This window comes from Ruditapes philippinarum, unplaced genomic scaffold, assembly GCF_026571515.1.
Source record: "Ruditapes philippinarum isolate M1 unplaced genomic scaffold, ASM2657151v2 ctg2751_1_1_1_1, whole genome shotgun sequence".
Lineage (NCBI taxonomy): Eukaryota > Metazoa > Mollusca > Bivalvia > Venerida > Veneridae > Ruditapes > Ruditapes philippinarum.
The window spans coordinates 1-72,089 of NW_026864691.1; the positions used below are offsets into that span (position 1 = coordinate 1).

Genomic DNA, 72,089 nt, shown 5'->3' on the forward strand with positions numbered 1-72,089 from the left:
CAGGATGTATACAAACATGGCTGCTTAAACCAGGAAGTAAATTATATTATTCTGCATTTACAAGTACTACATGCACACAATAAACAGATTTAAGTTAAATACCTAGCAATCATAAAGCCATGGATATAAACTTGTTATCCACCAAGATATAAACGCATTAGACAAGAAATAAAAATACAATAAAGCTTTAAAGTTAGGTTCTAGCTGACTCTATTAAAGTTTTTATGGACCAGGGTATTACAATATTTTATTAGAAAATTAACATAAATGCGTCAAAGTATACAAAAACGCCCATTGTTGCGATAGTCACGCTGTAGAAATATGTAGATAAGTCATAAATTGTATATGAAATGACACAGTACTTGATTGTTGACGTGCCACGACCAATCAGACTGCAGTTACTACGCAGGAACAACGTTTGAAAGCTTAATTCACTATTATTCAATATTTTCTGTTTATTCGGATCTAAAATTTGAGACTTTATTTGGGAGGGAACTACTGTATAGATTAAACTGTTGAAACAATTTTTGGGTTAAAGTCAATCATACTGTGATCAGGTGACATCTCTTTAAAGATCATGTAACACAATTTTTTCAAGTTTTATTTCATAAATATGATGCTCAAATTAAGATTTGGCAATATTGTACGTTCCATTAAGCATTATTTATAAAGATATCACCGAAGATATCATTTTATGTGAATAAAGGGAGGTAATTAGAAATTTATTTTCTATAAATTCTAGTCAAATATTTTCCAATAAGAAATGAATGCATGTAATTTATTGATTAAAAATGATGTGCACAAATATCTGCAGTACACACTTTAAATATTATTCGATGTTTGAAAATTGTTTTATTTGCATAATTATATACATATCTAATTTATTGCAAGTGTGGCATACACATCGTAATAATATCAATCACAAAACATACAGGATCTTTAACTGACTTATCTTGAGGTCATCGCATGCACAAAGGTATGTAATTGTTATAAATATCAATTACATATTAACATTAGAGTTAAATTTGTTTTTCAAAGACATGTATACATCAGTCAAGATATCACTCAAAAGAAATGCATGAATTCCAAACAACTTTCTACGTCGTCATCAATACACGACAATAATCTTATTTTCGAGCCACGTGGTGTGTCGTTTACCATAATCGAACTTTGAACTTGACTTACATCTAATATTTCTGTTAATCTATCAAGGTCACCATGTTAAAAAGGAAAAAGATAAGTGTTGGTGTAGCTTTTTTCATGAAATTCACGAAAGCAGGTACGGACGTGGAAACTATAATTATGAATTTCATCGCTTTACGCATATGGTAAAATTAGCCATGCATCATGCAATAAGACGATTTAAACGTGTTTTAATAAAATACTTTTCCACAATTTGATATCCTTTAGCATATCTAATATAGTAAATTTTATAATTTAGAATAAGATTTCTAGTGTCTTAGCCTTGTGTTTTTGTATTTACTTTACTTGTGTAACCGTCTTACAAAAAAGAGGCCTGTCTTAGCGAAGAAGAAAAACTGGTCATGACAGATAGTTTAGGTTTGGACTTGATCTAATAGATTCTTTATATTTGTTTGTATCGCATGTTGAGAATTTTGATGGAAAGTGAAACATCTCTCACCTTTTTCAATCTTTTACACAATACGTTGAAGTCAAAGATCCCTGATGACGTCACAATCACGATGTAATGGTACGAACTGTTGTCTTCGACATCAGATATATACTTTCGTCTATTTCAAAAAGTTATTTAAATAGAAAATGTCTGTCAGAGGTTAAAAAGTGTGTGGCTATCATTATGAGATAATATACTAGTATTTAGAAATACATGTATACTGGACTTTCCTTTAGAAACAGAAAAAAAATAAATTGTTACATAATTATGTTTTGCTTTACATTCTTTGTGTGCTCATAATTTAGATAGATTATAAGGCTCTCAATTAATATATCTTTGCTATTCATTGTTGGATTATTTTACATATTTTAAATTAAAATGTTCTGTCGCTTATTTTACTGTCTACGGAATCCGATGTAGACAAGTTTGCACACATTTTCAAATGAAGTTCTACAATTAAATCTTAAGAGCAACTTTTTCAGTTTAAGGTTTTCATGGGGCAAAATTTTTTTTCTTTATGTTCGTAAATTTGATTAAGTCTGGTTAGATAATGTTTTCTGTTTGACTATTTGAGAAAATATACATGTATCTTATAAATAAATAAATAAATAAATAATAATATTTTATACATAATATTTACTATGAAATGATTAGAAATATGGCAGCTTAAATTGTTAAATTTCAGAATAACTTAATAGTTTTACATATTTTTTAAATAAATGAATGCATAACAGATTTTTAAGTCACCAAAATAAATATTTTTATTCAATGTAACATATATTGAATGGATAAACGGTCAAAACGAAAAATACACTGCTGCAAAAACACTGCAAAAAAGTGTTAAGAATGTCATGATAATCTCTATAATTTGCAAAACTTAAATTTAAACGCACACGTACATATTATCTCTTGTTGTTATTTCTGAACAAATACACTTAAATTTCTGGAGCAAATATTTCATTTCAATTTCAATGTGTAGAGATGTGAAAATACAAGAGATTTATGTCGACAACCATTCTGTCACAGCTCCATCGTATGAACGGTATTTACGACAACAAGAATGCACATCACTCTATAACCATTCTGAGACTTAAATACATAAATGTTACATCTACTTTCCTTGTGCAACTCCTTTGCATAAGATTGGTCCATCTTTGTGCAAATAAAGTGATGGCCAAACTATGAAATCAATTTTCTTTCCAGATTTAGTGTACGGTTTGTATTTGTTGGTATCAAGCGTTGAGCCTGACACAAGAGTGGCATCCAGATAAACAGGTGGCGACTGAAGATGCATAAACCAGCAGAGCTCGATGCAAGACATTGTGAATTGTTTTAATTCACCCTTTCTAACCCAGTTTTCATTCTTTGCAGTTATATACTGTAAATAAATCAGATTATAATAAAGCATATTGAATAGAACAATCACTGCTGCATAAAGTAGTACGTACACATAAAATTTATAAGAATATATTATATAAAAATAATTGATCTTAAACCAATAAATTTCGTATTGATTGCTATTTTATTCTCATAAAATATGACTTTAAAAATGCATAAATTGTTAGTTGATATATTTAATCGAGACGTGATTAATTGACATGATTCTACTCTCTTATGCTTTCTTATGCTTTCTCATGCTCTACTTATACGTATCCATTAAAACCCTAATCGTATTGTATATTTGTATAAGGTATAGTACTCTCAAGTAACTTGAAGTAAGCGACATATTTGTTTTATTCAGTGGATGCCCATTTAAATGAAAGCCTACCGATTTGACATCTACAATCGACAAATCAACGGAAGTTTTTCGTAAATCTGATAAGGTTCTTGACTGGAGTTTAGAAAGGTTAACATCGCTGTCATGGTTCACCTTCTTAATAAAAATATAACAAACTTCAACAATACATTGTTAATGAAAATAAAATGGAAATGTTCATTGTAAACAACTTGGATAGACTATTGTTATATTTGAAATTCCGTGTCTTTTCTTTAGTTCACTGTCTGAAGACAAAACAAGGCAAGTTGCTACATATATTTGTACAGTTATTCAATGCCATGTGAAGAAAGATAATAAGTAGCATGCAGACACGAAATATGATTTTTGTTTATATCAGCTAAAAGCAGTATCATCAGTCATCAGTGCGTGAGCATCCATTCTAAGATAGAAACCTTCAAAGTTGATTTAAAGATAGCAGTTTGACATTGATGTACAGCTTTAGTCAATATTTACTTTATTCAGCATTTATCTGTAAATCATTAATCACAATTACTTGATAATCCCTTTTATCAATATACTTCCTAACAGAGATGTTAAATGTTATTTACATTATTATATGAAATCACATTATCACATTTATTTAATCGATTAATGATTTTTAGTTAACTATATGAATTTACTCAAAAATAATTTTGTCACACATTTTGCAAGTCTTCTTTTGGACAGAATCAACTATAAAATTATATATTATATGACGTACCTCATTTGCTATTGTCTTAATGCTCAACCCTTCAGTTGGATTATGTAATGCTCTAGCGAGAGCTCTTTGTTGCATTTTTGAAATATCTGAACACATGTTATACGATTCCTGTAATAAAAAGAAAAAATAATAAACTATGTATAAACACGGACACAATTCAATTCCGAGTATTGCATAATACTTTAGTTATAATGTAACAACTAACTAAGATTATCTTTTTCATATAAAAACGAGTATGATATGAAAGTGTACATATTTTGTTCTTTACGTGTATGGCTTTTACAAAGAAATGTCAAATAAATTTTTTTTTAAAAAATAAACCAAAGTGATTTAACTTTTTTCAGTTAAAAATCAAAGAAAAATATCTAAACTGAGAAGTAAATCCAAGTTCTTGCTACTCATTTATTTTTTCTTTAATGTGTATACACAGAATCACGCATATAAATATAAGTTCTTTAATTCTAATGCAATTGTATAACTTATTGGAATTAATTTATTTTCCTAAAAGTGTATTTTAATAACAAGTAAAACCAGTTAACATTTTGTATGTAATTGAATGATTTAATTCAATATGTTTTAAGACAATGCACACCAATTAACATTTGAGTGGTATCAATTATATTTCTTTATAAACATATGCATTGACAGAAATGACATATACATGTAATACTTAAATACCACTGGAATTATAATTCGTTAAAACGACTCTGTTGTAAGTCATTTAATTTTATACATATTTCGACCCTATGACATTTATCATTTGACAGTATCGTGCATCGTGCAGTTATTACAAAATTAATCCTTACGTAACAGTTTAGAAATATAATGTTAATGTCCCGCATTATTTACATTCTGAATAATATGAATCATAGAGAGAAACAACATGCGAGATCATATATACGAGTACTTTAATCAAATAAATCAAATAATTTGTTTTTAATTGTTTAGATTTTTAAGTATGCCTTACGCATACAAACAGTGACTAGTTTGTAGATATAACGTTAATTATTGTTATAATGTCTTGTGCAAGTATATGATGTGTATACATAGCTCTCAATATGAAATTATCGTTATTCAATAAGAACTTACGACGATTATATTAAGCAGGTACTGGATACACTCATTTTCGTCAGATATTTCTAGAACTTCGTATGCATCGGTCCACGAATTATCGTAAAGCTCAGAAAACTGTTCGGCAAGTTTAGTTGCTCTGTTTGGATCACTCAAATCAGCTATAGCTGGATTGTTGTCTGTTAAATTTGCTCCAGCCATTTTTGATAATCTGAACAAGAAATAAAACATGACGAAAAACTTTTAAGTTCAAATTTTAAACCTTTTACAATTTTGCTCATTCTTAACAGAAAACATTTCTGGATGACATTAAGTGTTCCGATTGAAAGTGAATTTTTCGGGCGGCTAGAATTTATTCAATATGAATAGCTGATTACATTAAGTTTGTTCTAGTACTATTTTTTTTTTAAATTTAGTTCCTCTCCTTTGCTTTTCTTTCTTTTTCCCCTTTATGTTCTAGTAAAGTACAATGGGATAATTGTCCTTGGGATATATTCCTGATTACTGTACTGCAAGGAGGCATGTAGTGGTTTGTATTTAAAAATAGTACACAGATAAAAAAAAAATCAGTCCACTTCCCACCTGTTTAAAAGTACGTCTTTTTCTTCTTTCAGCTCTTCTATTTCTTTCTGCAATTTTTTTTCACATTCCTTCAACTCATTCCAAGCTTCTATTTTCAGGAATTTCTCTTTATGGCTGTAAAATATTATAATGTTAGAATGACTGTATGAAAAAAAATAATTACAGTAAACAACGAAAACGCTTTTATTTATACATTTATGTAATCAAACAAGCCATAGTACTGTGCCGTGTGTATTAGATACATACCCTTCATGTCTATGTTTGTTTTCATATTTTATGTTAACCATGGAAAATATGTTTCATGAAATAGGTTAATCACTAAATATGATAATACGAATATTGTTCTGAAACTGGATATTTCTTTTGATTAATTATACTTTTAAATATCAAACTGACTGCTCATGTATTCATTCCTAATTGATTAAATTTCTCTATTTTTTAATTCGAAATAAAGCGCTAAATATACCAGGTAATGCAACAAACCTTTTACGATATTCTTCCAAACACAACTTTACATTATTCATGTCATACACAAGTTGTTGAAAATCAGGTGTGAGAACTTGTACAAGTTTTGTGTCAGAATGTCCCGACATTGTCAGACTGAATGGTTCTCTGCTTATTAATGTTGATATATCCTTTAGCAGTGTTCTAGCATGATCAACGAACTGGCCTCTGTCTTTAACCAATCTAAAATTAAATTTTCATTGATATTTCTATTTGGATTTAACGCCGAATTGGACACTGGTTTGGTTAATTTTTCGGTCAACAGTCCATTCTTGATTATTTTAAAGATGCAATGTCAAATAATGTCTCTGCAAATGACCGTCTACTTATCACTTATGATTTTAATCAGTGTTGAAAAAACAAATGATCAGTAGACAAACTGTCAGAGATCAATTGATACGGAGATTATTCGCTTCGCACAAGTATTGAGCCAGCGACCTTCTGGGTTAAAATTCGGATGCTGTTTGATCTAATCGGGCAGACTACACGCACTATTCGACAAAAATAAATGTCATAGTAAAGACCTCAAAAGACGGTAAACAACACTTACAACTTCGATGTATTAACAAGCTTTATGAGTGAAGGCTACTATCTATTGAATTTGTTTAACTAAATACTAGATTTCCAGAATAGGACATGCTATATTTACTTTTTGTTATTCTTGTTGTACAGACCTACCACTAATTTGCGGGATGTTCGAATTCCAAGTTAGTAAAACAGGGATTTTACACAAAGAAATTATAAAAATGAAGGAATTTCATTGCTGTGATCATTAATCATGAAAGAAAATCATCACTGTAAACCCAAATTAAGAACAGACTTATTGGTGTTCAGTTATTCCATTTTTTACATAAGGACATGATAATTTCCTAAATTATCCAACCATGCTTTCCACGGATAATCAGCGTTGAAAAAACAAATGACCATTACACAAACTGTCCGAGATCAATTGATACAGAGATCATTCGCCTCGCCCAATGATCGAGTCTTGATAAAAAAAATCCGATGATCTTTAATCAATCGGACTGACTAAAAGTATAAGAAGGGAACAAATATGATAATGCTTATGAATAAAAGGTTCAAAGACATTTCAATTTTAACACCATTGTTGTAGCATTCCCTTTTAATTGCAAACTTTAATTTAGTTACCTTTTCATGTTTTCGACAATAACCTTCCATTTGTCAATACTTTCCAAATCGCTATTTTCAATACAACTCCCTTCTTTTTGCCGTGGTTCAAGATCCATGTTTAGAAGTGAACATAAATCTCCAAGTACTTGTCTGTTGTATTGTGATTTATTTTCTAATTCTCTCAGTCTGTATATACAAAACTGGTATTTATACACATGTATTATAAACTCGCTATGATAAAGCTGCAGTATTTGAAAAATTGATAAAAACAATAAACATGAACCGTTTGAATATTCTTATAAAATATTTCTTAACAATACAATGTTGATGTAGTTCTAATGGATTTAGTTTGAGTAAAATAATAGTTTACGAAGAATAATATTTTGTTCCAAAATATTTATTATTTGCTGTATGCAAATATGTAATATCTAAAAATATCTCACAATTATCAACAGCTTTTAAACAATTTTTTGTTGTTCGTTGTTAAGTATGGCACTGGATAATCGACATTATTTATTGTATTACAAATCTTCTATCAAGGACCAGTTTACTTTAACGTAAATAAAATATATTAATAATCTTAAAGAATTCAGTTATTTCATTGCAAATGTTTATTTCACAAATGCAGAATTTAACAAGATATTAACATTCATTGTTTACAAGAAAAGTTTGTCAGACTGAATCAAGTTTTCTTCAAATAGGCAGAATGTCAGATAGTCAGACAGACGAACGAATTAAAAACTCTAGATTTTGTCCTTTTGAGTTATAGCAGGATCCAGATTTCTTTGGAGTGATACAGACAGACTGACGGATGAAAAGAAAATTGAAAAAAAAACATGCATATTTCCATAAGACCCTTTGCCCACAGACCAAATACCATTTACCTAATTGTTACGATTACATCCACATTTCTTTTGGCAAGAAATACTGACAGACGAGCGGATGGAAAAATTGAAATGATGACCATAATTCATGTTTTGCCCAATACCCACATACCCAAATTCATCAGCCTAGATTTTTTACATTTTTTGCAGGATTATTTTTTGTTCAATTTTCATTGGTTTTCGTCACTTCCTAAAGCAATCGCAACAAATAAGTAATAAAGAAAAAAAGATTTGCATAATTTGCCTTTAAGTACTCTATCCAAACAAATGTACCGAGTATCGTCAACATAGACTTTGTACGTTTTTTTATTGATACGACTTGATCAAATTTTCTTTGGAGGGAGGAATGACGAACCGACGGTTTAAACCAGTTGGGACAAATAGACATATTTTTAACGGTTCTATGAAAAACGTTAGCGCATTATTCGACAAAAATATATTTCATAGTACAGACCTCTAACAACGGTTGGATTTAGAAGCACCCCACTTATAACTTAGATGTACAAAAAATCGTCATGTTTGAAGGCCCATTTCTTAAATTCGTTAGATTTAGTACTAGATTCCCATGATATGACATGTTCTATCTACATTTTGTCATTCTTCTGGTACAGACCTCTCACTTGTTTGTGGGATGTTCGAATTCCGAACTAGTAAAGAAGGAAAATAGGCAAAGATATTATAAAAAGAAATGAAGGAAGAATTACCTTGCTGTGACCAAATGATACTCATGAAAATAAACATCACCTTAAGTCCAAAAATATAGAACATCCTCCAGGGTGCTCAGATATTTATTTTACTCCAGAAGGCTATGACAGTTTCTTAAATGTTCCCACCAGCCTACTCTTTAATGTCCTTAATTGGCCAAAACTAACAATTATAACATTAAACTTCAGTTATAATTGTGCTTAAATTCTACAAAAGATCCATTTTGAGGGAATGTTTTTGAGGAGAACATGATGATTGATATAATATATAATTACGGTATGAATACCAGTGTTGTATTGCTTTGAAAATTACACAGTTAACATTTACTTAGTATTACCTTTCTTGTGTTTGACAGTTTTGAGATTCAAGTGACCTACGGATTTGTCGTATAATTTTCACAGTCCGAAATTCATTGTCCTCTTTAGTCTCCAGTTTGCATTGTTTGTTTATAACTTCAACCTCATTTATACAGTTTACCTCATTTACTAACTTGTTAACCTCTTCCTCAACACAGGACATCTCTTTTTCGTACATTGAAACACTGTAAATATTCAAGTTCAAACGATAAATAAAATTAGTATTCAGTATGATAATATCTTATATTTTAATCAGCACTTACTGTAAAATGAACGGAAACATTTGAGAAAAATATTTAAATGATATGTTTTTGCTGTGTGTATTTTATTTATTTATTTATTTATTTATTCATCTATTTTGTATGATAATCTAAAAATATATGTGCCGGATTGGATTGTACTAGAAAATGAATACCTCGTTAAATATTCGCGTTTCTGTTGTTTGATTTGCAAACGAATACAACTAATCTGTTCGTGTATTCCTTTCTTAGTACCAGCATCTGTATCACAGACGTCTTTAGCCAGTTTTTCAATTTCTATCTCAACATTTTTCTTTTCTTGTCTATACCTAAGAAGAAATAAAAAAATTAGAACATAGATTATCAATGTATTAAGTAAATCATTGACGCTGTTCAATTGTATCTCAGTATAATTGTATTTTCTTTTTAATCAGGATAATTTGTTCACTGTTGTTGTTATCAAGCAGCTTAAAGCCATTTAAAACCGGTGCTAGATGACTAGAAATATGGTTCAATCTAAAGTTAGTTACGAGAAATCGGCAAGGGTCCGCATGTGTTCAATTGTTTGTTTCATCATTTGGTTTTAACGATCACCCTTTAAATTGTATGTCGCTTACAAATTTATATTTGGTTTTGCATACAAACCATTCAAATTCCTGTTGATAATGACGGAAGGACCATTCGATACACTTTAACATATCTTCTGCAGAGTCTGGTTCATTTCGAAACACATCTTTCATTTTTACATCTAGTGTTCCATCTCTCATGCTATTAAATAATTTCTTGATCTCTTTTGATATCTGAGGTATCCCATCATTAGGTTCTCTATTTGTACCATTACTCCTCAAATGAATAAAAGTTGATACATCAGACAATTGTAATATCAGCTTCCATTATTAAAGATGTAGTAAAGATTGGAAATGAAATCATCATAAATCAAATAATTTCAAATAATATATTGTTATACAATATCTTAAATACGTATTCAAAAACAGAAAAAGAACGTTTGATAATGTAAATGATCTGTTTCTAGAAATTAAGCTATTAATCTCGACTAACCTCACTAAACTGTTTACACTTAAACTGTTTTAGACAACATGTATTGCATAACACTTAGAAATAATAAAGACATGTCAGTATTTGGTAATTTGTTTAAAAAATACCAATTTACTTTTGAACAATTTTTACCTATTTGTTCTTCTTTTTTCATGTTGGCAATCTATTATACTGTAAAAGCAATTTAAAATGTGATTGTATGTATATTATTTAAAATCTTCGAAAAATAACTAATAATTTAAAAGTCCATACATTGGAATAATAATAGTGAATAAACTGTAACAAAAAAAAACATTAAGATATTGAATAGACATTTTGTAGTCATCAGCGTAAGTTTTATGATGTTGTAAACTATTCATGTGTAACCTGTGTATCGTTTTCTGTTTATCACTAGTATATTGTATCCTCCGTGTTATGATGTATATGGTTGGTATTTGCTTAACTGTTATGTCGTCGTTTGTTTACCTAACTGTGGTAATGTTATTGTACAGTCTGTTTCGTAAGAGAGGTCACTGTAAGTTGAAAGGTTGTATGAATATGTTCACTAATATTTCACGTGCATGACCCTAAAATCCCCGCGAAACATCTTCTTTCTTAAGTAAAATACTTCCCTTCGCCAGTTCCACTATAACTGATAACATACTTTACAGTATAGTTGTGATTTTGTTGTTACTTAATAGTGAACTTGAAATCGTTTATTGAAAGTTCTTGTATGCTGATCCTGGTAAGAATTTATATATTTGTAATGTCATATTCTTTTCCACTGATGAATTGGATGAAATGTGTCATTTTATTATTTTATAAATCAATTATTTGTAATTCCTTTGCATTTTATTCGTAGGCTCGTTTTTTGTATGTCCAACAATAAAAAGATGAAATAGTAGCAAGTCTTCAATCATTTATCCCCGGTTACATGTGCATTGAGAAATGTTTAGATATAACGTACCAAAGTGTTTTAATTATATGTTAATTATTTCATACTCGTAAGAAAAATTAAGATGTAATTTTTGAATAAATATAATTACCTTAAACACCCGATTAGTCTGGAAAAAAAGAAGATGTAGATAACATATCATAATGTGCAAAGGATTCATTTATACAATAGTGGCCTTTTAATGGAAAGAATATTTAGGAACATAAACTACTAGTATATGTGTCTTTAAGCAAACATATCAAACTCAAAATACTATATTAACTTACAACACAGTCGGGTTAATTTTCTTATATATCAAATCAAACCTGAGACAAATATACTCAGATTTTTCCGTATTGATAACCATATATCTACTGAGTTACAAGCACAGTTAAGGCTATTTGTAATATTTTGACCTCATTTCGGTAGTTTCCATAGGTTGTGATTTGTGTGTGCCGTTTGTTATGTGTAAATTTCTTCCTTTTGGTTACTTCACAATATTTCAATTTTTAAAATGTTACATTTTAAAAGTGTTCATGAAAAATAGTATGAATCTAGAGGCTGGCCGTTTTAACATTAAAATAAAAGTGTATTTCTTTGTAAAAATACGTGCTTATATTTTTTCTCCATAACATATGCAGTTAACGTACTTTGTTATGTAGAAATTCAAATCGTCTATTACAGTTGTTGGTCTATAGAGCCGATTTTTTTTTCTGCCTATAAACTTCTCATATGCATCCTTTATTGTGTTTCTTATGCATTCTAGTTCTTCTTCTTTTGGTGATGAGCATTTTCTAAAATTGTATGAAAAATAAATTTCTTTGCAGTTGCGTCTTTTGCTAAACTAAGTCAATATTTACTACCACATTGTTTATTGCATGGAATTTGTTAAATTCAGTGTAACTATTTTACATAATGCGTTTGTACTTGTCATTTCAAAGTTCATATCTAATGTTTATATTTTCAGAAATGCTATAAGGTTCTTCATAAATGCATCTAATGCGTACCTTGCATCTGTCGTTTTAGGAGGTTGACGATTTCCATCTGATTCCATATTACTTAAAAATAATTACAAATTAGTCATGTCATTCCAAATTAAGGGCTACATATTATTATTGAAACATATTTTATTATTTGCTTTTATGACACAATAAGTAGAAATTTGTTTTAAAATAGCAAACATGATTTTAGCTAGACCCGAGGAAACAGTGTTTCATGATAACTAGACTTTCATCACTACTGAAACGTCGTATTATATGCAGCAAATCTGATTCGTATTACTATCTTTCATTTAAGTTATACATTTCAATTACGTCCTATAAATGAATTGTTTACAAATGACTTTAGTCAAAATAATAATAAAAAAAAAAAATTTATGAAATAAGATAGAAATGTAAACCTCCTGACTGCGTGGTCCGATTGCGTTGATTTTGCTCCAAAAGGATTTGGCGGTGCTACCTCAAACTTGTAATGGCTATAAAAACCGTATTGTTCATTAAAGTATGCCATAACGAAATAAATAAATAACAGAAACACAAACATTTATTTTATCTATATATCGAGAATACCGAATTTCATTTTAACGATGATGAGCTTGTAATGGTTATGTCAAATAATATATATGTTCTGTGCTGTTCTGATAATCCATGTACAAATAAATTCCCTTAAAGAACACCTTTATTTTGACAAATATGCCTGTTATTGTACCAAAAAGGAAAACACGTAAGTATGAAGAAAAGTATCTTACGTCTGGCGTGCACTTCCTCCGCTAGGCTGAAAAGATGAGTAAGTCTTTCATACAGCACATTTTGGCAATATCGAGTTTACAAAGTTAACATATTTTTTAAAAAAAGAAGATAATATAAGATAGATAAGGTTAACTTATTAAGATCCCTACTAACATAAATACGGAATACTGTAAGGGCCATCGTGTTTATAATTTATAATCCAGAGGGCGACAGTGCTATAGCGCGATGACGACAATGCGATGACGAAATTGCGATAGTGCGATGGCGACAATGCGATGTCGACAGTACAATAATGTGACAATGCATTATACGATGGCGATAACGCGATGGCGACATTACGGTAGTACGATTATACTATCGCGTTCTCGCCATCGCGTTATCGCACTGTCGTCATAACGCTGTCGCACTGTCGCATTATCGTCGCATTTTTGAATTGTCGTCATCGCATAACCGTACTGTCGTCATCGCACTATCGTTCTGTCTCCATCGCAATATCGCATTGTCGACTATTGCCTTCCGGTAGAAAGGGGATACTTAAAGAATTATACATAGGCCGAAAATGTAATAAATTATGTAAACCTTTAATATAGTCGAAAGATTTCAGATGAAAATGATGTTATGTTGACATTTAAAAGATGCAAACAGATTTAAGAGTCATTCTATATTTTCGTAACATTTTCAGTTTGAATATCTTTGATTTTTAGATGTCCATTGAGGATTGAAATTTTTTGTGGTGTGATAAGGGATATTTCCCAATCATGAAAAATTATTTTTGCAAGCTTAAAATGCCTTTATTTTGTCAGAAGAGCATTTACTATGACATGACTACTTCTCTCATGTCACTCCTGTAACACTTTTATATTTAACAGCTAGAAAGAGGATACTGTGTCTACACATCCTAAACATGTATCATTCAACAGGTTTGGTATTATTCATTTCAAAGAACAATTAATTCCTATAAAAAGGTACCAAACATAAATTTTAGATGATAAATACACCTGGATTTTTAAAACGTAAATATTTAGAGAGTATTGGAGTTTATATAATTATAAATTAGCGCATTTGACGTAATTTCATATTGTCTTAAAATGAAAAGATCACCTAAATGTTTGAACTGTGACTTCATTACCATCTGATAAGACATCAGTAAAATAAAAAATTCATTTTATTGTGCTGTTACACGATTGACAGGTACTGTAACAGGAAAGACACTTCTGTTACAGCAGTGACAAAAAATAAGCATGCATAGTACTTCGTTATTTTACCAAACTTTGATAGAATTCTATTTTACTTTATTTTAAGATAAAATGTGATCTAAAATATATTATGTAGTGTTTGATTATCACCTGACAAAACCGTGGTTAAATAATAATGTCATTAACATCTTGTTACATGAGTGACATTTTAGTTACAGGAAAGACATTTCTGTTACAGCAGTGACAAAAATATGCATGCATGGTACTTCACAATTTCATCAAACTTGTATTAAATTCATTGATACAAGAAGATACTTATTGTAAGACATTCATCTTATGTCAAAATCAAAGTATTTCTTAAATGATAAAAAATATGGTTTGAATCTTTACATAGTATAGGTTTGGAAACCTGATTCAACAGGACAGTATTCAATGACAATTTGGTGTGCATTAAATGTACCAAAGACATTTTTTTAAAACATGAACAATTACAGGACAAAAGTACTTTCAACCGATCAATGGTTAGAAGACCTCAATGGTTATCAAAGTCTTCTAAATCAATTTTTTCCTTTTGTTCAAATAAGCAACAACCTTCAGATGCTTTGACCCACTTATATTCACTGTCTTTCTAATTAAGCAGACAAAATAACCTTTAACAGAGGCATCACTGTTATAAATTGATCATGTTTCTTTGACTGCCTTACTACCTTCTTCTGCCTTACTTCTTTCTGCTGGCTTACTACTTTCTGCTGACTTACTTTTTTCTTCTGCCTGACTACTTTCTCCTGACTTACTTCTTCTGCCTGATTACTTTCTGCTGCCTTATTATCACTTTCTTTTGCCTGACTTCTTTCTGCTAACTTACTATTTTTCCTGCCTGACTACTTTCTGCTACCTTATTATTACTTTCTTTTGCCTTACTACTTAATGTTGACTAACTACTTTCTTTTGCCTGACTTCTTTCTGCTGCTTTATTAATTCTTTCTTCTGCCTAACTACTCCTATCTGCTGACTTTCTGCTGTAATGATATCCTCATGCTGCTGTAATGACCTACTTTTTTCTGCTGGATTACAAAACTTTCAGGTTTTTAACTTATTTTCAGACTTACAACTTTCTAACTAATTCCATCTGACTTACCTACTGTCTACCGACTAACTACATTTTTTCAGACTTACAGCATGAACTTCTGACATAAATTTATGTTACAACTTTCTGATGACTTACTACTGACTCAAGATTTTCACCTTTTTTACAACTACCACTTTACTTACTACATTCTGCCGTAATAAAAGTTTTGATTGAGTTGAGTTACAATTTTGTACCGACTTACAACTTTCTATTGACCCACAACTTTTATTTTAAATACTATCTGACCTACTACTTTCTAAGGAGCTACGACTTTCTGCTGACTTACTTTATTCTTCTGACTCATAATTTTCATCTGATTTAGAACTTTCTGCTGAATAACCAAAGCCTGGGGGCAGTTGCTTGCACTTTGAAGGACCATGCAAGAAAGTTTTAATCAAACTGAGCCTGCAAAAGTTTCAATTTCGCGGATTTTTAAATATTCTTTAGCGTTTTCTATTTTTCAAGACTTCAATTTATACATGTTATACTTAAAGACAATAGTGTAATTGATAAATTAAGTAAAAAATCTATATTACTCATAAATTATAAAACAAATGTTTTTAAAAATCTGCAATTATTGTCAAATTTTGAATTACAATCATATAGATAAAATTATAATGGCAGAAGATGTTACATTTTCCCCCTAAAAGTATCATTTAGTTTGCAAAATCACTTTTTAACAATTTTCTTTGATACCAAACGCTTATACTGTAACATATTTGTCACTCGTGTAACAATGTTTAAGTCTAGGAGAACCAACCTAACAAAAATCTCTGAGAAATCAATAAATTAGTTCTAAAAACTTTCATTTAGATAGTTTACATACAATGGATATGGTCAATTTTGGCCACTTCTCATGATAAGATATCATAATTATAACAATATAATTTTATATCGTATGATTTAAAAAGTAAACCACTATTTCTAATGTAAAATCTGAAAATTTAAAGAGGTTTATACAGTAAATGTCAAGGCATTTTCTACAAATTGCACTTTTAAATTAATTGATAATTGTTTTAAATGTATCTACTGTAACGTATTTGGTCACAACTGTTACAAAATTAGCTGTAACAGAAGTGACTGTTGCATGAGTGACATATTCAATGTAAATCTCAGTAAAAGTAATAACAATGTATCCCTAATAGATGTGAATCGTTCTTAATGACTTTTACCACATATTTTACAAAATTCTCAGTGGGACTGTAAATGCACAGTACTGACAATTAAAACATACTACCCGTTACAGGAGTGACGGGAATAAAAATTACGCAAATACTTGCGTGCAGAAGTATGCATTTTCCAAATTATACAAACGAGACAATCCCCTGTGGCACCTTGTGTGTTTCTATTTAGATACTTCTCTTTATATTAGAGGCTTTGTTTTATTCTTAATAGGTAGGGATCAGTTATTACTTTTACTGATCACAATTATGTTACAGCAGTGACATAAACTTTAAGGACATATTTAAAAAATGATACAAAAACTGTTGTAAATGTGTGTTTTACATCATAGTTGACTGGCTTAAACATAAAATAATGCAAAAGGGTATGTGTTTGACAGTTAAATTGTCAATAGATTTATAACATTGTCACAAATGCTGTTATTTTTGTATAGGGACAACACTAATTGGCTCTAATTGGCACTCTGATAATTTTTAAGGGTTTATTTAACCGTTAAAAAATTGGACACTGTTGAAATTATGAGATTTCAGCTTAACATTTCTTGTCCATTTGCATTTTTAGTAAAATATCTTAAATATACAAAGTTTTTGCCGTAGGACAGAAAATGCTACGAAAATATGGAATGACTCTTAAAACAATTTTTTATAAAAAGACAAACAAATTATATACATAGATAATTTTACAAAAGTATGTACAAAAATCAAATTTTGTTATAAAAAATGATAATGTTGATCATGTAGATTTGAACAGTCTGTGTAAAAAATGAATAGATTCCTTATATTTAATTGGTCAGTAGTAGAATAGTTTTCTCGACAAATAAAAATATAGTTCATTAATAAATCTAACTGGTCAGCACTGGTCACTATAAAAATACTGCTAAAATCACATAAATAATATCTATTAAATTGTAGTTGGTCATCAGTGGTTTTATTATTTTGTAAAAAGTATAATTTGATATATCACTAACTTTGCTAAATGTTACTAAATACTAACATAAAAAATGAAAGAAATTAACGTCAAAACATAATTTTCTCTATATATCTAATAGGAATGGTTAGCAATTTTCACTATAAGATTAACTTATCATGCAGATTTTACTACATGTTTAACTGATCAGCATATTCTACTATAACCAACTGATTCCGCTGGTGGACATAGTTCGATAAGGTGTTTCAATGTTGACGAACACATCTATCTTGTTATATATCCATTACATTTATACCGGCAAAGTACTTTCTGTTGTTTTTAGGGGAAAACATGCAAAGTTCGAATTACCAACTACCTGCTGGTAGGTAGTTGTGAATTACGAATAACCAACTACTTGTGTTCTACCACGATGGCCCTAACGATATTCCGTACATTATACCTCGACATAATTGCTATTTATGCCATAAATATAATGTCATTTATTCTATTAAATTTAATTGTAACTTATTTCTGTGTTTGCATGTGTTAGAATAAAGTACTTAAGAATATTTTGTATATGTACTTTTGAAAGAAAACTAATAAATGTGCAGATACATTAACAAAATTTCTAAATGTATCGCAGTATATTGATTAAAATAGTTTAATACCGCTCGCACCGAATCTTTTTTTTAAAGCGTATGATATGGTTAAATAGAACACAATAATATATATAAACTTTGTAAGATTTTTAACGAAAATAAATTGGGGTCACCGATTACATTGTGTTGCCTTGTTTTGTAAATGAAATTTAAATTCTTTTGATAATTACAAAACATTAACTTGATTCCTTAAAGGCTTTGAATGGAAATTTAATCAACTTTAATAATATACCGTATCATCGTCTCCACCATGCGCTTTTGGTTGATGATGTAGTTGTTGTTGTCGCTGCTGAGGTTTTTGTTGTATTCTAGCATCTGCAAGAGAAAACATGTTTTAAATATCTTTATTTTTCATCAACACTGCGGTCAAATTTAAAGAAATACTTTCATTGTATTATGTATATATTTGTATCAATTATATTCAGGTTTCATAGCTAATTTCCAACTTCACCGTCGGAAGAAGTCCTGATGTATTCCTTTACCTCGAACGGGTTCTTGCTAAAAACCATCGATGAATACTAATATTGTGAAATTCAATGTCCTAGTCGAAAGAATGGGTGAGTCAGTAATATTAGCCTGAGTCAGTAATATTAACCACTTAAAAAATAAACAAAGTACGTGAAATTTTTTGTTTGTTTGTCTCATTTTACGCCTTTTTCAACAGTATTTCAGTCATATAGGCGGGTAGTTTCCTAACCATCGTTCCTGGAGAGTTACACCAGTACTAGACAACCTTCCTCCGCGCTAAACTACCAAAGCATCTCCCGGGAAGTACGTGAAATAGTTAAGAAATAAACGTATTGCAAACATAAATATATTAGCCCTTTATAATGTTAAAAACTATAAACGAATTCCTTTTGTACATAAAAGAATATTTATACTATAAAATTGCCTGTGAAAGAAAACTTGTAGAAAGGAATTTAAATTTCTGCTTAGTAAAGCTCTAAAAACTTCAATAAAATGTGAGATATTGATTTAAACTACTTAAGACATTGTGATAATTCTAATTCTTACCTGACTTTTTAGATAAAGGACGGTTATTTGTATCTATCACTCCCTTTTGTGATTTTCGGTTGTTCATTCTTTTAAAAATATAACGCTTTCTTTTATTTGTAAGATCAACAATGTTATTGTTCTAATCTAATAGTTTTATATTGAAATATAAAGTTTCTTATTTCTTTATACCAGGAAGTAATGCGTTTCTTTTAATTTAAACCAGGAAGGAAATTAACAAATTACGCAGGTAAAATCGTCTCGTATACACCGTCAGGTTTGTCAAATGTTAACATAACTGTTCTATCTTAATAGTAGAACAGTTTAAAAACACAAATGTTACTACATGAATACACCATACTGAGGGCAGACTTGTTTAATACATGCATATATTTCACCTAATACATTTTTTTTCAATATATATTCTAGTTTAAACATTGTCAGGACTGATTCACGAATAATTATTAAAGTGTTACGTAAGCACGTTCATATCCTCGTACATTTAGTTTAAACTTCCCGTACTATAAGAATATAAATTAAATTCCTCAAAATCACTATTATTTCAAATACTTAACAGATTAACACGATCTGTTTGGATCAATCTACTTCTGTTCAGTTAAACATGTATTCCGAATGATCCAAAAGGCACACCACAGACGGTGATATGGTGAAAATGCATTCGGAACGGAAACGACGCTCATTGAGAATGGTAAACTTATTTACAATTAATACTTAAATTCTATAAATACAACGGAATGGATTAAAGTTTAATATGCAGGATTAAGATTCTTTTTAAAAGGACACCCTGAGCTGCATAATTTTCAGGTGTTTTTTTTTCCTTATTATAAATCTATAAAATTTAAGCATAATATTTATCTAATTTAATATATGACAAACTTGAGTCAAATCGACTTTTTATATATATCATTAATAGGGCTATTAATAATTTACTTATATGTGGATTAGGCCTTCGATGTAATAAACAGCAACATTCCAGGCCAGGTTTTAATCAGTCCTCCAAAAGGACTAAATTAAACCCTCCATCTATCCTGAAAGAAAAAAAATAATAATCAAATCAACATAAAAGTATTATGATCTTGATGATGCAAGAAAAATGCGATATCTTTCCTCCCGTTAAGCTACAGTCTCACTTACATGTACATCCCGGCAGAATCCTGAGAGACGTCCGGGGTGATCCGGGAACGACCGGGAACAACCGGAGTACATCCTTAACTCTGCCGGCAACGTCCGGGATGATCTGGGATGATCCGGGAACATCCGGCATTCGACCCCGGATGGAATGAAATATTAAATATCACCGGGGTGGTCCGGGATGATCCGGGAAGGTATAGCTTTGCCGGCTTCATCCTTAGCTCTGACGGGAACGACCGGGTTATACCGGGAAAGCTCCGTTGTTCTGCCGGCACAAACCGGGGATGATCCGGGGTATGATATAGCCGGTGGAGCTACGTTAGAGCCCCGGTATATGCCGGCAGAGCCCCTGTAACTACAGGCAGAGCCTCAGAGGATAAAAGTAGATTACGGTTGATCTCGGTAGAGCCCCGGCAAAGCCCGGATCATTTCAAAAGAATAACGACAATTTGCGACGATTTCACTTGTTTGTATTAAAACCCTCTCCATTTCCCTTCTATCCAGTATGGCATAAGGATTTTTCAGAAAATCATCATAAATTACTATTCTGGAACAATAGATATTATATGAAATAAAAATTATGTATCAATGTTATCATGTGCATCCTGGGTGGTTAGCTGGGAACTACCGAAGTGCTGCCGGGGTAAGTTTGACGGCAACAATAATTTCACCCCGGATCGTCCCGGATCATCCCGGTTACCTACCGGGATGGTCCTGGACTCTGCCAGGAGTAAGTGAGACCGCAGCTTAAAACAAATGATTGAATAAATCTATAGCGGAGTAAAACTCGACGTTTCTTGACGTCATGAACAATACCGTGAATCTTGTAAATGTTCATTCACTTCGCATATTATATATCATATATTTGCAATATAATGCAAATAATAATGAGAATCAAAGCTAATGTAAATCGTTTTTGTTGTTGTTTATTTTTATTTATTTTATTTTTTTATTTTCATTCCAACAGCGATAATGAGAATAAAGACAAAAGTTGATTGGTGTTGGGCTCGAAACTGTGAAATATGGAAGAAAACACTACATTTAGTATAAGTTAAAAACTAGAAGAGTGTTCTCCCTTTATATATACTTTAATAAATCACTCATTAGATACAGAACGGACACCGAACGCACGGACGAACGACAAAGTGCATTATATTATTCGCCGAAATTCTTAGGAACGTAGAAAATGTTTGTAGCTATGAAGAACCATACGTTTTGAAAGGTGCAAATGACGTGCAACTAGTGATATGGTATAGTATCATAGAAAAATATTAAACGACGTGTCATAGTACATAGTGGTTAGAGTATTCAGATTATGAAAATGTTTCTAAGCTTAGGGTATGAATGTTTGCAAACGCAAACACTTTTATTAAATTATTTTCTTCCTACATATTTTATTGTTTGACGATGTGAGGGTTCATTTTACATTTATAAACCTTTTATCATGACATTGTCTAATTTTAATTATTTAAATGTTTTTACAGCTGAAATTGAATTTTCATAACATTTTGTTTTTCTTAGAATATTTCAAAATCTGAATTTTATTCGCCACATGTTTAACAATTTTGGCACGTTTGTATATTTTCTAGGTTTAAAACAGGGTAACTAAACCGGCGACGCGATAACACTCTCTACCGCTGTGAAATCAGTTCGCTTTTATATAAATATTTTAAACTCCCGATTTTGTCAATATTGATGTGAACAGATAATAAAAGGAATAGCACATTCGAGCCATACGGGTGTAAAGAGATCACATCAGTAATTAATGTATTTAACTTTTGAGTCTCACCTGTGCATTTGTGATCAAATAAATGTTTATAATCTATTTGAACAGGCTGATAACTGTTGGTCGTTTGATAATTCTTTTTATTTTCAGATACCATTATCAATAAGCAAACAATTTATTTTTGAAAATGTACATACATTGGTCATATAAACGTCACTCTCCTAACAGATCTGTAAGTTTTTTCTTTAGTAAATATTTGTAAAGTAATTAATAATGTTTAATAAAGAATTAGTGTCATACATTTAATTGTAGTTTCAGTCAATATAAATACTATATAGTGTTTTTCATGACTTGTATTTATAATTTATCTTTATATACTGTTCAGATGAAAATGTTCAAAACGCATTGCAATAACACGATTTTCAGAGACGAAGTTTTTTATCAATCGTATGTGCATTAAGTCAATTGGTGCAATAATGAAATATGATAAACAAAATCAACAAGAAAAGGCGGCGTTCAATGAACGCAACCCCCATCCGACCCAGTATCAAGAGCCAGTGGCAAGGAGCCAAGGATGACACCAAACAAAAACAGGACAGGGCACAATGCAAAGCATGGGCATGAGTCGATATAGTAATGACTATTTAATTTATGGATATATTCACGCACCAGTGTATCAAATTGTGTGAGTATGACTTTATCATTGTTTACCGTTATTTAACCATTATATTAAGTAGCTTATCCTCATTTACAGAATACATCAAGTCAAGATGTCTTCAAACCAGTCTGAAATCGGTAAAACAGTGTTACCGATCATAGATATGAAAAAGGTCAGTGAAGATCGTGAAGCTGCGGCCAAAAATGTGGTTGACATTCTTGAAAACGTTGGATTCGCTTATGTTGACAATGTAGACGGCATTGATTACAAAGGATTATGGGATTGTTGTCAATGGTTTTTCAATAAACCTATGGAATTCAAGAAAAAAGTAATGAGAAAGCAATGGAATCCAGAAAACCAAAACCTTTACAGAGGTTACTTTCCAGTTGTTGAAGGAGAGCCTAGCAGGAAAGAAGCATTTGAATTTGCGAGGGACGTGCCACCTAATGATACGTCAGTGTCGCCTTCAAACTGGTTTTATGAGAAATCAACATGGCCAGAAGAAGACGGTGATTTTCCTTTCAAGAAGTTTTTGCAGCAGCAGTATGAGGTGATGCATGAGACATGCATGGAAATTCTTCGGTTGTCGGCCATAGGACTCGGAATTCCAGAAAATGCATTCATGAATCTTTTTGAAGATAAACCATGTTCAACATTTCGACTTTTACATTATCCTCCTTGGAAAGGCGAGCCACCAAAGAACGCATTTATAGAGAATGGGAAAGTTCTCACAACACCAGAACATATGGATTCTGACTTTATGACATTGCTTACACCGTTTAATTTCGGTGGTTTGGAGATAATGCAGTCCGACGGCAAGTGGGCAGAAGTAATGAAGCGACCAGGAAGTCTTGTGATGAATATTGGTGTAACATTCTCGCGTATGTTAGGAGGAAGATTCAAGGCAACTCGGCACCGTGTTATAGATATTGGAGTTGATAGATATTCTGTTCCATTTTTCCTTGGTCCACGTTTTGACGGAGATATAGGTGTCAACTATCTTTCTATGTATAAGGAAGGCGGCGAACATCACATTCCCGAGAGATTTGGTCCATGGTTATTGCATAGAATGAAACATGAGCAGAAATACTTTGAATACAAAGTTCTTCCGGAGATAGACGAATAATGTTAAATTTTAGTATTACCGATTGTGTTAAAGAACATGTAAAATGTTTAAGAAACGTACACTGTATCAGAGTTACTAATAACCAGCAAACAATCATCCGATATGAATCATAAAGGGAAGAGAATATGCAAGTGACAATGAATAAGATTTCTCACAGAACAAACTGAAATTCGACATAAATGGGTGACCAAATATTACAGTGTTGTGTGTATTTGATTTCTATCTTAAAACTTATGTCATGTGGAATATAGATATATTTCCTATCCATCTGTGCTGACACACAGTTTAAAAATTCATTGATTATGACTAAAATGTGAGGAAACCCAAACCAACGGCATACATTTTTACTTATCATAATAATGTTTGTGCCACCACTAAAGGGCGGGGGGCATTTAGATTTACCCTTGTCCGTCCGTCCATCCGTCTGTCCGTTCTCTTTTTGTGTCGCACGAAACTAACAACGTAATTGACCTAGAGTCATGAAACCTTCTAGGAATGTTGATCAGCATGTGTAGTTGTGCACCTTGGTATTTTCGTGGGGATATTTTTAGTATTTTTAGTGTTATTGCTCTTGACTTAGTAAACATTTGCAATTTTCAACTTGTGTTGCACGTAACTAAAATGTATTTGATCTAGAGTCATGAAACCTTACAGGAATGTTGATAAGCTTGTCAAGTTGTGCACCTGGGGATTTTTGTGTGGATATATTTAGTATTTTTAGAGTTATTGCCCTTGACTTAGTAAAAATTTGCAATTTTCAACTTGTGTTGTACGTAACTAAAGAATATTTGACTTAGAGTCATAAAACCTTACAATAATGTTGCTCATTAGTGTAGTTGTGCACCTAGGTATTTTCGTGTGGATATTTTCAGTATTTTAAGAGTTATTGCCCTTGACTTAGTAAAAATTTGCAATTTTCAACTTGTATCTAACGTAAGTCAAAACGTATTTGACTAAAGGCGTGAAGGTTTACAAGAATGGTGGTCAGCATGTGTATTTGTGCACCTTGGGATTTTCTTGTCATCATGGAACCTTCAATGTGATACGTAAGTGCCATTTCATGAAAAGCGGCATATGGTCCCCAAGTAAAAAATGCGCTTGCCCTAAACGAGAAAACAATGGGCGGAACTAAATAAAATGGAATTTTGAAAAGGGATCAGAGGTATTGAAGCCTGCATAATTATCACAGATAAGATGTCAAAAGACAAATATAAAAAGCAGGCCACATATCCTAAGGGTGATTCAACAGTATTCAGGTGAGGAATACTGGAACCACCCAACAAGAAAATAGCAAATAGAAATAACAAAATTACCACAAGCACAAAAATAATGTCGTGCTAAACGATATTTAAGGATCGGAAATATAACTACTCTGATTGAATATACGGACCGACTTTTTATAGCCTCCACACAGCACAAACAACGCTGATGTGGGACTTTAAATGAAAAGCAAAACGTCATATCAACAATCAAAATATTTGTTGCTGCTTGGTTGTACACTAATGTTACGAAGACTAACTAGAAATGTTTCCATGGGACGACACGGGTTTCTCCACACCACTCCACTGGTCAATCTTACGACTCTTGGTCAAATATTTATTGGGCTACATGTGCCACAAGTTGAAAACTAAAATCTTTTACTTAGGAAAGGGCAAGAACTTTATTTCACATTCAGGCAAAGAATGCAAATCAGTTGTATTCACACTAGCTGTGTGAATCGAGCGTGGGTATTTGTGACATTTAGTTAATTTTCGGAGTCCCCTTCAAATGCCTGATAAAAAGTATGTGTTTCTAAATCAGCAATTCCACCATAAGCAAAAGAGATTTCAAGAGCTTAATTTTCTTTCTAATTTATTTTCGTCTTAATCCTTCTTCCTTTGTTTCAGCTGTTCCTGTCGCTCCTTGCGTTCCTCTCTTTGGCGTTTACGTGCTTCCTTTTCAGGATTATCCTCCTGTTTGTTTTCTTTGTTTACGCAGATTATAAAAAAAAATACCTGTGATAGCTTTTGGGAGTAGTATTTTGTTGCAAGCAGTTTGTTTTTCTTTTGTAAATTAAATAGTTAAAGGCTCGTGGTACGTTGTGAGAAGGCGACGACATAAAAGGTGCAATTACTTGAGGTAAGTTCTCAACTGAAACACACTCGATAGAGCTGCTTGCAAGAATCGTGTCCGCGTTAGATTTACAATTGCTGCTACCTTTATCGGACACGCGATTTACAAAAGCAACTTTGAATGAACGTTCATTTAACGTCGCCTTTCCTTGTTGATCTTGTAAATAATATTTTGTCAGAGGTGCCTCTACTTGTAGGTGTGTATAAGCCTGGGAAGATACTGTACTATTGTTTCTGTTGTATTAACCTGGGAATTTCTGACTGTGTTCCAACTTAAAAGTACCTATAAAAAGTCCATTCTCACGAAAGGCTGGTTTTAAATGCTCCCAATGGTTCAGTTTTTCCCAGATATTTCCACATCTTTTAACATTAGTAGACTTTTCCTAGGTCTGCTTAGAAACGGCATCATACTCTTGCTTGTGACATATTCACCAATGTTTGCTGTTTTGGAAATCGCGTACTGCTTGTTTCATACTTTTCTCAGTGAGCTAAATAATTTCAGTTCGCAAGGTTGTAACAGATGGGGCGCCTGCTCCAGTAGGCAGTAAAGAATTATCCCAAGATCTCTCCCTCTAACGTGTAGTAAGGCCATCCACAAATAAGATCAAAGTTCTTATATTTCCCTTTCAGACAGCGCCAGTTTAAGTACCTCGGCAAAATAGAGTATGTATCATTCTCGGCTTAATGAGGGTCTATCGGCCCTTCCAGGCTTTGAGAGTACGGAACCCGGACATGTCACCGTTCATGTCCTTAAATGAAATTATCAACCTAAGGTGACCTAAAAATTTTGTATTCAGTAATTCACTGAATGATTCTAAATATGTATGCAATGATACAACTTTGGTGTAAAATAGAAAAAGTGACTCCCTGAAGAAAGTCCAAAACTGCAAAATTAAAAGTGTTGCAGGCTCGATTTGATTGAGCCTGTTCATGAAAGATACTGTCAAGTGCAAACAACCGTCCACCGGCTTAAGCAAAATTGAACATGAAAACTAAGTATTGATTTATTGGAGTTTTGTTTGTAAAATACCATCATTTCACCATTCAAGCAAAAACACTCAATGAAAAGAAGTTGTATAGATTAAATACAGCAATTAAAGCACGAGTGTCCTTTAGTTTACAAAAATGGGCAGATTTTACTTTCACCGATGTTAATATTTATCGAATTATTTATCAAATGTAATGTTCCAAAATGAGGAACAAGAGTCCTACGATTGATTTTTTTGGGGGGGTGTCTCATATACCTGTACATCAAAATTCACTTAAAGATTTAAATTATTGAAATGAGATATTTATAAATTGTTAAATTGTACTTAAAATTTAGTATTTAAAGATAATTGTCCAAGAAAATATGAAAATACATAACTCCAAAGAAAATCTTGAAGACGACTGCTCAGTACTGTCTTTTGGCGTTCCGAGCCGATATCGCGCATGTGCAGTCATTATGTCCGTGCTGTTGCTCATGCGCAGTACATATAAAGAACCGGAGATAAGCAGATAAACATGCACTATGTATGTTAGGGAATCTGGGCTGAGTCGATGCTCATGCGCAATATAAATAAGAGAACCTGAATCACGATCCGCATAGTAATACAAATCCGACTATTAAATTATCGCCGAGGTTTAACAAAAGCATACGGAAACGATAAAAAAAATAAACATTGTAAACGGACATGGACTTAGCGAAATACATTCATTCCACGCAATGGCAGAAATAAGCAGTTGTGTTAAATGAAAGTTTACTATAGGTAATACTTATTCTCAGATTGGACAGTTTCATGTGTAGTAAAATACTTCGGTAATAACTCTATAAAATGATGCCTATATTACTGTTTTAGAAATTGGATTATAATTGTATTATATAGAAACATGAACCCTCATATGTCACAATATTTCAATTGTGCCCGCACAATATCCATTGTATTGGCATAATGTCGCTGTTACTAAAATGAATCGAAAAAGCGGAATTTATTCATCGTTGCAATCTACGCAATAATTCAGGCCAACTTATCCTTAAGAGAATTGAAAAATAATATAAAGCTTTCACAATACCTAATCTGTTATGGTGTTTATTTATATTTATTCAGCTTACTGTAGTATAAGTACGAGAAAAACGTTTTTCTATTCATTATTCATATAATCCCCAAAGTGCAAGTGTTGATACTCATGTCATTAAAAAGAGAAATAATTATCTCTTTCACTTTCTTTTTTATCCGAATAGTTCATTTTGCTTTTCATGTTTTTGAACAATACATGAAATATATTGCCTGTAGCGTATCTTTGAGAGTACAATCTTTTTGACGATCTAAATTGCTCTTTTATCACAAATATACCTGAAGGACATTTAATGAAGGGAATTAATTGAAATTATATCATTATTCACCAGAGACCAGTTATTCTAACATTTTGTTTTTTATTTATTTATTTATTTATTTATATAGTAGTTAATTAATTTATTTATTTATTTATGTATTTTTGTAAGTATCATTGTAACTTTACGCTTACGTTTAAACTTACGTATTGAAGTCGTTTGTATGTTCACAAAACGTTCGTAAGGTTTTAGCTCACAGAAACCGAAGGTTCAGGGTGAGCGATAAGTATCAAAAGGGGATGCTCTGGCGTGATTTGCCCCTTTAAGTGGCTTTAGAGCTCAAATAGAAAAAATATTTCAGCATTTTCTTTTACTGAACTAATTAATGGATGATCACCAAACTTTGTCTGTAGTATTCTCATCATCTTTTATATAACAACAAGGCTCCAGTATGAAAAAGTAATAAGAAAGCGAGAATTGACCACATGTACAGTAACAATATAATGATCATTGGCCATTTGTTGAAGGTTCCTTTTTTATCATGGAGAAAAATAGTCGTGAAACTATATAATTAGAGGGGCTTGTTCTGCCTTTCGGCAAGTTCATTTCAAACATAATTTTTAACATAAAAAACAGTTGTTACTGATAAGCGTTTCGGGGCCATCATGTCCTCTGGTTTCTTAATTTTACGTTAAAAAGGTTCGTAACTCTTCAATGGAGGTTTTAAAAATTCTTCAATTGGGAGACGTTCCGGACATATTCATCTTCTATAAAACATTGAAATCATATACTGCAAAACATTCAAGAAAGCTTTACTTTAAGCTAGTAGGGTCATCTCCGGACACACAAGAATATTGCATGTTCATTGTAGACAATCGGCCATCCACCACATGGCAGGTTCTGTTGATTTTAATTTTACTCGAAAGAAAGGAAAATATCGAGAGAGCCCGTGCTATCCATCTTGGAAATATTATAGGACGTTTGTTTGTTTTGTGTGATTAAAGAACTTTAATGTGAAATATTTTGTTTATTCACGTAACCAAAACTGTTTCTTTTCTTTTCTAAGTTCATTCCTTAGGCTTACAAGTAATGAAACCCGTGTGCTTTCTAACAGTTTTATTTTATTCGGAAAACAGCCCAAAAAAGATGGCGCAAATCGTTTAGCGGCTACGAGTAAAACATAAACAAAATTGACTTGAACAGATCGGTTTATCGTCATTCACATATACAAGAAAGCGTGCATGCATTTAGTAAAGCGTGAGTTAATATAATATTATCAATTATTTACTTTACATATCAAATATACATGTATACAAATGCGATACAAATACACCATACCATACACATTTAGCTGTATAATCATTCTCTATAACCTACATGGATTATCAACATCTTGCCTCAATTCAGATGTGAAAATGTTTAAGACCCGTAATCTTACTTATTAGTTGAACAAACTTTCGATGACCAAGTTTTAACACCATTATTTCTTTCCAAAACTTTTCTAAGGTCATCTTAAACAGTGTACAAAATTGACTTTCTGGTGTTTAATTCTTAGAAAATATATCACAATTTTTATGTCTTTCTATATACAGAGGGTATCGTCCAAATTCACTATACAAAACAACATTTAGAATCAAATTAAGAATGTTTTTAGAAACAAAAGATAGTAAAGATAGTTGTCATTATATGGTTGCTGATTTTATTCAATTGCGCGTTGCGTTGGCGATAGCGACAACAAAATCTATATCGTTACCTATGATTTTCGGCTTGTTAGCGACAACAGGACGAAGCGCCAAACGGCGCACTGTCGTTTTGTCGTCCTGTCGCTAGCGAAGCATGTCGCCCTGTCGCTTGGCTAATATATATACTAACAGCCAATCATCCGATTTGAGCCAAGCGGCAATGTGACATCGCGATAACACGCCGCACGACAACGCGTCGTTAGTGATAGGATGACAGTGCGACAACACGACGTTTGGCGCTTTGTCGTGCTGTTGCTAGCGATAATCTGACGCACAAAAGTGTACCATACAGTGTAGCTTCAGTGAAGCTAAATTAATGTGCACAAAAAGTTCAGCATTACTTTATTTCACTGAAAAAAACAGTATTTAAAAAAGATAATCTTGATGTTCATTTAATACGAAATATATTAACAATTATACACTCTCCCATTCCGTATTCACTAACTTGATACCAAACAAATGAAATTTACTGAGTTCAAGTTATCATTATGTCATTTATAATATACTTAATGCATCAACATTTAGCATCAACGCGTTTGAAGTTAAAATAATATAAAACACTAAAAACAAATTTATAATACTTTTGGTCAGGGTCAACCACAACTTAGGAGGGTATGGGGTACCAATCTTTTTTTAAATGTATAAAGTAAAATACTTTTGCCTTTAAGCAGAAAGACGACTTTCATATTCGTACTCGTTATTAATTTATTGTCACTTTTAAAAGCCTATTAAGCCACATGATCTATTCCTTACTTAACATGTATTTTTCCAGAGCCGCTTTAACGGCCATCTATAAAAGACTCGCTTTCGTTCTCAGACATTATTTATAGATGATGTCAGTGTTTTTACGTAAGTTTTAAATCAACGATTGTTACTGTAACTTTACGAAAAAAAACTAAAAAAAAATCTTACGTTCGCAATTGTTATTAAAAAATAAAAATCAGATGTAAGTTTAAACAAACACACATTTTAAGCGTAAGTACGTAAAATGGCCCCTGTATGATTTTTAAAACGTTTGATAGATGAATATTTCAATTTAAAAATAACTGTCTTTAAAAAGAAAAGAAACATAATTTCAGTTGTTATTTTAACAAAGCACACTTGGACAATTATTGTGAGGTGATAACATTTAACAAACTTGCAAGGTATTGTCAAATAATTGAAAATTATTAAACGTGTCAAAAAGTAGGTTTTACATATACCTATGTATCAGCTTGTTTAAACAAACTGATAGTCAGTAGATAATGCACATTTAATCGCACTTGTTTCACTGAACAAAACAATTTATCTTCCATTAATGTACTTGAATTTCATGAAAAACCATCATAATAACAAGAGGTTTGTAAACGATTGTCTATTACTTTAATATCATTTCTGAAAAAAGAATTACATGTTTTAAGCATTATAACAATCCTGGAGTAGTACTAATATTTCTATTCATTAATTAAGATTTTTTCTAGAAGTTAAAGACATACCATTCGATTTATAATATTGTTTATATAATACTGTTTTGACTTAAGTATAAACGAAAAAAAACAATATGCCATAAACAACATGAAATTATTGATTAACATCACCTTATTTTTTCAGAAAAGACAAAGATGTCTTCAAATCAATCTGGACAAGGTAAAACAGTGTTACCGATAATAGATATGAGTAAAGTTGGCGAAGATCGTGAAGCTGCGGCCAAAAATGTGGTTGACATCCTTGAAAACGTGGGATTCGCTTATGTTGACAATGTGGACGGCATTGATTACAAAGGATTATGGGATTGTTGTCAATGGTTTTTCAATAAACCTATGGAATTCAAGAAGAAAGTAATGAGAAAGCAATGGAATCCAGAAAATCAAAACCTCTACAGAGGTTACTTTCCAGTTGTTGAAGGAGAGCCTAGCAGGAAAGAAGCATTTGAATTTGCGAGGGACGTGCCACCTGATGATACGTCGGTGTCGCCTTCAAACTGGTTTTATGAGAAATCAACATGGCCAGAAGAAGACGGTAATTTTCCTTTCAAGAAGTTTTTGCAGCAGCAGTATGAGGTGATGCATGAGACATGCATGGAAATTCTTCGGTTGTCGGCCATAGGTCTCGGAATTCCAGAAAATGCATTCATGAATCTTTTTGAAGATAAACCATGTTCAACATTCCGAATTTTGCATTATCCCCCATGGGATTGTGAACCACCCAAATCCGCATTTATAGAAGATGGGAAAATTCTCACTACACCTGATCATGCGGATTCTGATTTTATGACATTGCTTACACCGTTTAATTTTGGTGGTTTGGAGATTATGCAGTCCGACGGCAAGTGGGCAGAAGTAATGAAGCGACCAGGAAGTCTTGTGATGAATATTGGCGTAACATTCTCACGTATGCTGGGAGGAAGATTCAAGGCAACTCGGCACCGTGTTATAGATATTGGAGTTGATAGATACTCTGTTCCATTTTTCCTTGGTCCACGTTTTGACGGAGATATAGGTGTCAACTATCTCTCAATGTTTGAGAAAGATGGCAAGGATCATGTTCCTGAGAAATATGGTCCCTGGGTATTACACAGAATGAAATACGAACAGAAATACTTTGAATATAAAGTACTTCCGGAGATAGATGAATAATTGTGCAATGTATTAATCTTAATTGAATCCGATTGCAAAAAAGTATATATAGTTTTAGACCTTAACCTCATGTTAACTAAGATTAATTCAAAAACAGTGTATTTAGAAACCATTGCAAAGGTGCATTTTGTGTAAATACAAGAACGGTTAACTCAAATGCAAAGGTGTAGGATGAATGTTACAAAATTAACCATGAAAGGATAAATATAAAGATATTTTTTTATTAATACTGTTCAAAACGTATGTTTTTGTTATAGAAATGTTTAGACATAAGGCATAATTCAAATGCAATAACTTTGTCATTTTAAGACCCCAAATATATACTTATCATTTGGAAAAAAAAAACCTTTTTCAAGGTTAAAAGATATTACAAAGTAAATACATAAAAACCTTATTTTAGGATTTTCCTGAGAAATAGTGATTACATCGTTATATTAATTAACATTAAATGTCCGATACATTATTTGTTTTAGATTTTTGTTTAAAAAAAATCATGTGCGTTTGCATTTCTTAGATATATGTCAATATAACCGTCTGTTAATGATGAACACAGCATTTATATAGGTTTCAAGGTTTTCTCTGTTGCATAAATTTATTGAACAAATTATATATTAGTTATACTCTGTCAGTTAAATCACTCTAAACGGTTCATAAAATATTATATTTAATTTTAAAGACACTCATTAGCAATGACAAATGCATAACAGTTTAATATACAACGTTTTTTATAGATAAATATTAACTAAACTTAAATGCTCTTAAAATCCTTTGCTTATTACTGTAGTATTGTTATTACATAAGACATAATTTGATTGAAACATCTTTTGTAAGACATAACATTTGGAAATAATATTCACCGCAAAATGTTTCTATTTTAAGCTATCATTTGTTCTGAATTCATTATAATTGGGTTGAAAATCGAAGTGATACATAGATACCAGGAAAAATCTTCCAAAATCCTACGCAGCGGTCCCCGTTTTACTTCGCTACAGAGCGTAGCCAATCAATTCACTGTGAGGAGAGTGGTCATTTTATGTTAACATTGCACACTTATTATTAAAGTTTATGATTATAGCGAAATTAATGTTATACATACTAGAGGTATTTTAAACGGTCATTTTTTAAAAGGAAGAAAGTATTAGGTTTATATTAGTTATATTATATTGTTATATTAGCTAAATTTCCATGATTGACTTATCTAAAAAGTAAAGGTTTGAATTTCTTCTTTCTCATTGTCATTGCAAGTGTTTCTGTTGTAAGATTTTACAACAGAAGAACAAATAAAATGCACAATTAAACTTTGAATCTACGGTTTGTATAATTGTACTTCTACTTCTTAGAACAGTTTAAAATTCTTTTTTTTTTTCAAGCTTAATTCCTGTTCATAAGATCTTGGTTATTCTAGTGGGATTACTAGTAACTAATGACAGGACATATTTAGTTTATATTACGAAGTCCTTTTTAGTAAAACTACAAGTGTATATATGTCATCGTTGAAATTATGTCCATTCACATACTGTCAGTCATAGCTATTAATCCGAGATTTCGATAAAACATTATACAAGCTTGAGATATTTTAGGAATGATTGTAAACAATTCTAAAGCATTCTCTAGATATGTTTGTAACATAAACGATGAATAATACTTGTAAGCACCCGTTGCAATCTGATTATGAACGACAAATCTGATTGCCGGTCCTTATGAAACACAGAGTTCTCGAAGTATTCACTTGAAATGGTTAAATGTTACAAGAAAGAAATATTCGCAGCACATTGATAAACAGTTTTAGAGTTCTTACGTCCGACCGGCTAAGAAATTATATGGACACAAAACTGTTTTTACATCATTTAGAAAATAGGAAAAAACGAAGTCTCTAAAGAACGCTCAAAAAACGGCGAAATAGAAAATGGCGAAGACCTGGTTTGCGTGAGCTTATTCATGAACAAAAATGGTAGGTGGAAGCCACCAACCACACTTCCTAGCAACGGTTTAAGAAGTATTTAACATTCAAATATAGCCATTGTGAAACATAATAAAGAAACGTACGCAGATTTGTTCAAATGGTGGTCATCATAGAAACCTTCAACGTGGCACATTTGTGCTATTCAATGACAAGCGGGGTATGGTCCAAAAGAGAAGAAAAGCATGTGCTCTAAACGAGAACACATTTTTTTTCAATTTTGCGGAATAATATAGAAATGGATTTTTGTTTTATAAGGGTATAATGGTTTCTGAATCCTGCATATCACATGCTTTTGACAAAAGAAACATAAAAGGGCAAAATGTCCTTAGTTTGAGTATTAGTTTATATGTAATAAAAGAAGCATGTATACAATAAGAAGAAGCTCAAATAGAAAATGAAATAAATAACCAAACACACATATGAATAATGTCGTGCTGTACGATCTCTTGCATTGGCTAACTATGCAAGCTCGAATCTCCTGCAAAGAATTCCATTTTATTTAGTTTTGCCTATTGTTTTCTCGTTTAGGGCACTTGCGTGTCTAATTGAAGGTTCAATGATGAGCACCGTATAAACACATATGAGGATGTCTCTAAGTTCGAAATTACACCATTACCAAATTCAATGTTGAATTCTTCTGAAGATGGTACTAGGGGTCATGGACAGTATCCTGTGCTCTCCGGTACTGTCAATGAATAAGCTCAATAAAAAGGAGCCTACAACATTTTTAATTTTGCCGATTTCGGCGTCCTTTAAGGTTTCTATTTCTCTCTATTTTTACTTGAGCATGGCTATGGTGTATTGCAATTAAGAAACGTATATGTGCTCATACAGTAGAGATCACCGAATGCTTATAAAGTAGATATCACCGAAAGCTTCAATAACGACACATGGTACCAAAGTAAAGTAGACATGTTCTCTAGATAAGAAAGCATTAGGGGAATCGTAAAAATTGTAATTTAAAGGTGTGCAAAGGTTATGAAGCCTGCTTATTACAGACATACATCAAAAGACAAATTTAAAAAGCAGGCAGTATAACATAAAGGTGGTCATCTTTTTTATATTAGGAATACTGAAACAACTTAATAAGAAGAAGATCAAATAGAACAAACAATATCTCAACTCTACACCTATGTCCTGTTTAACGATTTAAGCATTTCGCATTTCGCATTGAATGTCCCGGGCGACATTTTATGGCCTCTACATGACATTTAAAACGCTGTTATTACTATGGAACAGAAAACTACACTTTCATTCTGATGTCAGCAATTATAGTGTCTGCTCTTAACGCCTTACCATTTTGTAGCAGTGCATACTAAAATCATTAATTTCGTTATTATAGGTAGCCCTTTAGTGGTAATGTGTGGACATGATTCGGTTATTTCTCACTATACTGTTTTATAATTAATATAATCATATATTGGCGATGCCTGTGAACGGCATTGTCTTTTATGAAATGCCTTTTTGTGGCACTTGGTAGATGTTTATATTATTAACAGTGTATGCCATGTTGTGTTAATTAGTTTTAGTTTTATTCTTAAAATCAAATAAACAAATGCTTTGTTATATTTGTATTTTATAACTTGATTTGAAAAAAAAATTAAATTGTTATATTTATTTATGAAATGGCGAAAAATTAACCCTTATTTTCGCTTTATTTGTAAATAGAGATAATAAGAATCCCTAAAGAAAGCCCAACACGGCAAAATTTAAAATGTTGCAGGCTTGGTTTGATTTGATTCATGGACAGTACTGGTAAGTGGAAATACCATCCACAACATAGAAACATCCGCAGATTTGTTCAAACGGCGGTTATCATGGAACCGTCAATGTGACACAGTAGTGCCATTCAATTAAAAGCGGCGTATGGTCCCCAAGGAATAAAAACTCCGAATATTGTTGTGGTCTACATTGATGTCTATTTTGGAATACACTGGAATAATTTTTTGTAATGTTTTGATTTTTTATGGTCTTCACTGTTTATTCATTTTTGTTTATTGTGCATTGTATACTGTTATCTCAAACTATTTGATCAGGTTCGGATTAAAGTAAAATGGATCATTTAACATCATATTGGGCTTCTTGTTGCTTGTTTTTGTTGCTGGGTCGTGTGGGGGTTGCGTTGATTGAAAGCCGCCTTTCCTCGTTGTTCTTGTATATCATACTTTATATCTATTGCATTTTACTTTTTAGTCTGTCCCTGTTTTTGAACTCAAGTCGTCTGTTAAAAAAAAATTAATGGTGTCAGGATCAACATAATGCGTTTGCGACAAGCATGGATTCAGGTCAGCCTGCGCATCTGTGCAGTCTGATCAGGATCCATGCTGTTCGCTTACCAACCCTTTTACAAGTAGAGAAACTGATAGCAAACAGCATGGATCCAGATCTGGATCCATGCTGGTCGCAAACGCACTTTGTTGGTTTTGTCGTGACGCAGCTCATATGTAAAGCAAAACTTAGGAAATGGTGGAGGAATACACATCATACTGAACAGTATATATCTAATACACAGATATGAAAATAATAATCTGCATTATCTTATCTTTCAATTATATATAAAATGAGTTAATTGGCAGATTACATTATCTTGACCTTATTAAGATTATGAGGTCACGTAAAGAAGCATGTTCCGAACAAATTTATCAAAAATGGTCTTTTTCAGAAAATTTATCTTAAATCCGTCTTAGGAATGACAGCTGCCCACTAACAACTTAGCCTATTGTGTAGGGGTAAACGTGTTGTCGTTGCATGGACGTTAACATTTATTAAAACGTAAAACTTTAAATTCATTCCGAATCACGGAACATTTCCAAACATGCTTAAAAGAACATATCAATATGACCAAAGGTACTACACGTCTAATAACACTCTTGAAATTGAATTTGAAATTGCCACGTAAAAAACAACAATCTTTCAACAATCTATACCCGCCAAACAAAAAATCTTTCTTACGGACCGTGAAAACCCGGTTTTGTTATACAACGTCCATAAGGACAATAGAACTCAATTATACGATGTAACGCTGAGTACTTCAAATTGGTTCGATTGTTTTGGAAGCTATAAACTTATTTAAACACCTCGAATCCGTTCCTGGAACCGGCAAGTACTAGGCAAGGAATGTTAAATTTCTTGCTTAATATAACAACGGGTTGCCCGTAACGGGATTTGAACCCATACGGGTTTTTAGTCCTCATAATTATATTAGTATCCTTCAACTGCTAAATATTTGGGTAAACTTGATCATGGTCAGCCTACATATCCATTTAGTGTCAGCTCAACCTGCACTCTTTATTTGTCCGCAATAATATTTTTGTCTATCATTTTATTGATAGATTGATTGATTCAAAATGGAAGTGCAAAGCACTAGTCAGTTACAGTTAAAAGTATAAGGTTAATTTGGTTTATTCAGTTTAATATGAATTAAACACTGACACTAATAAGAGGTCAATTATGGTGACCGGTAGCCTCAAAGCATAAAGGGCCACGCCAAAATGTCTTTCTAGATGAAAAGTATTAACGATTATGTATGATGGCCAGTTGCTGACATTTCAAACCCGCGAGAAAGTTTATCGTTTTATCATAAAATGTTGCAGGCAGCGTACAAATCTGCAAGATTTTCTACTTAAATCATACAAAATGTCGCGAGGAGCATGCACTGCTTTTAGATATGATTGAAAACTTGATTATATAGAATGACCATTGTTACGGTCCAAAATTGTATATCAAAGAATAACAATTAACAAACGTTTAAGTAATAACAATATTCTAAAAACAGAATACTAAATTATTTAAGCACATGTACTATATTGTAAATGATTTACAGTACCTAGATGTTAACATAATTATATTCATGTCTTATCCTGTTGAAAGAATTCTATGGGTCTTTGATGAAGTATTTTCCATAAAGTAACATTGAATAGCCGAAACGTAGGTCTGGAACCTGACCTACTTTGTATTGTGTGGTTCACATTCCGTATTCTTTTTATTAAAGTAACCTTAAGTATAATCATCCCATAAATTGTTGAAAAGTTGCATTAATTGCTCACGGAAAATAATAAATAAAAAATTCTTTTATTAAATCATGTAATGAAAATTTTACCCAATATTTTGCGTTCAACCTATCCGAAGATTTTACCTGAAGCTCCCTCTTTGAACAAAAGCTTGAGGTATTGGTATGTTTTATGAATTTTCTTGATCATTCTCGATATAAGATTCCAAAACAAGACAGATTCTACAAATTTTAGAATATTTACTTGAAACTTTTCTGCACTAATCTAAATATAAGCACAATGAATAAGATATACAAATTGATAAGAACAATCTAGAAAATGCAGGTTAGTTATTGATAAGTTCTAAAAATAAACTGTTAGCAAACCATAAAAAGATATTTACAATAATCATGATGGTAGCCATGAATTGAAAGTTCAAATCAAAACAGAATTGCCATCATCCTATCACTTTTTCGAACACTTGTCAATTTCTTTCTCTGTCATCTTTAGTAGTTAACGTCTCTTTAGACACATCCACAGTTTGTTTTTTTCGTTGCGATCAAACGTAATATTTTTCTCATTTTTTATCATGTCATTAGTGATAATTATCTAGCTGAGGTTCCTTATTATTAATATTTCACTCACATTAGTTTAGTCACCGATTTCTTTACAATTTAAATGCAATAAATAACAAGAATTGTCGAACGACACAAATGCTAGCCCTTGACTCATACTTTTGGTTATCCTGTTATAGAAACATGCTTTAAATGGGTACATAGCAGTGTTCAGTTACGGGGGAAAAACAATAAATGACCTGAAACTAAGAGGAAACTAAAGTTATGAATATAGGTATGAGGGTAGCTGGAATAAAATATATATTATCACATAAATTTAACAATTCTGACATCAGGCCCCTGTGACCTTGACCTTTGACCTGGTGACCCCAAACTTAATAGGGGTCATCTACTAGTTATGACCAATCAGTGTATAAATATAAAGACTTTGTGATGAATACTTTTCAAGATAATCAGCGGAAACCATTCTGATATTAAAGATCACTTTGACCTTGACATTTGACAAAGTGACCTAGTGATTCGAAAATCATAAGGGGTCATTTACTAGTTATTACCAATCAGTATGTGAAATTTGAAGGCTTTGTAATGAATCATTTTTAAAATATCAAGCAGAAACCATTCTGACATTTAAGGCCCCTGTGATATTGACCTTGAACCTAATGACCCCAAAATCAAAAGGTGTCATCTATTCGTAATGACTAATCAGAATGTGAAATATGAAGACTTTATGATTAAAGATTTCCAGATTATCAGCGGAAACCATTCTGTCATTTAAGGCCCCTGTAACCTTGACCTTTGGCCTCGTGAACCAAAAATCAATAGGGGTCATCTACTAGTTATGAAAAAATCAGTATGTCAAATATGAAGACTTTGTGATTAATAGTTTTCATGATAATCTAAGCAAACCATTCTGACATTTAAGGCCATTGTGGCTTTGACTTTGACCTTGTGACCCCAAAATCAATAGAGGTCATCTACTAGTGATGACAAATCAGAATATGAAATATAAAGACTTTGTGCTGAATTTTTCAAAACAATCAGCAGAAACCATTCTGACATTTAAGGCCACTGTGACCTTGATCTTTGACCTAGTGACCCCAAAATCAATAGAAGTCATCTACTAGTTGCGACCAATCAGTATATGAAATATAAAGACTTTGTGATGAATAGTTACAAGATTATCAGGGAACCATTCTGACATTAAAGGGATCATTTATTTGTAATGACCAATCAGAATGTGAAATATGAAGACTTTTCGATGAAAGGTTTTCAAGATAATCAGCGGAAACCATTCTGTTATTTAAGGCCCCTGTGACATTGACCTTTGACCGTGTGACCCCAAAATCAAAAGGAGTCATCTAGTGGTTATGAAAAATCAGTTGTGATATTTGAAGACTTAGTGATGAAAAGTTTTCATGCCACTCAACGGAAACCATTCTGACATTCAAGGCACCTGTGGCCTTGACCTTTGACCTAGTGACCCAAAAATCAATTGGGATCTTCTACTAGTTATGACAAATTAGTATGTGAAATATAAAGACATTGTAATGAATTGTTTTTAAAATAATCAGCAAAAACCATGTGGTCTATCGACGGACAGACAGACAGACATATATAAATATATATATAATAATAAATGAAAAGGTCATAAAATGCTTCAAAAAAATTTAATATTACAATAAATATTTTTTAAAAAAACCCTTTTAAATTGACTTCATATAATTGAGTTTCAATTTTGTTTTAATCATCACTTTTTCAACAAACGTCATTCAGTAGTATATCAATATCTTAAAAAAGACTTTCACTTGCAACTTTCGTTATTTTGGCCCATCATGATTGTCACTTAATTTCAAATAAAACAAAATTAGAATTCTTTTTTAAGCATTGAGCTTTTGTTTTTATTAAATACTTGCCTTTTTTAACCCTTTTATCCCTTAAACTACTAAAATTAAAAAATTTAATAACTAAATTTCAATTTCTTCAAACAACAGACTCTTCATTTAATTTTTAAAAATTAAGTTGCATTAACTGTGCAAATTGAAAAACTTTTGAGGTAAAGGGTGTTAGATTGCATTGGTTTTCCCATTTTCTGCGGGCCCTTTTGTCACAGAAGCAAATTTTTTTGTCGTTTCATCCTAAATTTGTTCCTTTTTAAACATACAAAAAAATTCGGGGGGTTTAAATTTAGAGACGACCCAAGAAATCAAATAAAATATACGTTTTTTTTTATCCCATTCATCTTTTCCCCCAGTCAGAAAAAAAGTTTATTTTATATGGAATACAATATTTAAAACTGTATTCAAAATTTTAAGCACAAACATAAAACAAAGTCCCTGACAAATTTGAGAATTTTAAATTTTATTTTACCCTTTTTACTTTTTCAAATTTTCATATTTTCCGGGTGTAACACGAAAACTGGGAAAGAAACAAAAAACTGACTCTTACTATTTTTTAAACCCCTCATACATTTTACATAAAAACTCGATACTGTTTTTTGATCAAAACCACAATATTTTTAAAATAGATTTCCCCTCAACAACTAAATTTTTTAAAAATAACTCCAATAACAATGCTGTTTAATTTCAAAACGCTATTAATAAACAAAAAAACGTTAGTTTTTTCTACAATTTTCCCCGGGTTAATGGTAAAAATCCAATTTTCTCTTGAAAGTTAAATACCAGGGCCATGAGAAAAATTTCCCTAGAACTGTCTAGCAAAAACTGGTGTAGTTTGCATCCAACCTCGTTTAAGTAAATATCAACAAGAAACAAAGCACGTATAGAATACCGCAAAAGGCCTGATAGGGTGATTAGGTCAGATACTGCTAAAACTGTTAAGCATGAAGAAATTTGAATAGATCTTGCTGAACTTCGCGTAAAAACGATGATTGAAAAGATATTTCCAATAGTCCCGAGAATTATCATTGCTGATGGAATTATTTTGAATAAAATACTTCCCAATTCAGAGTCATCAAATACTTCAGAAGAATTTTGTGATAGGTTCATCATCGCGTTTTTATTAATATTTGACCCTTTCAAACGTTTAAATATTGTTAGTTCTTGTAGTTTTACAAACACGAAACATAAAATTGATATACCTTATAAAAAAAGTATCACTATTTTATACTGATTTTCTGATGTCTGATTTAATCCAGAATTTTTAGTTATTGTCATGAAATGCTGCTTGTGCAATTGATGTCGAATAATTCTAACAAGTAATTAGTATTAACTGGTGGTTAAAGAATAATAAAATCTTTATGATTAATGCAATTATAGTGTCAGTCTGTCTTAATTTACTATCCACAGTAAAGGCTTAATTTGTGGAAAACATTTGTTTTGGGTTTGTTTTTTATTTTAATTTTGTTCATCTCTTGAGAATTAAAAGGATATCTTTCATATGACAACTGAATGTAAGTGATTGATTTCAAGGGTTTAGAATTAATGAGATACAATGCCTCTGGAGACCTCTGGAGAGAACGAACTCTTTGACAGTCCACATTTTCACTAATCGAAAATATCTCTAAGATTTTAAACAACAAAAAATTAAAAAAGGGTCAAAAGTTTAAGGACAGTTCTGTCATAATCATCGGGTGAAAAGGTGATATGTACTGCACGAATAAAAAACAATCAACAGGGGCATTTTCATTTAGCCAAAGAAAAATAAATTAGTTTCAAAGTTATTTTGTTGGTTCGTAGAAATAATTCCATACTAAGTCTTAGCAATGAGCATGTTGTATTTGAATTTTAAACAGAGATTTCAGTCTACCACAATTAAGTTTTACTTTGGTAAAAATCAGTTTTGGTTTAATTGAGTTTGTTTATGAAAAGCAATGTAATGTAAAACATCTCTTAAGCCACTAGCATCGGTTCTAGGCGTTTAGAATCTTTAACATTAAACAAAACACAAAAGAAATCCAAACTGAAATGAAGTAAAAAACATTTTTTCAGCTGCATCACAGCACTTTACACTAGGTATATACATGTAAATATGAATAGCAGATCCCTCGGAAAACATTGAAAGAAAGGTAAATAGACTCGGTCACATTGTGCCTGTCAGTGCACGAAATTATGTAAAGACAACATTTCGAACTTCCCTTTTTAAGCGGTATTCAATGATAACGCTATACAAATTGGTATCAATTGGTTTGGAAGGGCCAAAAAAAATAACAACACTTTATTTAAGAACGAGGCAAATGTTGTAAGTTGCCTGCGGATTTACCAAAGGATATGAATCATTTGAATCATCACTGAAATAATTTATTCTACTGTCTTAAAAGAAACTACTTGCCTTCAGTATAATTACTGTTGTTAAAAAGGTTCATATTGAAATGATATTTTACAGCTGGTTAAATCTAATAATTTAAAAATAGGTCTACTAGACTGTTTATAAAGTAAATGTTAACAGACATAGATTAGAAGTGATTTTAAATTTGCTATAACATTTCACATCGGAGAACCATGGTTAATTTAAACGCAGTGTTTCGTTGTCAAGAAGATATAGTTTTATATTACACAAAGCAATATAATGACCTCAACACCTTTTATATTGAAATTACATTTAAAAAAAAGAATTAAATCATAAAAACAAAATAAAGGAATAATGACGACATGTTTTAAATATTATACTTTTATACATACATGTTAACATTATCAAAATTTCAAGAACCTTCATAATTAAATATTTACTTTTATTTATTTTCTGTATACATACATATTTTTTTGATATATTTAAAATAAGGTGAACAATAAATCTTTGATACAAATGTATAGAAGAAAATTAACTAAGAATTTTGTTTTCGTGTCACAAGTCCGTGCTTTATTGTCAAAGTTCAGTGTGTTTATTTTATTTTTTTGTTGTTGTTTTTTGGTGTTGCTGTTTTTTGTTTTGTTTTCGTGAATGCATTTTAAGATTTTTTGCTCAAGATAACAAGTTTGCGATTTTGTTTTCTTCTTTGATTGCAAAAACTTCCAAAATATATGATTTTACTATAACGGCACTTACAGCATTTATTAACACCCCAGTATAATGGGTTCCCCAAGTTTAAGCCTTGGGATTTACAGAGACCAGTTGAAATATTCTTGGTTCAAAAGAACAAGTTAACGATCAAAGACATAACATCAATCTAAGCATTTATAATTTCCAACATACGTCTTAGTATTGCTGAGCACATCATTATATAAACTTGTATTGAATATCTGAGAAATCTTTTTCTTGCCATTTTTGTTTTAAACAACCATTTACTTTTGATTGTTTTATATATACATCCAAAGAACCAACCGTCTGTAAAATGATGAACATTTCGTATAGGTTTCAAAGCTGTCTCTTTTGCATAAATTAATTGAACGAACCATAAAATAGTTTCAACTTCTTTTAAAATCATTCTTTAAAAATATTATGTTAAATTCGGAAACGATGCGTTTGAGTAATTGCAAATGCCAAGCAATTTAATTACACACTATTTATTTTTTAAAAATAAATATTTACATTTACTTGCTCTTTAATACCATTGCTTGTTAATAATTGAGACATATTTTGATTGAAATAGCTTTGAGACCACTACATACAGACTTAAGTTTTGAAGATGATATTCACCGTAACTTTTTTTCTATCACAGTTTTATGACATTACATATGTATTTATTTCGCTTATATGTGTCTTATTGAATTTTAGGTCAGATGTATGTACAAAAGTATTGATTTCCGTTGTGTTTTGTGGGTTTTTTATTGGATTTTCGTTAAGTGCTGTTGGAAAGACGTACAACTATTGCCTTTTTGTCGGATTAAAAGAAATTGAAATTGGAAATTATATGTGTATGAAACATGCAAGAACAAGACAACGAAGATTATTTTACGTTTCTGTAAAAATTATTTGTTTTCTAACATATAATCGTTATGAAAGACATTTAAAATCATAGGTGATATTGTTTATATTATTTACATGGTATAATGCGTATAGTTGATTTATACAGAAAGCAAGGGAGTATCGTTAAAAAAGTGTTAAAAGTTGAAAACCTAACACCTTTTTCTGAACAATAAAAACAATTTTATTTAAATGTTTTCAAAATTTTCAAAACTTAGGAAAGCATATATACATGTATTTATATAATTCTTCATTTATTTAAACTTCAAAGGCAATTCATAAGCAACGGACAATTATAATATGTTTTCAATGTGTTTATGTATTTGAATAATTGGACACTTTAGCATTAATTTGTCCTACTATAAATAAAAAAACGCATTTATATAAATGTGTTGTCAATGAAGTAACTTTATTTTTAGGGTTATTTGTATATGATAAAAACTAACCTTTAAGTGAATAAAACAGCATAAGGTAGTCATTTTTTTCAATATGAAACTTTTTTTTCTTTATGAATAAGTTAAGTAATAAGAATGATTTACACGATAGCCTTATTCTTAAAATGATATAGATATGTACGATATTATATTTGTTGATACCTGAATGTGTAGTTTCTTATTAATCGTTATTGATTGAAATCAAAAGCTAGGCATAATTAAAACAAACTATCTTTTGTTTCGATTTCATTATATTCCAATCCAATCAAAGTGATATTATTAACAGTTGACATAGTTACAAGCAATAATTTTATGTTAACTTTGCACGATTATTGAAAAACATTTGATAATAGCATTGTTAATTGTATATATGCTGTAAGGAGATTAAAGTTTTTTTTAAAGGAAAAATAAAAGTATATGCCTTATTATGGTAATATATATTTAAGAATCTTATTTTTTATAGTTTAATTTGCATTATTGAATTATCTATACAAAAAAATACTTCAATCGTCTTTCGCTTTGTTGCTTTGTCGTAAGATTTAAAGTCAGGAGACAGCTAGAATGCACAAATAAGCTTTGAACCTATGATTGATAAAATCAATTCAGTATTGTTCGACAAATGGACTTTGTTTACGCAGGTTCAATCTATATTGCATTTAACGACCACCTCATTGACATTTTGGTCTATAATTGGCAACGTGATTCTATGGACCATTGCTTCAGTCGAAAATTGTATATTAAAAAAAAATCATCAACACACTTTTCAGTTATAACAACATTTATTCTAAAATAAGAACACTTAATTATTCAAGTAAAATATCGCAAATGATTTACAGTTTCTCGATGTATACATAGATATGTGCAATCCTGAATAAAATAATATTACTGTCTAATCCTTATTTATCAATAGTATAATACACCGACGAAGTAATTGTCCACAAATGTCCAAAGTAACATTTAGTTTAATAATCCGATAAATTGTAAAAAAAAGAAGTTGGATTAATTCCTCACGAAAAATAATAAACAAAAAGGATTTGAAAGTCTCTTATCTTATTAACAAATGTTTTTTTTACATAATTATATCTTATGTTCAAAATATCCAAAGATTTAACCTAATGTTCCCCTTTGAAGAAATGTTTTATATATTGGCATAATTTATGTAACTTCAGAGACATATCAATGGTTAACTACAGAGCCCCTTATGGAACATTTTCCTTTTACTTTTATGTCGAAAATGTCACCTTAGGGGCTCAGTACAAAACATAATAGATTCTAGTCATTTTTAAATATTAACTATAAGATGTTCTGCACTAATCTAAATATAAATCACTAATCTAAATATTAACACAATGAAAGAGGTATACAAAAATCATAGAAACATAGGATCTAGAAAATACAATTTCAAACTTTCAAATTCACGTGTACAAAAATAACTTTACAACAATCATGGTGGCGGCCATGAGCAACAATTTCCTTAAGACAAATAATCGCCATCGTTCAATCCTTCTTTGAGACGGTTGTTTCTTTGCTATCGATAGAAGTAAATTCGTCGGTAGTTCATTGAAGGATGTCCTTCCTAGTTGATCTTGCTTTTCATGTTCATATCCACATTTCTCAGAATGTTTATCCAGATATTATTTTTTGCTATCAAGCACAGTAATTTTCGATTTGTTTTAACAGTATTTGTCACATCATTTTTACATGGCTGATGTTGTTTATTAATTGTTAATATCTCACTCCATATCTTATTTTAGTGATGGATGTTTAGACAATTTAAATGCAATGAAAGAATCGTAATATTAAAGACCATAATATGCTTCGAAATATTCTAATCACATCAAATTAGTTAAAAAAAACATTTTTTTTAAATTGACTTTATAATAAGAGTTCAAATTTTCCAATAATCTTCATGGAGCACTATTTCAATAAATGTCATTCGATACTACAAATATCTAAAAAGGTTTGATATACCTTATTCAATTTCATATCGGCCCATAATGATTGTCACTTTATTTTAAACTTGAAAATAAAACTATTTCTTTAAGCGCCAAACCTTCGTTTTGTATAAATATATTTGATTCTTTAATTCCTGGCCATATCCATCTTTAGCTTATCTGACAAGTTAAAAAAAGAGAGTTAAATACCTACTTCTTACCACAAAACAATACTCTTCAATGATATTCTAAAACTACACTGTATGATCTGTTTGGACTGTAAAAACATTAGGTATCAAGGTGTTCGATTGCAATTGTCTCCCCGTTTTCTGTTTGCACTTTCCTTGTCTACAGAAGCAAATTATCTTTGCCGCTTCACTCCTAAATTTTGTTCCATTTAAACAATACAGGAGAAAATTCACAGAGGGGTTAATGTATAGGACGAGCCAAAAAATACGCGATAATAAAATTAGCTTTTTTATTTCACCCTCACTTGCATTTTCCCACCATTTGTCCGTAGAAAGATTGAATATGCAATATGGGAGGGTACTTAGTATAAATACTGTATTCAAAGTTGTTAACATTAAACATAAAGACATCTGTCTCCTTATCAAGTTTGGTGTTTGACTCTTTAGCACTGTTACAATTATCAATATGTTTCCCGATGTAATCAAGAGGACTGGAATAAAGCAATACACAGTCATGCCTATTATTCTTACATTTACTACTTCTAAGAACTCTGAATACTGTTTGTTTATTACACCACAATATTTATAAACTAGATTTCCATCTACATCAACTGAGCTTTTAAAAATGTTTCCATATAACTGATGACTGTTAATTGCCAGTATCACTATTAAAGTTATACATATAAAAACATTAGTTTTCTTTTTCGTACATATTGTACGCGCCTTATATGGATAACATACACATATTACTCTTTGAAATGTTAAAATGACCAGGATCCATGAAGAAAAGTCAAAAGAACTGTTTACCAGAAACAGATATAGTTTGCAGCCATACTCGCTCAAGAAAATATTAATTTGAAACAAATGATTTATTGAAGACCGCAAAAGGCCTGTATATAGGATGATAAGGTCAGATATTGCTAAAACTGTTAAACATGAAGAAATTGTAGAAGATCTTGCTGACCTTCGCGTAAAGACGATGATGGAGAGGATATTTCCAATAGTCCCGAGAATTATCATTGCTGGAGGAATAATTTTGAATAAAATACTACCCTTTTCAGCATCATCGAATACGTCAGAAGAATTCTGCGATACGTTCGCCATTGCGCTTTTATTAATATTTGTCCCTTTCAAACGTTTAAAAATTGTAAGTTCTTGAAGTTTTTTAAAAACGAAACATAAATTTTATATCACTTACACTTTTTTTAAGTCATTGTCCAGAAATGCTGCCTGTACAATTGATGTCGAATTATTTTTAAACAAGTAATAAGTATAAATGGTGGTTAAAGAAAAATAAAAAAACCTCACGATTAATGTTCGAGTACATATAGTGTCAGTCTGTTTTTACTAACTCTCCACAATAAATGTTAAACTGTTTTTGGTTTGCTTTTTATTTTAATTCTGTTCATCTCTTGAGCATTTAAATCATTCATATGACAATTGAATGTAAGTGATTGATTTCACGGGTTTAGAATTAATGAGATACGACGCCTCTGGAGGACTCTGGAGAGAACGAACTCTTTGACAGTCCACATTTTCTTTAATCGGAAATATCTCTAAGATTTTAGACAACAAAAAATTAAAAAGAAGGGTCAAAAGTTTAATGACAATTCTATCATAATCATCGGATATATACTGATATGTACAAATATCAAACAATCACCAGGGCCATTATCATTTAGCCAAAGCAAAGTAAATTAGTTTTAAAGTTATATTGTTGGTTCCTGTGGCTGTTTTAATAATAATAAGATAATGATATTTCTTTGAAATAATTCCATACATAAATGCAATGAGCTGTGTGTCAACAGTGACACATTTTGTATGTTATCAAATTAATTCTAAACGGAGGCATTAGTCTATCCGCCGTGATCAAACAGTTCTTCTTCGATGCCGAATTACCCGCTCTTATCTCCTCACAAATGACAATGCCCCTCTCTGTGTAGGTTGTAATGAAAATTTTACTGTCAAGCATTTTCTTCTTGAATGTCATCACTTTTCACAGGCCCGTTACGGTAAGAGTCACGTGATATGTGGTGAACACGTTGTTTTATTTGCTCAGCATTTTGGATATTTTTCCCAGTTTTGTGGACTTTTTGTGAACATTTTGTAGCGCTAAGCATATTGGAATAGTATTTTGGTAGTGTACTCTGTGAAAATGGGAAAAAAACCAGTGAAATCTGCTGCTTTCAAGCAAAATAGCGACGGTCAAAGTGGTCAGCTACGTCCTTCAAATAGTAATGGCGGCGACAGTATTGCGAGTGGTGATCAATGGGATATTCAAGGTCCGAAACGTAAACGCCGGTCAACAGGAGGTACTTTCAATGAAATCCATGAAATTCATAGTAACAATGAAAACACATTTATATCAAAAGATGTCTTTAAACAACTTTCAGTAGATGATAAACTAGTCACATTATTTGATATGTTAACTACTAATTCCCTATATACACGTGTCGAAGATATCGAGCAAAACATGAAATCAATCTTGAGCCAAAATGATGACCAAAATAAACGTTTAAAGATTCTAGAATATAGAAGTATTGATCAAGAGGCTAGAAGTCGCAGACAAAATCTAATTTTTCGGGGAATCCCAGAACAGAATTTTGAAAATTGTACAATTCAAGTGCAGGCGTTCTTAAACGATCACCTGGATATGGAGACTTCGGACATTTGTATACAAAATGCTCATCGACTAGGCGCATTCGCGCGTGACAAAATTAGACCAATTATAGTCAGTTTCAGGGACTTGTGCGATATTGAACTCATTCTGTCAAACGCGTACAAATTAAAAGGAAAACCTGATAAAGGAATAAATCGGGACTATCCAAACGAGATTGTGCAAGCGCGAGGCAGACTATGGTCGACATTCAAGGCGGAGAAGGCCAAAAATAAAATTGGTTCTGTTAAAATAGCATACCCTGCCAAATTAATAGTAAATCGGAAAGTGATAAAGGACGAATTCCCTGATTGGAATGAAATCATGCAGGACTCTCGGATACCAACTACACGAACGCACTCTACAACTAAGAATCACGATCAATCTATGCGGAACGAGAACATTAATGCAGCGTCCAATCAACTACCGTTCACTACACATAATCCTTACTCAACATTGATGGAGCACGACTCCCAAAATGATGTCTCGAGCGAAACCGACACCGCCGCTAGTGACGACAGTGTGGACGAGTATAGCAAGTCGATGCTACAATTCCAAGCCTTACAGGAGAAACAGCCAACACTTATTGCAGGAGGCTCACAGCCTGGCGTGCACGACTCGATTCGAACATAGGTCTCAGGGGGAGATGCCTCGGCTAGAACCGGAAAAAACTGTGACATAAATCAGAGAAAAAATAGTGCTAAAACCTATATGAATGACTATTCAAGAAACTGTAAAGTGAATATTAGTGACAATTATGTAATTTCAAACGAAAATGATAGTGTAAACCAAATTACCCATGTGACTGATAAAAAACTGTTAAATATAGGATCATTAAATGTATGTGGCCTTAAACGGCGTTCAAATTTTCCCGATTTTATTAAGTTGATAGAAAATTTTGATATATTTTTAGTGTCCGAAACCAAACTTGTAAAAACAGATACTATTTTTGTTAACGGATACACATTTGTAAACAATCCAAGGAAACAAAAAACCCTCCGTAAATCGGGTGGACTAGGGGCATTTATTAAAAATAGTATTATACCTTTTATAGAAATAATTGAAACACAGTCGGATTATATTTTTTGGCTAAAACTTAGCAACAAATTTTGTGGTCTTGATAATGATATCATAATCGGAACAGTTTATATACCGCCTATGCAATCTAGATATTATAGTAATGACGAATTTGAATTGTTTGAAAATGAAGTTATTGAAATGTGTAATAAGTATGATATTGTATATTTGTTCGGGGATTTTAATGCTCAAACTGCTGAAATGTTAGATTATACTACTTGCGATACTTTTTTATCGCAACATTTCGATTTTGATTCTGCCACTGTTGATTATTTTGACCAACTAAGAGGTATAAGTCTTACCAGGAAATCTAGGGACAAGAAAAAAAAGCACGGTTAAAAACTGATAGATATTTGTAAAAATAATAATTTAGTAATTATAAATGGAAGGTTAGGATCAGATAAAACATTGGTAATATGACTTTTAGTAATGTTTCAGTCATTGATTATTTGGTATCATCATTAGATGGATACCGACTGTTAAATGACTTCCAAATAACTGATCTTGATAATTTATACTCAGATGGTAACGCACTGATACAACGTCAAATTAGAACTAAAAGCGTTATGTCAAACAATATTATTAATAAAAAATACAAGCAAACCAAAATGGAACAATGAACTTGCAAGTCATTTTGTTAGAAATATAAATACTGAAAATATTATTAAAATAAATAATGAGATTTGTCAAATGTCTGAAGACGTTGATCAAATTCATATAGATGATTTATCTTCCAAACTGGCTAACATTTTTCTTAGTAGTGCCAACATAACTTTTCCCGAAAAGAAAAGATTTCACTCTAACAGCAAAAATCATAAACCATGGTATGGGTTCGAGTGTAAACAGGCAAGGAAACACTATAATAAAGCACGTAAGAGATATTATAAACATTCCACTGAGGAGAATAGATTACGCTCACAAGAATTATGTAATAAATATAAGAAAATAATGAATAAACATCTGAATAAGTATAATAAAAATAATGAATCAAAACTTAGAAATATGCAGAGCAAAAGACCGAAGGATTACTGGAAATATCTCAATAAAGTCAACAATAAGCCAAATGTAGAAATGCCTAGTTTAGAATCTTTATACGAATATTTTAAGGATGCTAATAATAATGTTGAGCATAACACCGATGAGTCTGAAATTATCAACAGTATCGATATATCGGATAATAACAATACCTTAAATTGCCAAATTACAAGGGATGAAATAGAAAAATGTATTAATGCACTTAGTAATAACAAATCTTCTGGTTTAGACAATGTGCTTAACGAATATATAAAATGCTCCAAAGAGAAAATGTTGTCCACCTATGTCTCTTTTTTCAACCTAATCTTAAATACTGGCAAAATACCTACTCAATGGTCTGAGGGAATAATTATACCTATCTATAAAAATAAGGGTGAAACAGACAACCCTGAAAATTATCGCCCTATTACATTATTAAGCTGCATAGGTAAACTTTTTACATCAGTGCTAAATAACAGAATAAACTTGTTTTTGGAGGCAAACAATTTATTAAATGAAAACCAAGCAGGTTTTAGGAAGAACTATTCAACTTTAGACCATATATTTACTATAAATTCTATTATTGAAATTTTGAGAAAAAAGGGAAAGAAATTGTTTTGTATTTTTGTCGATTTTTCTAAGGCCTTCGACTCCATATGGAGAGTAGGGTTATGGCAAAAATTACTAAATACTAATATCAATGGTAAATTTATGAGGCTAGTGTTGAACATGTATAATAACATTAAGTCTTGTGTTTCTAAAAATAATGAAAATTCTGCCTTTTTCGACTGTAACTGCGGGGTACGTCAAGGGGAAAATTTGTCCCCTGTACTTTTTTCACTCTTTCTGAATGACTTAGAGAAATATCTTGAAGAGAGAAACAATACAGGAATTGTATTTTCTACCCAAAGTCAAAATGATGAACTCATGAATTTCCTGAAAATTATAGTTCTTCTTTACGCTGACGACACGGTTTTGATATCGGAAGACCCGAAAAAACTTCAAAAATGTCTGAATGATTTTGTCACGTATTGTAATACTTGGAATCTTAATATTAATGCAAGTAAAACTAAAGTATTAATCTTTGGCTCAAGGTCTGATAGAAATTTCTCTTTTAAAATTGGGGAGATGTCTTTAGAAATTGTTAGCTCGTATAAATATCTAGGGACATTGTTTTCAAAATCAGGCAGTTTCTTAAATAACAGAAAACATTTAGCACAGCAAGCAAAAAAGGCTATGCACTTATTATATAAAAGAATTCATAACCTAAATTTGCCTATAGACCTTATATTTAAATTATTTGATCATACTGTACTGCCAATTTTAACATATGCATCTGAAATTTGGGGCTATGAAGACCTAAAAATCCTGGAGAGAATACATTGTGAGTTCCTTAGGAAAGTCTTACATCTTAGAACAAGTACACCCCTGTATATGCTATATGCAGAATCTGGCAGATACCCAATTAATATTACAATTAAATGCAGGATGATTGGTTTCTGGAACAGATTAATATTAGGAAACAAAAATAAAATTGCATACAAAATATATCAATATATGATTAATTGCCAAGATTTTGAATTTAAATGGCTCAGCTATATTAAAAGTATACTTTCAAATACGGGTAGGAATGACTTATGGCTAAATCAGACAAATATTCAGAGCAAAACGATCAAATGTGTTATTAAACAGGTACTTTTAGATCAGAATTATCAAATGTGGCATGAAACTCTACAAAATTCAAGCAAAGGGAGAAATTATTCTATATATAAAGAAAATATATGCCTTGAAAATTATTTATTGACTCTTGATAAGGGAGATTTTATAAATATGATTAAATTTAGAACAGGAAACCATTTTTTCCCGATAGAAATCGGCAGATGGGAAGGTACAGATATCTCTGAGAGAAAATGTTCTCTTTGTAGTTTAAATGACATAGGAGATGAACTCCATTATCTGTTGAAATGCACCTTTTTTGATGACCACAGAAAAAAATATATTAACAGGTATTATTATAGGAATCCAAACATTATAAGATTTAAAATGTTATTAACGAATTCAAATCCTATGCAATTACAAAAACTTTGTAAATTCATTAAAATACTATTTGAAACAATACGGAGGTAATGTTTGTAACAAATCATGCAATATAATGTTTGTTAGGGAAAAACTGCTTATTTATATTTTTCGAAATTCTGTCCATTGCCATTATCAGTTCTGTTCATATTCAGACTTCATGTTTGCTTCACGCTGACTATTGTTGTCATCTTTAATATGCTGTATAGAATGTATATTAATGCCATAACATGCAAACTGTATAATAACGCAATATATACTAGTAACCCGATTCTACATCGCAAATCAAATTAATGTTCCCAACCACTTCCCTACCTGTCTAAACATGGCATAAGTCTAAAAAACGCAACACAAATTTATAAATTAATATCATAAGAAAAAGGGTTAAACAATTAGTTTTGCGCAAAATACCTTTTTTCTGTTGACAAGTACGCACATTAATCCGTTTTTGTTTTTGTTTGTACTAGTAAATAAAGACATACTTTCTATAAGCGCGACACACTTTAAGTCTGTCACGATTCGCACGATCTAATTCAAGGTCAACAAATTTGAGCCAATCAGATAAGACTGAAATAGACACGAATGTCAATACTCCTACAACTGTCTATAGTCTGTTTTAAGATTCATACCATTTTCACACCTGTATAAACATACGACTTCACCGTTCGGAATAATTCTCGCATCGCCCCCCCCCCCACTCCCCTCATCAATGTACTTATTATAATAACTGAATATTTAAATTTACTGAAAATATCGCTTTATAATACTGTTTGCATACACCACATGTCATGTGTTTTGAAATTTGCATTTACTCTGTAATCTCATATGTCTTTTGATTTGAGATAATAAAGTATTGTTCTGTTCTGTTCTGTTCTGGTAGATTTAATTCTGTAAATTCACTCAAAGAACTCTTTAATACAATTCCATAAAACACATCATTGATTAATTGAAAGAGATAAACTTGTATTCTAGGATCTAATAGGCTCATTTTTATTGTCATTTACAAAGTTTTTTATAACATTTTAAGCCTATTATAGCATTCGGCACGATATGGCCAGTTATGTGTTGACGTGCCGTAAAAATCCAAACAAACAAACAAAATTAGTTTACCACGTCACAATGAATTGTTACTTTGATTAAAATCAGATTTGATTAATCGAGTCTGTTTATGAAATGTAAAGCATCTCTTAAGCCCCTAACATCGGCTCAATGCGTTTTAGATCTTTAACATTAAAATAACTGAAATCAGTGATGAACCGAAGGAAAAAATTCTAAACTGAAATGAGGTTAGAAACTTTTTTGTCAGCTGCATCACAGCACTTAACACTATAGTCTGTCTCATTTAAAATAAAAATGAACTTTAGCCTTGTATGAATTAACAAAACGAGGTTGTATAAAAAAATAAACCATTTTTGTAATCTTAAAAAAGTCACCCTCGAGATTTGTCAGGATTTTTCTTTAAAGTATCTACTTTTCAATTTATTTTATTATCTACTTAAAAGCAAAGTTTGATTTCTCTATGGCAAATCTTTGTTGTTTATTTTTCGTAGCCATTGCCGAAGTACTCTTCATTTGAAGATGAACGGGAAAAAGCACGTGTCATGTTTATAAAATGTACATGAGGTTCTCTGGGTCGTTTCATATTTGTTGTACAAAGCTGGATCTACAAGTTGCGAAGCATTATGCAAAACTTACAAAAAAACCATACATAATAAGCGACAAGAACATCGAGTCACATGGGGTAGTTGCACTTACTTTTATGCAGAAAAGAGTCCCTATGAATTTCGAAATTTATCTTAAAAGGTCATGACAAATTCGCATTTAGAAGAGTCTTTCATTTACAATTTCTTTCCAGGTCCGTTGAACCCACGTTTTACTTTAAAACTCCTGAATGGCATGATGACTCCAAAACTTATTAATAATAATCTGTCTCATAACTATCTTTTGTATATTAAAATTTACAAAGCAGTTACTGGTATTTCACTTCAAGTAATTTTAATTACTAGTATTTTAAACAATACTTTGCTAGGAAAAATGCCTTTTTGACACCAACGTTGTTTTCACTTTTCATTTTAATACTCACATTTAGCTATTGATAAGTAGGTAAATAAGAATATTCATTTTTTTATAATTATCGAGTACATTTTACGCTCATTGTGAGACGAAACCTATATGGCACCAGTATGGGCGCCGAAATTTTTAAATAGACGTCACGTCAGGTTACAACGTAAGTCAACGGGAAAAATACAATTTTAACATTTTGACCATACTGACTTTTTGAGAGAAAAAAAGAAAAACATGCCTAGAGATATTGACGTCAGGGTTAATATGACATGACTTTAAATGATTTTCCTATTTTATTTAATAAAAAAATGGAATATTCAAATTTGGTGGGACATACTTTATGTATATAAATGTAAGCATAGATATGGGTAAAAGCAGATCACAAAGAAAAGCAAGTTGATAATCCTTTAAGGCTTGTGTCTGTCAGTTCAAGAAATAATGTAAATACAACTTTGCTAACGGCCACTAGTAACTTTTTAAGCAATATTCAATCCATAATGCTACAGAAACTGCAGACGTTTGCACAAAAAATCTAACGATTTATCTTAAATTTTTGATTTACGATAATTATGATTCACATTGAAATGATATGAAACACACTCTTTTGGTAAAACCTAATAATTTAAAAATAGGTCTTTTATTGTGTCACCAATGCATATCAACAGACTAAGGACAGATGCGGTTTTAATATTGCTATAGTATTTCACATCGGAAAACCATGGTAAATTAAAACGCAGTGTTTTGTTGACAAGAAAATATAGTTTTATACAACACAATGCAATCGTATGACCTTAACACGTTTTATGTTGAAATAACATTGAAAAAAAGCATTAAATCATAAAAACAAAATAAAGGAATCAAGACGACACACTTTAAATATAAACTTTTATATACAAATCTAAACATTATCAAAACTTCAAGAAACATCATAATTATACAAATGTTTACTTTTATTTATTTCTATATACGAGGGGTTATCCAAAAATTCGTTTCTTTGTTGCGTAAAATATATTTGAGGTATTGATTTGAAATTCTTACAGTGCTTAGAAGAATAAATAACAAACACAGAAAAATTAATGTAAGTAGCTTCTTATATTACAACAATATTTAATTTTACATATTAAACACATGTCGGCGACAGCGGCGCACTCCAAAAAGTTATTAACGTCAACGTCATAATATTTATCGTACAACTTATGCTTCAACGTTACAGAGTCAATAACCGTTACTGCTTCTCAAAGTAATGTTCATCACTAATTTTTATGCAACTTAAACACTAATTATCGTGAAATTTTATTTTCTCTGATCGCCTTCTGATTTTTTTCAAATGTTTTTGTAGGTGTCATTCCCAAATTACAACAAAATTTTATGATCACGGAATTTTTATTTCTGCGTGTCCGTCATTTTCCCGTCGTAAACAATATCGGCGGCTGGCGTTTCTGGCGATTTCAACAAAAAAGTTAAAGGAAATGACGTCCATAATTCTAAAGAATTACTAAAATGACATCATAGAAGAAACAGGCAATGTTTAGCGGGTTTTATATGTTAAAAAGTAGTTTTTTAACAAAAAATATACAATGACTAACTGCGCTCTTCTACCCTGCGCCGGGTGCCGTGCATGTTCTTATTTAAAAGCAATATGAAATCAATATTCATTGACGCAGTTAACTGTTCCTTTCAAAACGTGTTGATAATATTGTACAAGGTATGCTGATAAAATTTCATTTCAATACTCGTTGACGTTCAATAGATATTTAAAAAGTCCACGAATTTTTGGATAACCCCTCGTACATATACATACATTGTATACTTTTAATGAATTTAAGATAAGGTAAACAAATAGCTCTTTGATAAAAAGTATAGAAGCAAATTAACTTCATTTTGTTTTCTTGTTACAAACAAATCTATGCTTAATTGTCAAATATCAGTTTGTTTGTTTGTTTTTTTTCTTTGTTTGTTTGTTTTTGTTTTTCTGTATTTGCATTTTAAGATTTTTTGTTGACGATAACGAAAGTTTGTGAATTTTTGTTTTTTGATTGCAAATATTTCACAATATATGATTTTACTTTTTCTTTTTGCCATTTTTGTTTTAAACAACCATGTACATTTGATTTTTTTAATATACATCCCAACCGTCTTTAAATTAATGAACACATCATATAGGTTTCAAAGTTTTCTCTGTTGCATACATTAATTAAACGAACTTACTACGGGATCATTGGTGCCAGCACTATTAAGTGTTGAGCATTGAGAACCGCTCAAGCCGGTGCTACGGGGCGTAAGGGATTTGCACACAATCATTATCCCTTATGTACAGACTCAGTCAAACCGAGTCTGCAATTCTCTTGTAACTTTGTTGTGATTTATGCTTCCGAGGGATCAATTTGTTTTCAGATTTTTTATACTTCACAACAGCAGGTGTCAAGTGCTGTGCGGTCTCTGTGTGGTAAATAGTTGCCACGTACTTCACTTCAGTGTTGTTATATTTTTCTGGTCCTTCAGGATCATTGGTGCCAGCAATATTAAGTGTTGATAATTGAGAATTGAAATCAAACCGATTCTGCAATTCTCTTGTAATTTTGTTGTGATTAATGCTCACGAGGGATCACTTTGTTTCCAGATTTTAAGAAATAGTTCTCCACTTTCTTTAAAATCATTCTCGCAAAATATAATTTTAAATTCGGAAAAGATACGTATAAGCAATGGCAAATGACAAGTCATTTAATTACACACCATATTCTTTTAGATAAATGTTTACATTTACTTGCTCTTTGATACATGTTTTTTTTTCAGTTATATGTGTCTTATGGAAATAATGCTTATTGTTGTAGGTCAAATATGTGTACAATAGTATAGATTTTGTTGTGTTTTGTGGGTTTTTGTGGCTTATTTCATTTAGTACTGTTGGAAAAACGTAAACATATTGCCTAATCAGTCAGATTAAAAGTAATTGGAAAATGTATGTATGCAACATGCAAGAACAAGGTAAAGAAAGAGATTTTGTTACGTTTTTGTAATAAATTGTTTTCTTACATATAATCGTTATGGAAGACTTTTAAATCATAGATTATATAAGATAATATTGTTTATATTATCTACATGGTATAATGTGTATGTGTGATTTATATAGAAAGCAAGAGAGTATCTTTAAAAACGCGTTGAAAGTTAAATACCTAAACCGTTTTCTGAACCATACAGACCATGTTATTTAAATGTTTTCAAAATTTTCAAAACTTTGGAACGCATATATTAACATAACTCTCCATTTATTTAGACTTCAATGGCAGTTCATGAGCAATGGACAATTATAATATGTTTCAATGTTTTAAAGTACCTGAAAAATTGGACACTTTAATATGAATTTACCCTACTGTTATTTTATTTAACCACCGCATTCATAAATGTGTTGTGTAAGAAGTAATATTATTACTTTAACGGTTATTTGTACATGATATAAACCAACCTTAAAGTGAAAACACAGCATAAGGCAGTATCATTTACATATGATAGCCTTATCATAAAAGTATGTAGATATGTACGATATAATATTTGTTGATACCTGAATGTGTAGTTTCTTATTAATCGTTACTGATTGAAATCAAATGCTAAATATTTGGGACTATATTTCACTCCTAAATTGTGTTGGTCTCTCACGCGAACAACTCTTGCCAAACAAGCTTCTAAAGCAGTGTATTGTATTCTGAGTCAGCAACAATACTTTGGTACCTTTAGCCCTAAAGACGCTTTTAAATTATTTGACACGATAGTCCGACCGATTTTGTGTTATGGTGCAGAAATTTGGGGCGTTCAGTATTCAGCCATTATTGAGAAAGTGCTCACAGACTTTTGCAGACGTATTTGTGGTCTAAACCAGAATGTAGCTAACTTTTTCCCGCTCCGCGAATGTGGCAGGGCTCCAATTTCAGTACATTATATAACCAAATGTGTAAAATACTGGACTAAACTATTACAAATGCCAAATGAGCGTTATCCAAGACAATGTTATTTAATGCTACGCAGACTAGACGAGGCCGGTAGGAAAACATGGGTAACCTGTATTAAGGATGTTTTGTTTGAATATGGGTTTGGATATGCGTGGATTGCTCAAGAAATTGGAAATCATACAAACTTTATGGCATTACTGGTTGATAGAGTCAACGATCGAGCTACGCTAAATATCCTCTCGCAAGAAGAAAACTCACCCAAAGCCAATTATTATAAGCACTTTAAATCACATCTAGATACAGAGAGATATCTGTCAATACATCTGCCATTTAAACTGAAAAGACAATTTGCGAACTTAAGATGCTCTGGTCACAATTTAATGATTGAAAAAGGACGCCACCAAAATATTGACCGACAATTCAGATATTGTCCATTTTGTCTAAATAACCATGCTCATTATGTTGAGGATGAGTATCACATGTTGCTCGTATGTAAATTATATGATGAACTGAGAACACAATGTTTTATTCAAACTTGGCTTAACTGTGAACCAAACATTAACTTATTTTATTCAATTATGTCATGTGACGATGAATTGGGCATTTTCGCTCTTGCAAATTATATATACAAAGCTTTGGAAACTAGAAATACGTTTATTAAAAATGTTGGAACATCCTAATTTAACTAACTGGAACCGATAATATGAACTAGATGATGTTAAATGCATAACAAATTTATAACGTGAACAGTATTTAAAGAACACGAATAAGTTGTTCCTTTGCCGTGCTTTAAAATACATTCTTAAATTCAGCATTGTTAATGTTGATAATAATACTCTTGTTACTCACTTATTTGTAAATAATTACCGCTTATGTATTGATCACGAATAATATTTTTTTGTATATGAATTATATATTGTTGATGCATCATTTATTTTGTAAATAATGAACTACTATAAAAAAAAGTACAATATTATGTGTATCGTGGGCCGGAGGCCTTTAACTACAATAAAACGTATGTTATGTTATTAAAACAAACATCATTTGTTTCGATTTCATCGTATTCAGGTTAAAAATCAAACTGATATTCTTTATAGTTGACATAGTTACAAGTAATATCATGTTAACATTGCACGGTTATTAAAAACATTTATTAAAAGCAAAGTGAAATTTACACATACTATAAACAAGTTAATTAAAGTATTTCTTAATGTTAAAGGAAAAATAAAAGTATATGCCTTAATGTGGTAATATATATTTTAGAATCTTTGTTTTATGATAGTTTCATTTCCATTTTTGAATATTCTAAAAATTAAAAGATTTCAATCGTCTTTCCCTTTGTCAAAGCCATCGTCCCTGTTGTAAGATGTTTAGGTCAAAAGACAGCTAGAATGCATAAATAAGCTTTGAACTTATGATTTATAAAATTAAATCAATATTTTTACTAACGGACTTTATTCACGCTAGACCTTGGTCAAGTACAATCTATGTTGCATTAAACGACCACCTCATATACATTTTTGGTCTATAATTGACAACTTGATTCTCTAGACTGACCATTGTTACAGTCCAAAATTGTATATTAAAGAATAAGCATTTACAAATGTTGAAGTAAAATAACATTTATTCTAAAAGCATTATACTGAATTATTAAAGTAAAATATCGCAAATGAGTTCCTCGGTGTTAACATAGTTATGTGCAATCCTGAAACAAAGACAAATATTACTGTCTGATCCTGATATATTAATTGTATAAATCACTGACAAGTCAAGTCCACAAATGTACAAAGTAATTTTAAGTATAATAATCTGATAAATGAAAACAGAAGTTGGATTTATTCCTCACGAAAAATAATAAACAAATAAAATTCGAAAGTCTTTTATTATATTAACTAATGAATTTTTTACAAATATTTTACGTTCAAAATATCCAAAGATTTTACCTTAAGTTCCCCTTTCAAGAAATTTTTACATATTGGCATATTTTAGGTTACTTCAGTGTCATTCCTGATATCAATGGCGATAAGATTAAAAAACTAAAGAGCCGGTAATGTAACATTTTTCTTTAAATTTTGTGTGGAAAATGTCACATTAGGGGCTCAATACAAAACATTATAGATTCTAGTCATTTTTAAATATTATATATAAGGTGTTCTGCACTAATATAAATAAAAACACAATAAATGAGGAATAAAAAATTCATAAAAAAACATAGGATCTAGAAACTAAAAGTTCAAAATTTTGAGTTCACAAGTACAAAAAGAAATTTACAACAATCGTGGAAACAATTTCCGACACAGAATCGATATCGTTCTATTCCTTTTTTTAAGACGTTTGTTTCTTTGCTATCGATAGAAGTAAATTCGTTGGTAGTTCATTGAAGGATGTCCTTCCTTGTTGATATTGTTTTTCATATTCTATTTGCGCACATTTCTAAGAATGTTTAATATCCAAATATTATTCTTTGCTATCTAGCATTATTATTTTCAATTTGTTTTTACAGTATTTGTCACATCATTTTTACCTAGCTAATGTAGTTGTTGTTATTTATTGTATATATCTCACTCCATATCTTATTTTAGTAATTGATGTTCAGACAATTTAAATGCAATGAAAGAAAAATTTAAAAGACTATCAAATGCTTCGAAATATTCTAATAACATCAAATTGTTTTAAAAGAAAATCAAAACCTTTTTAGATTGACTTCGTATTACAAGAGTTTCAATGTTCTTATAATCCTCATTGATCACTGTTTCAATTAATGTCATTCGGTACAAAAATATTTTTAAAAAAAGGTTTGTTTTACCTTATTTATTATCATATCGGCCCATCATGATTATAATTTTAATTTAAAAATGAAAATAAAAAAATTTTTTTAAGCACCGAACCTTTTTTGTATAAATATATTTGATTCTTTAATTCCTGGTCGTACACATCTTTAGCTTATCTCACAAGTTAAAAGAGTTTAATGCATTAATACTCTTAAATGATATTTCAAAACTATACTGTATGATCTGTTTGAACTGTAAAAACATTAGGTGTCAATGTTTTAAATTGCAATTGTCTCTCTATTTTCTGTTTGCACTTTTCTTGTCTACAGAAGCAAATTATCTTTGCCGCTTCACTCCTAAATTTTGTTCCATTTAAACAGTACAGAAGAAAATTCACAGAGGGGTTAATGTATAAGACTAGCCAAATAATACGCGATAATAAAATTAGCGCTTTTATTTCACCCTCACTTGCATTTTTCCACCATATGCCCATAGATAGATTGACTATGCAATATGGGAGAGTACTTAGTATAAATACTGTATTCAAAGTTGTTAACATAAAACATAAAGACATCTGTCTCCTTATCAAGTTTGGTGTTTTACTCTTTAGCACTTTTATAATTATCAATATGTTTCCCGATGTAATCAAGAGGACTGGAATAAAGCAATACACACTCATGCCTATTATTCTTACATTTACTACTTCTAAGAACTCTGAATACTGTTTGTTAATTACACCACAAAATTTATAAACTAGATTTCCATCTACATCAACTGAGCTTTTAAAAATGTTCCCATATAACTCATGACTGTTAATTGCCAGTATCACTATTAAAGTTATACATATAAAAACATTAGTTTTCTTTTTCGTACATATTGTACGCGCCTTATACGGATAACATACACATATTACTCTTTGAAATGTTAAAATGACCAGGATCCATGAAGAAAAGTCAAAAGAACTGTTTCCCAGAAACGGATATAGTTTGCATCCAAACTCGTTCAAGTAAATATCAACTTGAAACAAATCAGCTATAGAAGACCGCAAAAGCCCTGTATATAGAATGATTAGGTCAGATATTGCTAAAACTGTTAAACATGAAGAAATTGGAGAAGATCTTGCTGAACTTCGCGTAAAAACGATGATTGAAAGGATATTTCCAATAGTCCCGAGAATTATCATTGCTGGAGGAATCATTTTAAATAAAATACTTCCTTTGTCAGCGTCATCAAATACGTCAGAAGAATTTTGTGATGCGTTCGCCATCGCGACGTTATTTATAGTGTTCCCTTTTAAACTTTTAAATATTGTAAGTTCTTGTAGTTACAGGAAAGTATGCAATAATAATTTCATTCTAACTTTGATAATTTCTGATTTAATCCATTTGAGTCATTTTCCAAAATGCTGTCTATGCAATAGATTACATTTATTAAGTATTTATAGTGATTTATTTCAATGCTTAAAAATAAATGAAATCGAATGCCTCTAGCGAACCTTGGAGAGAATGAACTCTGACAGTCCACCGTTTCTCATATCACAACAAATTAAAAGAAGGGTCAAAAGTTTACTGACAATTTTATCAGTTCATCAGGTGAAGTACAAGAATATAAAATGAATCGCGAGGGCCATAATCATTTGGGAACAGAAATGTGAATCAATTATAATAGATATATTGTTGGTCCCCTTGGTTGTTTCAATAATATTAATATAATAACGATTCTTTGAAACAATTCCATGCTTGTGAATAAAAGCATTTGTGCCAACAACGACACATTTTTATACTGAGGTATCAGTCTACCGCAATGAAGTATTACTTCGGTTAAAATCTGGAAAAAGGGGTGATACCTTTAACGCAATGAAAACCAAGCGGATATATAACCCTTGTAGATTTAATTTCACAGAGTCTGTTCGTGTAAAACAATGAAATGTGTTAAGCCCTTAGCACCGGTTGAATAAGTTTTAAATCCTCAATACTAAAAGAACTGGAATCCGTGAAGAACAGAAGGACCACAAAGATAATTAAACTGAGATGAAGCAAGGAACTTTTTTTTCAGCTGTAACTACGCATTTAACACTAGCTGTTTAAGTTTAAAAGTCTGAGATCGAGGAGATCCCTCGAAAGTATTGAAAAAAAAGCAAATAGTTGACCCTCGAAGACTAAATATATAGTAAATGCAACATCCAAAACGCCTCCTAGCAACGGTTGAAGCGGTATTCAATCCTCAACCCTATAGAAACTGATATCAATTAATTTCCAAGGGCCAAAAAAACAACGACAACACTAAGATAAAGTTCGAGGCAAATGTTAACAGTTTCCAAACAGTATTTGACGCTATTGAATTAATCAGGATTTATCAAAGGATATTAATCAATTATTTATCACTAAATTAATTCTTTTGCCCTCAAAACAGACTACCTTCTCTCGGATTACTTACTATTGTTTTTTATACAATTCTGAAATGCTATGAAAAACACTCTTTTCAAAGCTGGTACAATCTAATGCTTTGAAAATTCTATTGGAGTGTTTCACCATTAAATGGTTACAGAATTAGGACAGATACAATTGTAATAGAGCTATTATAACATTTCACGTCGCAGAACGTATTCAAATTGAAATAAATAAAGTCATAAAGAAAACTAATATTGACAGATATTATACTGTTACCATGTCAACTGATAGCAATAAATATAAATATATAATGAAATACTTGAAATAATTTCTTTTGTGATTTGTGTTTTTACATCATGGCTAAATAAACATATAACATATTTGTTTGTGATTTGAAACGTGATTTCTCGAAATTGAATAATTTTCACGATAGCAAATTGTTACTATGGCAGCGCCTACCTGCAAATATAAAAGTTCATTTTACAATGTTGGACAAATCACTCTCATACATATAGATGTTTTAGCTTATTCTTAGGCGGGGCCAAATTTTGCAATAAGTTGACCAAACATCTGTACCAGCAGATACAATACCATTCACGAACATAAAGTTTCTTGAATTTTAAGTCGGACATTTTTTCAGTCATAGCCGTAACTTCGATTGTTCGGGATAGCCGGAAGAGCCTGAGTTCGAGGTAATAACTAATATAACTAATATTCCGACTAGACTGAAGCATAATAGCCGGACTAAGCAAAAAATAGTACCGTCTCTGCTCCGGCCATCTGGTTGACTTCATGCACACGACATAGTATGTGTGTTGTTGATTTTTCATAGTTGTTTTTTGTTTGTTTACTTTTTTCTTTGTTGTTGTTGTTGTGTTTTTTTGCTTATTTTGTCTTATTTTGTCTTAGATTAAATTAATAACTTGAACAATATCTAATAGAATTTGCTTCATACTTTCATGAAATAGATTTAAGTCTTTGACGGTTTTTTTCTCATATGGAATGGATAAATAGTTGTTGAAACCAAATTAAATCTACGGCTTAAGTGATCAAATGTAAATGGTTAATTAAGATTGTTTTCCACTGTTTCTCTCTCTCTATTTTAGTTCATACAAAATTAAAATCATAATAATAGAATTACCAACTTACTCCTGACATTAAAATATCAACAGAAGTATATTTATTAAACATTATCTAATGCTTCAAAATCTAGAATAAAGTTCACATTTTCTCGGCCAATTCATTCAGACTTCGAATAAGGACCTCAAATACAAAAGTATGAAAACACAGAACGAACTAGTTTACGCTTAGGACTAAACATATAAACATGCTGGGCATTGTTGAGTTAAGTTATATTAATAAGGCTCTATATTGTGAACAAGTCCGCTTAAATAAAGTTTTTCACTATTATGATTTTAGAAACCTTAAAGATAATCGTGTCCGAGTGCTTTCTAAAATAACAAACAGCAATGCAAACACACACACACACGCACGCACACCACGCACACACACACACACACGCGCGCACAAGATTGTGTAACAGAGTTACCTAAAGTCCCTGCCTACAGGACGTTTTACATGAAGCAAAAAAGTGCTATTTCAAAAGATTAAGGTGTGGATTTGGACTTTCAGTGCAAAATCTTAATCAATGCTAGATCTGCAAATGCAACAATTAAATTCATGAAATAAATAGAATGAAATAACTCCTGTGAATGTGTCGACAAATATACATTTGTATAATTGTTATCACCATTTCAAAACCACAAAATGTCATAAAAACAAAATCAATACAGGGTATAGTCTGTTACAGTGTATGTTTCATGCCCGGTTCGTAACTTTTTCTGGGTGGTTCACAAATTACAATTATTTGCTTGGGCCTGGCTTTGCATGACACCTTGTAACCGACCATGTTAAGCCTTGACCTCCAAGTGTAACCATAATATTTACGGTAGACGTCCGGGGGATGTGCATGACATATTGTCATATTATTGTGAACATATCTGCTTATTAATTTTAAGATCCCATGATTGATAAAAAATTTATACACCGGACACAAAATTTACCCTAAACTAGACTATGTCAAGTATGACCGGACAAGGTAGGAGTTGGGGTGTTGCGCATGACACGTCGTTTCATTATTGTGAAAATATGTGCTGGGTTATTTCAAAATTCCTGGAAGGTTAAAAAAATTATAGGTCGGACACAAAATATACCCTATATCAGACCATGTTAAGCTTTTATCTCCAAGTGTGACCTTGACTTTAGAGGTAGGGATCCGGCTGCTGCGCACGACACATCGCCTGGTTATTGTTTACATGTCTGACAATTAATTTCAAAATCCCTTGAACGATGAAAAACTATGGATCGAACACAAAATATACCCTATAACAGACCATGTTAAGCTTTGAACTCAAAATGTGATATACGCCTTACAGGAAAGGAACCGGGTGTTACACACGACACAACGTCTAATTATTGTGAACATTTGTGCCAAGTAATTTAAAATCCCTTGTTTAAAGTAAAAAGTTATGCGCCGGACACAAAATATACCTTCTTACAGACCTTGTTAAGCTTTGACCTTCAGGTGTGACCTTAACATTGGAGGTAGGGTAGTTTGTGCATTACTCATTGTCTTACTATTGTGAACATGTGTGCCAAGTTTTTTTTAAAATCAATTGATCTATGAAAAAGATATGGACCGAACACAAAAGATATCCTATATAAGACCATGCTTTGACCTCCAATTGTGACTTGATCTTGGGTGTAGGGGTCCGGCTTGTTGCGTACTGCTGTCTCTTGTTTGTCTTTTATTCTGCTAGCTTTTATTCGCTAACTCAGAAGAATAGCTCTTCGTGGTATCGAACTTCTGTATTTTATATATATGACGGACTCGGACGGACACCAAGCGATCACAAAAATTCCAAAGATTGGGCTCTTAGAGGATGACTATCGCATCAGTTTCTAGTATTTAATTTTTGGGTGATATAAAGGGTCTTTAATATAAAACTTCTCAAGTAACAACCAAGACAATTTCAATTTAATAACGATATTTATCTACATTACACTATAGGCGCGTTTTTTGAAAAAAATACTTATTTTAACAGTTTACTGTTCGTAATTTATATATATGTGATAAAAAGAATATTATATTCGTTTAGATTCAATACTAAATTTATTGAACTCGTTGAATAAAACAATATTAATGCTCGCCAGAGGTTCGCATAATATGATTTTATTCAACTCGTTCAATAAATTTAATATTAAACTACACTCATTCAATACCCTATATGTATCAATTAATATTTCAAATATCGACTTTACCGAAACAACTTGATAAATATAGGTCTGTATGCGTACGTTGCGAGGTGTCGCCCGGCGACTTAATACAATAAAATTAACAATAAGAAATTTATTTTAATGGAAATTTCATCTGTAATATACTATACTCAAGTACTCTTTGCAAAAGAAATTTTTAACAACTGTTTAAACTTTTAAAGAACTCTGAAGTTTCTACGATAGATTCTACATAGCATTATGCAACAATTTATATTCTTTTAGAACAGAATTGATTACTTTAATCTTTATTAATAATACTTAAGTAGAGTCTATTTCTAAAGCAAAAAATATTAAAATATCAAAATTACCAAAGATGTAACTTGTAAATAATATCTTAATAATCTGTGAATGAGTTTCTGCTACGAATGTTTTTAATCTAAGCGGAGTGACTTCCGACAGGAAAACTGCGCTTTTATAGTCAAGATTCCTACGTGGGAATCTTTAAGAAAAGTGTAGGAAAGGCTCCTTAAGGGTTTCCTACAAATCCGACACCTCCCACAACTTACTTTATACAACATAGAACAACATATTTTGAACACATATTACATTCAAGCTAATAATTATTGGAATTAATGAAACATGAAACAAGTGAAATACCGTTATTATGTGTGGAGATATGAAATTTTAAGATTAATAAATTAAATGTTACCCCACTTTGTACCCCACAGGTAAAGAAAAGTTTTGCACATAATGATGGCGTCATAAATCAACTAATGTGTGACGTCATATTTGTAAGCAAACAAAATGGCGGAATATTAATACAATGGTTAAAACATAACATGTTCTTCTTTGAATAGAAAAAAAATGAATGAGTCTAGTTAACGGTAAAGTTACATGTGAATTATAAAGTTAATGTATTTCTTTGACTTTATGATAAACTTTGAATTTAACTAAAAGAGATTTTTACCGATAAGCACACTGTTTATTTATAACAACAGTTCATAAAAATGGGTGGGGATGGCACATCACAGGTGTGACTTGACCTTAGAGGTAGGGGTCCGGGTGTTGCGCTTGACACACTATCTCATTAGTTTGAACATCTGTGATAAGTATTAACATAATCCCTTAATGAATGAGAAAGTTATTGTCCGGACGTTGACCATCAATCATCAAGTGTGACATTGACCTTAGATGTAGTGGTCTGTGTGTTGCGCATTGCCCTATTAAATAAAACGTTTGCTACAGTTATTTCAAAGCCCTTTGATGGTTTAGTTATAGACCGGACACGTAAGTGTAGCGGACGGAAAGACGGACGAACTGTTGGACAATTGCTCTTAAAAAGGCGGAGGGAAACAAAAACAAACCACAAAAAAAACAATTTCAGACAAAAACAGTTGAATATTCACAAATGCATTTTTATTAGAAATGATAATGTTATTTAGAAACAAAAAAGAATTAACAAAGCAGTATTGGAGTCACTTGTCGGAATAAACAAATAATTACCAAGGTAAAGAGTCATGGTCATGAATGACCGTGTTCGTAAAAATTTAAACATGGAAGAGCACATCGGTATTGTTAGTAACAGTAAACATACTTATTAACTGATATTATTGGGAATAAAACTATTAATTCTATATCTGTGTATTTAAATCTGTCAAAATTACTGACATTATAACAATTACGTTTGAAAACTATTTTCTATATTATTTATTAATAAATTTTTTAAAAAATGTAATTATAATGTACAAATGATCAACCAGTGTTTTAAATTATCATTACCAATCGACACCACCATATTTTTTCTTTTGTTTTCATTTACTTGCCTATTTCAATTTAAATTTACGAAGTAAGCACGAATTATGCCCCAGTGCATTAGTTATGATCGGCAGCACTTGGGGTGGCAACAATTTTATTACAATGGAAAAAGATACGATTTAACATAAAGCATAAAAATGAACATGGGTAACGTTTCCTTCTAATGTGGTCTATATCTTGGAAACTTACTAAGTGAAAACTTGTATTCATATTTTTTATGTATAATTTGCTGATAGGATAAAAATCATAAGTTGTTTTCCTTCTTCAGTAAGTGGAAAATTTAAAGATGAATTGTAATATAATTAAAACATTGTAAATGGAAACACGATTAGCACAAGCGAAACAAATAAAAGTATACATTATTAAAGTGAAAAAAAAAATAAAACGAAAGAAATAAAAAAAAACATATAATTACTAATACTTACACCATTAAGTCTATGAGACACTAAATAAGATTGTATGTTGACAAAAACATGTATTTAATCAACACCTATAAGCTGATTCAGGCCAAGAAACAACGTCACATATATGTAATTAAAAATAAAATAGCATGTGAAATATTTGACAATTCCCGGATAAATGTAAATAAACATTCGCATTTGAACTGATTTGATAAAGTATTGCTTACATGATAAAAAAGTGTCAAATTCTTAAACAGCCTTGAAACTTCCTACAGCATCAATGCTTTCAATGGTAGTAACCTTTTTTCTCGTCCTGCCATAATTGTATTCAACTATCTCAAAATATAGACTACAAAAAAAACGTTTGACATACCATACCGGTAGTACATTATTGTGTTAAATTATGTATGGGTATCTTATGAAAACGTCCTATATGAATTGTACTTGTAGTTAAAATATTTTGTGATTAAGTGTTAGATTGTCTATCCCTCTGAATATTTTCCACGTCATGTCCCCGTCTACAGAAGCAAATGATTTTTATAGCTTCGCTTCTATATTGTGATCCATATAAACAGTATAAAAAGAAATTGAAAGAAGGGTTGATGTACATAACAATATAGGCAATACCCCTAAACAGTATAATATGTTTTTCATGTTCTTCACTTGCTTCATATGCCCACATGTTGACACCAATAGTAAATATGCTGATTGGGAGGGTACTGAGCATAAAAGTTATATTCAAAGCTGTAAGCATAAAATATAAAGACATCTGCCGTCTGATCAAGGTTTGGCAATTAGCTTTCATTTTACTTTGAATCACTTTAACAATTATCAATATGTTTCCTGATACTATTAAGA

General features: G+C 31.3%; 3 protein-coding genes across 6 annotated transcripts; 2 read left to right on the top strand and 1 right to left on the bottom strand.

Moving 5' to 3' along the window:
• Positions 1-1,652: 1,652 nt before the first annotated feature.
• Positions 1,653-20,041, bottom strand: LOC132726518 (repetitive organellar protein-like). Of its 4 annotated transcripts, none has more exons than XM_060711848.1 (18): positions 19,386-20,041; positions 18,604-18,686; positions 13,299-13,324; positions 12,951-13,025; positions 12,559-12,609; positions 12,202-12,345; positions 11,664-11,681; positions 10,771-10,809; positions 10,228-10,425; positions 9,759-9,911; positions 9,325-9,528; positions 7,417-7,584; positions 6,247-6,450; positions 5,764-5,877; positions 5,200-5,392; positions 4,111-4,218; positions 3,402-3,503; positions 1,653-3,011 (listed from the first exon to the last, which is right to left on the bottom strand). In XM_060711848.1, exons 1-18 carry the CDS (start codon positions 19,450-19,452, stop codon positions 2,745-2,747), a joined length of 2,214 nt encoding a protein of 737 aa, XP_060567831.1. In that variant the 5' UTR covers positions 19,453-20,041; the 3' UTR covers positions 1,653-2,744. The 4 variants fall into 4 exon arrangements, with proteins under 4 accessions (XP_060567831.1, XP_060567830.1, XP_060567832.1 ...); XM_060711847.1 differs by having other exon boundaries at positions 3,402-3,506; positions 19,386-20,040; XM_060711849.1 differs by lacking the exon at positions 3,402-3,503.
• A 2,300-nt stretch (positions 20,042-22,341) lies between these two features.
• On the top strand, positions 22,342-24,220 carry LOC132726517 (uncharacterized). The gene is made up of 2 exons (XM_060711845.1): positions 22,342-22,474; positions 22,997-24,220. Exon 2 carries the CDS (start codon positions 23,013-23,015, stop codon positions 24,024-24,026), a length of 1,014 nt encoding a protein of 337 aa, XP_060567828.1. The 5' UTR covers positions 22,342-22,474; positions 22,997-23,012; the 3' UTR covers positions 24,027-24,220.
• Positions 24,221-31,440: 7,220 nt separating this feature from the next.
• On the top strand, positions 31,441-34,050 carry LOC132726515 (uncharacterized). Its single transcript, XM_060711843.1, has 2 exons — positions 31,441-31,528; positions 31,781-34,050. The coding sequence occupies exon 2, from the start codon at positions 31,792-31,794 to the stop codon at positions 32,803-32,805; it is 1,014 nt and encodes a 337-aa protein (XP_060567826.1). The 5' UTR covers positions 31,441-31,528; positions 31,781-31,791; the 3' UTR covers positions 32,806-34,050.
• The last annotated feature ends 38,039 nt before the right edge of the window (positions 34,051-72,089 follow it).

Bases quoted from the DNA above. Each gene is read 5' to 3' on its own strand.
- LOC132726518 (XM_060711847.1), bottom strand. From the start codon at position 19,452: ATGAACAACCGAAAATCACAAAAGGGAGTGATAGATACAAATAACCGT. The intron at 6,451-7,416 runs GTAACTAAATTA...ATTTAATTTTAG, and splicing joins ATTGTCGAAAACATGAAAAG to ATTGGTTAAAGACAGAGGCC. The intron at 4,219-5,199 runs GTAAGTTCTTAT...TTTTTATTACAG, and splicing joins ACCTGCTTAATATAATCGTC to GAATCGTATAACATGTGTTC.
- LOC132726515 (XM_060711843.1), top strand. From the start codon at position 31,792: ATGTCTTCAAATCAATCTGGACAAGGTAAAACAGTGTTACCGATAATA.
- LOC132726517 (XM_060711845.1), top strand. From the start codon at position 23,013: ATGTCTTCAAACCAGTCTGAAATCGGTAAAACAGTGTTACCGATCATA.